This window comes from Erythrolamprus reginae, chromosome 2 (genome assembly GCF_031021105.1).
Source record: "Erythrolamprus reginae isolate rEryReg1 chromosome 2, rEryReg1.hap1, whole genome shotgun sequence".
Lineage (NCBI taxonomy): Eukaryota > Metazoa > Chordata > Lepidosauria > Squamata > Dipsadidae > Erythrolamprus > Erythrolamprus reginae.
The window spans coordinates 196695935-196768023 of NC_091951.1; the positions used below are offsets into that span (position 1 = coordinate 196695935).

The 72089-nt window shown below is 40.0% G+C and overlaps 1 non-coding gene across 1 annotated transcript; it reads left to right on the forward strand.

Annotated features, from left to right (window-relative positions):
- The first annotated feature begins 56101 nt into the window (after positions 1–56101).
- LOC139163296 (U2 spliceosomal RNA) lies at positions 56102–56291 on the forward strand. The gene has a single exon (XR_011558458.1). It is a non-coding gene; the product is annotated as a U2 spliceosomal RNA (small nuclear RNA).
- Positions 56292–72089: the final 15798 nt, after the last annotated feature.

A 72089-nucleotide genomic window follows, 5' to 3' on the forward strand; every position in this document is an offset into this window, starting at 1 on the left:
CCATCAGCTAAACAATGCTGATTGGTGGGACTACCTGGGAGGGCCTTTTCTATGGCACCTCCGGCTCTCTGGAGCCAGCTGCCCCTGGAGATTTACCACTCCATCCTCCTGGCCTTCTGAAAGGCCTTGAAAACCTAGATTTTTAAAAATTGTTGTACACTGCCCAGAGTCTGGAAGCAGTTGGGCAACCTATAAATTTAATAAATTAACTTAAATTAAAAATTAAGTCCCCAACAATTATATTTTCTAGTGAATATTACTTCTGTGTCCTAGCAGCCTTTTTAAAATTAAAATTGCTTTTTTACTTTAAAAAAATACTGTGATATACTTGTCCTCCTGAGTGCTGGAATGAAATCCAGATGTGTCTAACCCAAGATGGCAAGCTATTTTTCAGAGCTGGGCCAACAAGAAAATTATGCTACCACAGCTGGGATGCAGAAGTTTTCCCTTCATGGTTCAGGTGGAAAGCTACCTGGCCACATGTATCTGTGTTCACACCGCAGGCTTAGGCTGGCTAATTACTTCCATCATTTCTTGCCTTTCCGTGATACCTTGACTCATAAATGTATCAAACAGGCTGTGTTCACACTCCATATATAAGTTATAGTACCTGTCCCCAGATCTTAACTGAGGTTAAAACTAATCAGGCTTGACCTAATGTAGATTGAGCCATTAGCTTGTCATTAACTTGTTTGTGCATGTGTGCATACAGTCATTGAATAATGTAGGGTTACGCTATGAAGCTGGGTTCAGATAGACCTCAATTTATAGCACTTCATTTATTGACCATTCAAAGCTACACAGGCACTGAAAAATGTGACTTATTGTCCTTTTTCAGCTTACAATCTTTGCAGCATTGCAAAGTGTGATCAAAATTCAGAGGTTTGGCAACTGTCTCACACTTATGACCGTTGCTGTGTCCCAAGGTCATGCGATCCACCGTTTGTGACCTCCTGTCAAGCAAAGTCAATGTGAAAGTCAGATTCTCTTCACAAAAGTGTGTTGCTAATGTAGCAACTGCAGTGATTCACTTAACGACCATAGCAAGAGAAGTTGTAAAATGGGACAAAACTCTCTTAGCAAATGTCTCACTTAACAACAGAGATTTGGGGTTCAACTGGGATTGTAAGTCAAGGGCTATCTGTAATGCCGAATGGAATTGTAGTAAATAGAAACAAAAACATAGAAACATAGAAACATAGAAGACTGATGGCAGAAAAAGACCTCATGGTCCATCTAGTCTGCCCTTATACTATTTTCTGTATTTTATCTTAGGATGGATATATGTTTATCGCAGGCATGTTTAAATTCAGTTACTGTGGATTTACCAACCACGTCTGCTGGAAGTTTGTTCCAAGGGTCTACTACTCTTTCAGTAAAATAATATTTTCTCATGTTGCTTTTGATCTTTCCCCCAACTAACTTCAGATTGTGTCCCTTTGTTCTTGTGTTCACTTTCCTATTAAAAACACTTCTCTCCTGGACCTTATTTAACCCTTTAACATATTTAAATGTTTCGATCATGTCCCCCCTTTTCCTTCTGTCCTCCAGACTATACAGATTGAGTTCATTAAGTCTTTCCTGATACGTTGAAATGAATAGGTGAAGGTAAAGGTTCCCAACTCTAGGAGGTGGTGATCATCTCCATTTCTAAGATGAAGAGCCAGCGCTGTCTGAAGACATCTCCATGGTCATGTGGCTGGCATGACTAAATGCTGAAGGCACACGGAACGCTGTTATCTTCCCACCGAAGGTGGTCCCTATTTTTCTATTTGCACTTTTACATGCTTTTGAACTGCTAGGTTGGCAGAAGCTGGGACAAGTAATGGGAGCTCACTCTGTTACGCGGCGCTAGGGATTCGAACCGCTGAACAGCTGACCTTTCTGATCGACAAGCTCAGCGTCATAGCTCCTGATCCACTGTGTCCCTAATGAATATTGTACATTGGCTCACTCTGCTATATGGCTATATCTTCATGTGCCCACTGAAAGGGAGAGAATCAAAAGATATTCCAAAATAGAGCCTTGGGGGTAGTGGTTGAGTAGTTCTTGGAGAATTTCTAAAAAATTTCGTCTCACCTGTTTGGATCCAGTGGTGGCTTTTACCCTCTCAACAAACCCTTTCAGTTTCAATAGGAGCAAGTCTGCATTCAGATCAGGATCTGAACAACAACAAAACTGTCAGGATTTTGCTTTATGCTGACACAGAGAGGCTGATGCTGACACGGAGAGGCTGAAGGGTGGTCACCTGGGTTATCTCTCTCTGGCTCTGGCAGATTACTTCTTGAAAGGGTAACAGGTTGGCTGTGAGAAAGTCTGGGGAAAGTTACATTCAAAGCACCCATTAGCAGCAAGGAAGAGAGTTATGGCAATAAGCGGTAAGACTGGGAAGGAAAATAATTGGAAAATCAATTGGGAAAAAAAGAAATTCTCAATCCGCCAGCAACTGAAAATGTTCAGTGATTTTTTTTAAAAAAAAATTATAGCTATATATGCCTTATCTGTTCCAGCGTTTGATGTTATACAGCAGCCAATAGGATCCAGGGGGGAAGCTTGTAAGCCTGAAGAGTGATAGCCTCCACGCTTCCATTGTTGCTAGCTGGCAACCAGTACTTAAGGCATGCCACCCATGATTCAAGAGAAGGTATATCCATATTATTAGCCACCGAGAGCCTGATCCACCATCAATCTGCCCAGACCCATTGAAAATCATCCAAATTGGCTGCCGGTTTAACAATTGCTGGCAGAAAACCCCCACAATTTAACTCTATGCTCTGTGAAGAAATATTTCCTCCTGTCAGTACGGAATCTGTTCCTGTCGATGGGTCTTATTCATAGCCCCCCACCCCTTCAATGAGGCAGTAAGCTATTTTTCTAGGAAAATCATGACTCTCTCTCTCTCTCTCTCTCTCTCTCTCTTTCCCTCCCTCCCCTCTTTCTCCACTCCAAGATTTTCTTTAAATAAAAATAAAAATAAATCCTGATATGTATTTTAGGTCTGTGTGCATTTTGAAAGGAAATCAGCAAAACGCTCCAACCTGTAGGAAAACAAATCACCAGTTTCTCTTGGAGCAGGAGCTTCTGTGTTGGAAAGCTCCAAAGGAGGAATCATGAATCCTGTTGGCAGGCTTCTAAGAAAGGAAGGATTTTACCCTGGTCCCAGTGCAGGAATCATTTCCCCCTTCCTCTGCCAGGAACTGATGTGGGTGTGGGTGTCTTTATTCCAGTCTACTAGATTCATAGCAGCAGGTTTTAAATTCCTCCAGGATCTGATCTTTCTGCCGTCTGATGTGTGATTGGTCCGTTGTTCATTTTAGGGGGCCCCTGTGTATTCTTTGATTTATCCTTACCATATACCAGATGAGTAAAAAAAAATCTCTTCCCTCCCCCCCCTCCCAGTAGGGAAAGAAATACTGAGCCTCTTTGCTAGTCACAGTGAAATTCCATCATGTGCAATTTTCCTTACCCCCGTTTTTATCCATAAGAACCAGAACATTTTTTCCATGCCAATGAAAATAAAGAGAAAAAATAGTTGGGACATATGATCAGCATTTAGTATCTTTCTATGCTCCTACAGAATGGTGGCATCCACGCAGCTTTGTTCTTCTTTGAAAATCTGTGTGCCTAGCAACATTTCAAGAAAATTGTTTTGTTAAACTTTTAGTTACTGCATGGAAGCAGAGCAATGTCCTCTAGTACACCGTCTTTTCCCTACCTCCAGATTCATGGATGCCAAGTGTATTGATGGTTATTGAAAGGGATGTCCAAGTGCCGCCTCTATGTTGGTTGAGGCAGGCAGGATTCCCTTGGGTACCATTTGTTGGGGATCAAGGAAAAGGGAGGATTTTGCCTTCTCTTTCTGCTCAAGATCCCCATGGACAATTGGTGGGCCACTGTGTGATACAGAATGCTGGACTCGATGGGCTTTGGTCTGATTCAGCATCGTTCTTCTTTTGTTCTTTTTTTTTTTTTTTTCAATTTTTTTATTATTTTTCATAAAACAGACATACAGACATACAAACATTAAACATAAAATGGGGATGTATTTCCCCGCTTCTTTTGAAAGTATACATTCAAATAGAAAAAAGAATACATAATCAAACATTTGTTAAATGTTAAAAAGTCTAGTAAAAAATTTTCAAATCTTAAATATAATATTAGTACGGTATAAGTAAAAATGCTTAATATGTTGTTTATGTGTAATATATTCATCTAATCAAACATTTAAACAAATCTCAATTACTAAACATACATAAAACAAAATTTTTAATATATCGCTTATGGGTAAACTACTATATCAAAATCATCAACAAATACATCTAATATTGTTATTACCTAAATAAAAACAGATCTATCTCTTATTTTTTCTTATCTAACCATTTATATATGTTGTTCCATGTTTCATAAAATTTTGTATCTTCTTGATCGTTTAACCGTCTTGTCATCATATCCATTTCAGCGCAATCTAATATTTTAGCTATAACTTCTTCTTTCTTGGGGATTTCCTCCCCCTTCCAGTTTTGCGCATATATTATTCTAGCCGCAGTTAATATGTGTATGATTAAATAAAGAGTTTCCTTCTTATAAGTCTGATTAGTAATTCCTAATAAGTAAAATTCCGGGGTGTTATCTATGTCATGTTTTAATACTTCTTTTAATATCTTCTCAATCATCTTCCAATAAATTTTAGCTTTACCACATGTCCACCATTGATGGTAATAAGTTCCTATATCTTTCTTGCATTTCCAACACAGTGGGGATGTTTTAGGAAACATTTTTGCAATCCTGTTTGGTGGAAGGTGCCATCTATAAAACATTTTAATTTGGTTTTCTTTTAATGAAACTGACTTGGTCATTTTCCAATTATTAATCCAGACTTTTTCCCAAGTATCTATATCTATTTCCTTACCTATATTTCTGCACCATCTTATCATGGTATCTTTTAGAGTCAACTCTATATTTTTATGAGCGATAAGAAATTTATATATTTTCCCTATCATTTTTACTGAATTGTTAATAATTAAATGACTTAGCAGATTCTTACTTTTATTAAAAGTGTAAAGAGTTATATCCTTCTGATATCTGGATCGGATCTGGGCATAATGCCACCAATCTATTATTATCCCTTCTTCTTGTAGTTTATTCCTAGGCTTTAGCTTCATCTGATCATTTAATAATTCTTTATATCTATAAAATATTTTCGTGTTTTTTATGGATTTTGGATGTGTTATTGCTTCTAGGGGGGCTATCCATTCTGGAACATTTAAGAAGTGGTTTTTCCTTATGTCCTTCCAAACCTCTAGTAAATACTTCCTTAATGTGTGTCTTTTAAAATATGAGTGATTTTTTTCCTTGTCATACCATATAAATGCATGCCAACCCAGCATAAGATCATGTCCTTCTAAATTTAATATTCTTTTATTCTCTAAAGTTATCCAATCTTTAATCCATGTTAAGGCGGCGGCCTGGTAATATAATTTCCAGTTTGGAAGACCAAATCCTCCTCTTTCTTTAATGTCTTCCAAACAGTTTATTTTTATCCTTGCTTTTTTCCCTTGCCATATAAATTTTTTAACTAAGTTTGTCAAAGTTTTAAAAAAAGTTCCCCCTGGGTTTATTGGAATTACCTGAAAGAGAAATAGAACCTTGGGCAGAATATTCATCTTAATTGTGGCAATTCTTCCTAAAAATGATATTTTCAGGTTATTCCATGTTTCTAAATCTTTTTTAATTTCTGATAATAATTTTATGTAATTATCATTTTTTAATGTTATTGTTTTCGCTGTTAAATTTATTCCTAAATATTTTACTTTCTTTACGGTTTTTATTCCAGAAATATTTTCTAATTTAGTTTCTTGTATTTTATTCATATTTTTAGTTAAGAAAGAAGTTTTGCTTTTATTTATCTTTAAACCTGCTACCTTTCCGTATTGTTCAATAGTTTGCAATAAAGAAGGAACAGTTGTTATCGGTTCTTCAATTATAAACGTTAAGTCATCTGCAAAAGCTTGGAGTTTGTAAGTTTCATCTCCTATAGTTAAACCTTTTATTTCGGAATCCGCTCTTATTTTAATTAATAAAGTTTCAAGTGTCATAATAAATAACAATGGTGATATAGGACATCCTTGACGAACTCCCTTATTTATATCAAGTGCTTGTAGTTGATTATTATTTAATATTATCTTAGTCGTTTGTTTTGAATATATAGTATCTATTAAATTAACAAATTTTGAGCCAAATCTCATTTTATTTAATTGCATTTTTATAAATGTCCAGTTAACGTTGTCGAAGGCCTTTTGAGCATCTAGGAACATTAAGGATGCTGTCTTATCTGGGTGTTGTTCATAGTATTCTAATGTGTTTATTACTGTTCTAAGATTATTTTTAATTTGTCGCCCTGGTAGAAATCCATTTTGGTCTTGATGTATTATTCCATTTATAATTCTTTTAAGTCTATCTGCATAAATGGCAATAAATATTTTATAATCTACATTTAATAAAGATATGGGTCTATAATTTTTGATTTTTACTGGGTCAGTGCCGGATTTGTGTATTAAAGTTGTCAACGATTCTGACCAAGATTTCGGAATTTTACCCTCAAGTCTACATAAGTTAAAAGTTTCTAACATATAATTTCTTACTATTTCATTGTCTATCTTATACCATTCTGCCGGTATAGCATCTGGACCAGTGGCCTTATTGTTTTTCTGTTTTTTAATTATAGTTAGGAGTTCTTCCATTGTTATTGGTCCATCCAACATAGTCTGTTGATCTTCTGTTATTTGTGGTAATTTTGAAGCCTGTAAGTAATTAAAAACCTCATCTTCACTAACAGTGTCTTTGGCATAAAGATCTTTATAAAAATTATAAACAATATCTGCCTTTCCTTCTGTATCATATTTTATTGTACCATCTTTGTCTTCTAATTTTTTTATCAATTTGGATTGACTCTGCTTTCTAAGTTTATATGCTAACCATCTGCCTGGTTTATTTGCATGTTCAAAATAATGTTGTTTTGCTCTTTTAATTTTTTCAGTTATTTGATTTTGTTCTATAATTCTAATTTTATGTTTAATTACATTTATTTCTGTTTTAAAGTCTCTGTTCTTGGTGTGTTGCTGCGATGCAAATTCCAATTGTTTTAATTCATTTATTAATTGTACATACTTTAATTTATTTTCCTTATTGTATTTTGCTGTATAAGATATTGTTAACCCTCTTATATAAGCTTTGAGTGTATCCCATATATTCTGTGGAGTGGTGTCTGGGGTTTTATTAATTTCAAGAAATATTTTTAATTCCTTTTCGATCCAATCCTTATATTTCTTATCATTTAATATATTTCTATTCATCCGCCAAATATTCTGTTTGTTGTTCCTTCTTATATAGACCACTATTGGGTTGTGGTCAGCCCATGTGTTAACATCTATCTCTACTTCCCTTATTTGTTCTGCAAGCATTTTTGGTGTCCATACCATGTCTATTCTTGTCCAGATTTTGTGAGGATTAGAATAAAACGTAAATTGTCTTTTATGGGGGTGTCTTTCCCTCCATATATCATTTAACAATAATTCTGTTTTCATTTTTTGGAAAGTACTAGGTAGTAGATTTCTTTTTGTTTTTTTCCTTTTATTGTGACTCCCTCCCCCTGAATGGTCTAATTGCCTATTCACAATAGCATTAAAATCACCTATTATTAATACATTCTCAATAGCTAAATCTATTATTATTTGATGTAAATTTTTATAAAATGTCATTTGGTCTTCGTTGGGAGCATAAATAGAAACAACCACTATAGGTCTAGGTTCAATATCAACTTGTACAATCAATATTCTACCATCATTATCCTTATATATTTGTTTGGAATTTATAGAGTTCTCTACATACATCACCACACCTCTTTTTTTTTGATCTGCTAATGCAGCATACATTTTTCCAATTTTGGGATTCAACAATAATTTTTGGTTATCTTTTTTGATATGTACTTCTTGTAATATTGCAATTTGAGCATTTTGATTTCTGATTTTAGAGAAGATTTGTTTCCTTTTCCTTGGTTCATTAAGTCCATTAACATTTACCGAAAAGATCTTTAGATCTTTAGTTGTTGTCATTTAGTAGGTTTTTTGGTTTCTCGCTGAGGCTGAACTCTTCTTATAGCACCTTGGTCCTGCTCTATTACTTGAGCAGTGGCCCCCAAAAGTTCTTCTTGTTGGATTGCTAGTATCTCCCCTGATTGCTGTTGTGCTGGTTGTTGTTGAGCCTCTTGTTGTTTATCTGAAAAGTCCATGTGGCTGATGCCACTATTTTCAAAGAAATACCTAGCTTGTTCTACATTTTCCAGCTTGTATCTTGTAGAACGCCATGTCAGAGAAAGACCTTGTGGGATTAACCAACGATAGGTTATATTTTCTTTGATCAAAATTCTGGTAAGAAACTGGTAATCTCTTCTGCTCTCTCTGACACTTCTTGGAACTTGTTTTAATATTTTTATTTCCACTCCTTGATGTTGGAGTTTGGAATTTCTTGCCCAATGAAGTATGTCATCTCGTAAAGTTTTCCTGGTGAATTTGATATGAATCTCTCTTGGGAGATTGTGGCGACGGATGTAACTATTCGAAGTCCTGTAAACTTCATCGATTTCTTTCACTAGCGCAGCAGGATCCTCCTGGAGTATTCCTCCAATCGTTTCCGCCATAGTCATTTTTAAATCTTCATCTTTTTCCTCTTTCATGTTCTGAAATCGTAGTCCATACGAAGCACGTTGCATCTCCAGCTGAATAATTGATTCATCATGTCTTCTGTGTCTTGCATCAGCTCTCCCTTCAAGATAATCAATTCTTTTTGCATTTTTGTCAGATTTCTCTTCAACGTTTTTCACTCGATCATCACTTTCTTGTAGTGTTTGTTGGATCACCTTTATCTGGTCTTTCACCTCGCCCATATCAGCTTTCAATTGGGCCATCTCCTTTTTAAATTCTGCCAGGTCTGCTTTTATAGCTTCCCTTTGTTGTGTTGCATCCTCTTTTATAGCCTCTCTTTGTTGGGTAGCATTCTCTTGAGATTTAAGAATGAGGTCCTGCATATTGTTTAAAGTTTCTTGTAATGTTGCAAAGTTGGGCTGCGTTGTTTTGTCTTTTTCTTTATCCTTGGAAGACATAGCTGACGCCTGGTGCGTCGGGGAAGGACGCGGGGACACTTGTGGAGAAGAGATTGTTGCTGTGGTTTGTTTTTTAACCGTTTTAACAACCGTTGAAGAAGTTGACATTATCAAATTTGAATCCACTGTTTAAAATTCGAATTAATTTAAATCAATCTAAATTTGTATGTGGTGAAAGGGAAAAAATTTCTGTAAATTCCAAATCTATTCAATCTATTTTATTAACAATTAACCTTAAATTATAACTATTCAGTTGTCAAAAGAAAAATAAAAAATTCAAATTTCAAAATCCAATATATGTTGTTATTACTATTGCTGTTATTAAAAAAATTTAAAAATATAATAACACAGAGAACAAAAGTAAAACCTTTAGAAATAAGAAACAAATAAAGATTAAAAATAAGTGGTCTAATAAAAAAACAAAGTAAGTAACAGCAAAAAAGGAATAATAACTATTTTAAAAAGGGAGATTCTAGGGAGGTAAGGAAAAGGAGGAAAGGAGAAAAGACTTAATAAAGCAGTAAAAGGAGAGAGAAAAAAAGGAAAAAGGGGGGGGAATATTTCAATTCAAATAATTAGAATAGAGCAGGGAACCAAGGTTTACTAACAATGCATAGTCTTCAATTCAAACTTCTTTTACAGATAGAAATAAAAAAAGAAAGAATCAGAAGGGGATCAAAAAAGGATTAATTAATCAAAGAAAAAACACAATGTATATAGTTATAGTCTTCTTATAAATCAAGAAATTATAAATGAAGAATATGAATCCAAATGTCAGAAAATACAATTATACTTAATCCCGATTGCAGGTCTGAAGAAGAAAGTCAAATTAATAATTTTCTTGTAGTTAAAATGGAGTCTGTGTTCTTTTCCAAATCCAAGACAAAGGCAAAAAAAATAGATCTCAAAATGGAGTCAGGTTAAAAGTCAGAAGTTCATATGTCCAGACAGATGTGGAAAAGTTTTCAAAAAAATAATCCCAAGAAAAAGGCAATCAGCAGGTAATCCAAAGTAATCCAAAAACAATCAGCAAGTAATCCAGTTAGGTTAGTCAAAGGGTGAATATTCCAAAGGAAAGGTATCAGTTCCTTCTATTTCACTTTTATTTTCAAGTTGTTATATGATGTTATTATGTTGCAGAGACAACAGGGTGAAAGAAAAAAAAAGGCAACAAAGTTATATTCCTCCGCTGTTGAGATGTCAGCCCGGAACACAATGCTTTTAACAGACTATAGTAAAGAAATTTTGCGGGGGGGCGGAGCCAACTGAGGAACAGAACGGATGGTGTGGAGCTGAGCTCCTCCAAACACCACCGTTTTTCAGGTTCTCTTTGATCTCTCGGGGATCCCAGACTCTGCGAAAAAGGGTCTGGCGTTAAGGGGATACCGTTAGCACGATTTGAGGCGGCAGCCCGATCGGCGGAGCGGATTTTCCCCCCCACGACTGAGTGCCTGCAAGCTAGGAGCGACATGGCGGCCTAGAGTGTTCCCAGCTGGAGGTGACTAAACTAATGCTAGCAACGGCGATCGGGGCAGAGGAGTTGACTATTAACATACCGGAGCTGGACTGAGACTGAGATCTACGAACTTAGCTTCTTTTTCCTCAAATACGGACTGGCGTCACTTGAGCTTAAAATTTTGACAAGCAGCGACAAGGGAAGGAAGAGGGAGGAATTGACAGCTTCCTCCTTCCGGCTGGCGGCGAGCGTTTGTTTGTAAGTCATATTATTTATTCAAGAAAGCTATTAATATCATCCTTCAAAGCGTAGAATAAATACCAAGAAGATCTGACGTCCCGCGAGGAAATGCAATTCTCCGAATGAACTTTTAAATGGTTAAATCTGGAATTTTCTAAAGAGGACTCAACGGGACGGCGTGATTCGTCCACTTCCTGGTTCCTGGTTCCTCTCTGGCTCATCGATCTTTGTTTTTGTTGCTGCGTCACAGTAGAGCGAGCTGAGAGAACGTCGGCTCTTTCAAGTTTCAAGTCTTGTGGTCGGCTCTTTCAAGTTTCAAGTTTTGTGGTCTATGAGGGACAGCGATCGGAGGCACCTTTTTCATTTGATATCGGAAGCGGTAGGTCGCAGGAGAGATCAAAAGCGGCTGGAAAGCTCTCTAGAGACCACCAGAGAGATTGGCCCTACTGACCCTACTGACTAACTTGCTCAGCGAAATATCGAACCCTAAATAACATCAACACGCGACAGCATTGAAACCTACCTGAACTTCATGGATCAAAGTTTGAAGATTTAGAAGGGTTTGATATTCCATTTAATTGTTTAACTGCACAATAAGTAATTCCTATACTCTACTGTCTTGCAAATTCCTAATCTTTATTATTAGTGGATGATCTACATAAGGTTTTTATACTTTACCAATCTGTATCCCTCTACTATATATTGTCACTATCTATATCAAATAATTAACATCATAATCAACTCTAATTTAATGAATTTATATGAATGAACGTATTGACTTTATAATTTAATATAATATATTTAATATAACAAGACATTAACTGCTATTATTAATTTTCTGTATATATTAATTGACAATTATTGTTTTTTCTGTAAAAATAACTTAGCGGTAGGATATTTGAATATACTATTAATTTTGTAAGTACTAACTTTAAACTATAAAACTTGTACTGGGTAATTAAAAGTAATAGAACAATAGAAATAGAAATAGTAGATAAGATATACCTGTAACAATATTTTGAATTTATCTATATATATTATTCTGTCTTTGTTAATTTGTTACCGGTTAATAGTAAACGACACTTTAATTAGAAGCTTATTATAATTAAGATAAGGTAATATTCTCTTTGTAACAGTTATATACTTTATTTAACCTATATATATTTACTTAATAATTATTCAGTATTTATCCTGTCTGTACATATTCCTTCTATCCTCCCCTACGTAATTTCACTCTCTAGAGGGGAAAATATCTCTAAACTTTTACCTTTTAAGGTTTACTATTGAGTCCAACAGGAACTGATACCCCAACTACACATTATTGAAAATACTCTGTTTTACTGTATCGATACTAAACTCTGGATCAGACCATCAAACAACTGTACCAGTGGGCAAATTGGTGGTCGACTATAAAAATGACAAGCCTTTCTAATTTGTCTAGGCTAGGATCAGGGAAAAAATCAATCACCCATTCCACATCAGCCATACCAAGTCCCTCTACCCAGAGATCCCTCGACGATATGATACCTAGAGAGAGGTCTAATTCTTATAAAGATCTCCAAGCTACGCTGCTTCAAATGCAGGAGCTAATGTTGAAAAACCATCAGGATATTAAAAAAGAATTAGGTGAGGTGAGGAGCGATACATCCGAACTAAAAGAGTGGATGCAGAACATGGACAAAAAGCACGAGGCTTTTCAACAACAAATGACTAAACAAGAACAGAGGATACAGGTCTTAGAAGACAAAATAGACCAAGAGCACAAACAAATGGAAGACCTCACAGATAAATTAATCCATGCCAACAAAGATTTAGAGAACACAGTAATCCAATTAGAGAGCGAAAAAGCTAACCAATATCTCAGATTTCAAAATCTCAGGGAGGAAAAAAGCGAAGACCTACCGGATATTATGGCCGATATCCTTTCAAAGGCCCTGGGCATTGAAAAAGATACAATGCTAAACGAAATCGACGAAGCATATCGTATAAACACTAATTACGCTAGACGCCATAACCTCCCCAAAGAGGTTCATATCAAATTTATCAAAAAATCAGTCAGGGATGAAATCCTTCATAGAGCCCGGGAAGATCCTATAGAACACAAGGGGAGACAACTGGTAGTATTAAAACAGGTCCCAAAACATGTCAGAGACCTTCGCAGGCCATACACCTTTCTGTCAGCAAAATTAACCAGACACAATATAAATTTTAGATGGCTGGTTCCAGAAGGTATGCTTGTGACCTGGCAAGATAGGAAATTAAAAATAGACTCTGTCGAAAAAGCCGAAGAATTTTTCGACAAAAATTTCTCTACCGATCGAACTTCTGAAACACAAGACGATACCGGAACAACGACCCTCCCTTCCACTAGTGTACAACTTATAGAACAGAGCCCTACAAGTTTAGAAAGAACTCAGGCTACTGATAAACTAACTCTAGGCAACAATGGCTATACAGGTTATCCAAAAGAAACTAGAAGTACAAGGGCAACAAGACCCAAGTACAGATAACTTAAATCTGGTACAAGAAAAGTTAAACAAAGGAATTGAACTATATTCAATTAATATAAACGGTCTAAATGCACCAAAAAAGAGAAGCCAAACTTTAAATAAAATTGCTAAACTAAACTTCGACATTATTGCAATGCAAGAAGTCCACATCAAAAATAAATTTGAATACCTACTCAAAAGAAATAAACTTGGGAATCTATTTACATCACTTGCCGGGGAAAAAAAGAGAGGTGTAATATGTTATATCAATCCTAATATCCAAGCTGAATTGAAATATAAAGATAGAGAAGGTAGAATTTTAATTATAGAACTTACTATAGAAAAGGACAAAATAACCTTAATAAATATTTATGCCCCAAATGTAGGCCAAGAAAATTTTTATAAAAAACTATTAATCACCATCAGAGAACATTCCACTGATAATATCTGCTTATTAGGTGACTTTAATGGTATAACCAACAATGAAATGGATTATAAGAATGATAAAAAGACCAAACAAAAGAAAAGAGTATTACCTAAAACCTTTTTTGATCTAATTAAAGAACTAAAATTGAAAGACAGTTGGAGGGACAGAAACCCCAAACTTAAAAAATTTACCTTTTATTCTGATAGGCATCAATCGTGGTCAAGATTGGATATGGTCTGGACAACAACAAAAATTAACACCAAAATTCATTCGATAGATATAGAACCTAATTACATTTCAGACCATAGTGCGCTTAAAGTTTGTTGGAAAGGAAATAAACAGAGTTGTAGATGGTCGCTTCAGAAATCTATTTTAAGTCAGGAAGATTTTAAGCAAAAACTTAAAACTGAAATGAACTATTTCTTCCAAGAAAATCTAAAAGATGACACTAGCCTTCAAAATGTTTGGGACACAGCCAAAGCTGTTATTAGAGGGATAGCTATTTCATTCATGACTAAAGAATTTAAACAAAAAAAACAGAAGTTAGCTAATTTAGAAGAAAAGTACAGGGCCTTAGAAGAAGAACTTCAGAACTTCCCCACCAAAAAAGAAATCAAACAAAGTATGCTACAAATTAAACACCAACTAAACTTAATTGACCAACAAAACTGGGCACAACAAATAAAAAGAACTAACCAATACAATTTTGTGAATGCCAACAAACCTAGCAAATGGCTAGCCAATAAGCTTAGGAAGCAAAATGAAAAGAAACTTATAAACTGTCTAAAAAACAAAAATGGGGAACCATGCCATGACTTGGAAAGGAAAAAAACGATTGCTAGCGATTTCTTTAGTAAACTTTATGAATATTCCGAAACTATACAAAATAATACTCATGATACAAAAATTCAAGAAATCCTAGAGCAGGCTAAACTCCCTAAAGTACCGCAAGAAATGGTCAAAATAATCAATAAACCGATCACTGAAATAGAATTAAAGGAAGCAATAAAAAATCAAAAAAACAACAAAGCACCAGGTCCGGATGGACTCCCCACAGAACTTTATAAAGATCTTCCCAAGGAAATGGAAAAAGCCTTTTTAGAGACGTTAAATGATGCTCTAGATAGAGGCAAAATCCCAAATTCATGGACAGAAGCAAACCTAGCGTTAATTTCAAAAAAAGATACAGATCAGACTGATATAGCTAACTACCGCCCGATCTCTCTTTTAAATGCCGATTACAAAATTTTCACCTCTATCTTAGCGAACAGAATCAAAGGTTTTTTAAATCATTTTATACATCCAGATCAGAACGGTTTTCTCCCTGGGAGACAGCTAAAGAATAATATTAGAATCGTGCTAGACACGCTCGAATACTACGAAGCCCATAATGAGAAACAAGTGGCGTTAATATTTCTTGACGCCCAGAAGGCCTTCGACAATGTGTCTTGGAAATTTATGTTAAAACAGCTTGAATATATGGAATTTGGCCCCAAATTTATTAACGCAATAAAAGCTATTTACTCTATCCAATCGGCCTATATAATTCTCAACGGAGATACATCAACCAAAATCTCTTTATACAAAGGCACAAGGCAAGGTTGTCCATTGTCCCCTTTACTATTCATATTAACTCTTGAAGTACTAACGAGAATAATTAGAGACAAGGAAGACATATGGGGTCTAAACTGTAAGAAAGAAATCTATAAACTCCAAGCTTTCGCAGACGACTTGGTATTCATCTTAGAAGATCCTTTAAAATCAGGTCCTAAACTATTAGAAGTTCTGGAAGAATATGGTTCAGTGGCAGGCCTCAAAATAAACAAAACCAAAACCCAAATTTTAACAAAAAATATGCGACAAACACAAAAAGATATCTTATCTGCCAAAATGGATATGCAAATTGTCACAAAAATTAAATATCTTGGCATCAATCTGACAAATAGAGTGTCAAGCTTAAAATCAAACAACTATGATATATTATTGGACAAGATAAAAAAAGACTTGTCAAAATGGAGGAATTTACAACTATCTCTTCTAGGGAGAATCGCAGCCATTAAAATGAATACTTTGCCCAAAATATTGTTTTTATTTCAAACTATCCCTATACAAGTAAAACAGGATTTTTTTACTAATTTGACCAAAATAACCAACAATTTTATCTGGCAAAACAAGCGGCCCCGAATTCGACTAAAATATCTACAAGGGAAAAAAGATGAGGGCGGTTTGGCACTTCCAAATTGGAAGGATTACTATACGGCTGCATTGCTAGATTGGACAAGAGATTGGATGAGTCTAACAAACGCTAGACTTCTTAAATTAGAAGGCCACGACCTCCATGCAGGGTGGCATTACTATCTCTGGGACGAAAAGCCGTCAACCCACAAATACTTCTCCAATCACCTGATTAGAAAATCGTTAATTGGCACCTGGAAAAAAACTAAAACGAAATTATACAAAGGAATTCCCATGTGGTATGCTCCTTTAGAAGCCTATGTACATCCCAATTTACATAAGAGTAATAATATATTAAGATATAAAGACATTTTAAACCCAAACGGGACAATTAAAACAAGATTAGAACTTGAAAATTTGGGCCAAAAAGTGGAATGGTGGGAATACCTCCAGATCCAGACTAAATTTAATAGAGACAAAAAAAACTCCGGGATTTCCAAAAATGCTCTGTTAGATAAGCTATGTATAGGCCCCCAAGATAAGATAATCAAAAATTTTTATGGTTATTTAAATTACAACGACTTGGACACCTTTAACCAAAAATCCAATGTTAAGAAATGGAACCTCGACCTTAAAAAAGAGATAACAGAGGAGGAATGGCAAACAATTTGGACAAAGAACTATAAACTGACTATTGCCACCTCTTATAAAGAAAACCTGGTCAAAATGTTTTACCGTTGGCATATTACCCCAGTTAAATTAACCAAAGTGAACAATAAACTTTCACCAATCTGTTGGAAATGTCAACAAGAATTGGGTACCTACTTTCATCTATGGTGGGAATGCAATAAAGCCAAAACCTATTGGGAAATGATTGGAAATTGGATAGACGAAATATTAAACTTGACGCTTGACAAAACCCCTGAATGTTTTCTACTAGGTATAGTTAGGCAAAAATTGTCGAAACCCCAAGTTCATCTAATCATCCACTTAACTACCGCAGCAAGACTAACATACGCGCAGTGGTGGAAAAATGAAGACCTTCCCCCAAATGAAGCAATATTTAGGAAAATAATGTACTGCGCAGAAATGTCAAAATTGACCCTATTAGTCAGGAACGAACCGTTAGATACGTTTAACAGTTGTTGGGATCCCCTCTATAAATGGCTAGGTAGCAACAGAGAGACCAATAGGCTTTAAGGAAAAAAAATAAAAAAAATAAATAAATGAATTGTCACAAATCCGGTATAAAGGATTTTATTATCTAATATTATTACACGAGACTGTATATGTATTTAATAATGTAAACTTATCACTATTATTTGTTAACTTCTTAACAAGATTTGTAAACGCTACTCTGGTATTTAACATTCTTGATAATCTAGTCGAAATATGTTACTGAGCAAAATATCTTGATCTAATTTTCGTTTTCAACTCAACTCCCCTGCTTATTCGCCGATATTGTTACTAGTTTTGTTTTTGTTTGTATGTTTGTTTTCTGTTTTCTGTTTTTTTTTTCTTTATATGTGATATGCCCCGCATTGTACCATATGTTGTATATATGATGTATATGTTTACATTTTAATAATAAAATTTATTAAAAAAAAAAAAAAAAGAAATTTTGCTCTTCATTGCTAATTTCTTTTAAGCATTGAAGTCTTCTAAATAGTCATTTCCAATTTAAGCTCTTTTATTGAAGCATAAGGTAGAAAAAATATTTTATAGATTTCAAAATCCAAATACAAAATGGAAACAATGAAATGAGAAAAGTAAGTCTCGGCTGTTATTTGCGGATGAGACTCAAAGAGAAAAAAAAAACTTTCACTTTCGCCTCGTTAAAGAAAGCTTTCCCTTGAGGCTTTCGAACGATCAAATCTTCAAATTTTAATCTTGAAACAAAGAGGAAATTTTTTACCTTAAGTCCTTTATCGAATGTATTCTTTTCAGTAGATTAAATGTGGAACTTTCACTTCAAAAATTTTTCTCGGCTTCCCGCTGGGCGAGGGAAGAAAGCGCTGGCCGGTCCTCTTAAATAAAGAGGATCGGTTCTCCCGTCTTCGAAGCTGCGGGGCGAACCGCTGCCTCCGGAGTCTCAGCGATGGCTCCTCGGGCAGAGGAGAGCCCCCTGTTCTGGGATCGGGCCATCCGAGCCCGATCCGATCGCAAATGCGACCTTCGGAGGGGGTAGAAGGGATCGCCTGGCAGAGCCCTGCCAAAGATGTCCCGCCGCGATCTCCACCAAACCGGAAGCTCCTGTTCTTCTTTTGTTCTTATGTACCTGACTGTGCCCAAATATTATTATGCAGAATAATTATGCCAACTGGTTTATTTGGCAACATTTGCAATGGCAAAGTATCATTTTTTTCTTGAGACAAGTTAGCTGCCATCCTTTTAAAAAAAACCAACAACCACCCTATGCATAGAATGTTTCTTATCATCTTTCAAATCATGCATTGACAGCAGTCTGCTACATGCATCAAAACCTAATTTTTCGATATAGCCCCCAGGATAGCATAAACCTCCATTCAGCCTTCAATGGGTTCTCTGGCTGGCACCTCTCCAAAGTTGCCACCAAGCAGTAATTTGAAGGCAAAGACATTTATTACAGTGAGTAATAATAGCCATTGTATCTAATTCACTTAATTTGAATTTCATTAAAATGGAGTCTGATGGTGGGGCCCTCTCCCTGAGGTGCTTCCTGCTTCCAAAACAGCCTGTTGACTTCCTGGAGAGAGTAGTAAAAACTCTGGCTTTTCTAGAAGATGCTTGGGTATCAATTGTGGGGTTCTTTTCTCTTTTCTCTATCACACAATACTAGGACAAGGGGGCACTCCCTAAAGCTCATAGGTAAGAAAGTGAGGACAAATCAAGGGAAATATTTCTTCACCCAGAGAGTCGTTGGTTTATGGAATTCACTTCCAGAAGAGGTCGTGACAGCTGTCAGCCTTGATAGCTTCAAGGCAGGATTAGACAAATTCATGGATGCCAAGTGTATCGGTTGGTTATTGAAATGGATGTCCAGGTGCCGCCTCTATGTTGGTTGAGGCAGGCAGGATTCCCTTGAATACCATTTGTTGGGGGTCAAGGGAAAGGGAGGGTCTTGCCTTCTCTTTCTGCTCAAGATCCCCAAGGACAACTGGTGGGCCACTGTGTGACACAGAATGCTGGACCCAATGGGCTTTGGCTTGATTCAGCATGGCTCTTCTTATGTTCTTATGGGGTTGCTGAGTGCCAAAATAATGCTTGCATTATTTATTAACGCAGTATAATTGTATTACATGGTCTACAGAGAAAATGTGGACTGAGGGAATAGATGAATCTCATAAATAAATATAATTTTTCATTTTGGGCCCTATCTCCTGTGAGAGGTGTGACCCCTTAAAGGCTGTGCCCCCCCCCCTCAAGTTGTGCTAAAGCATGGTCTAAAGCAGGGGTAGGCAAAGCTGGCTCTTCTATGACTTGTGGATTTCAACTCCCAGAATTCCTGAGCCAATCATGTTAGCTCAGGAATTCTGGGAGTTGAAGTCCACATGTCACAGAAAGCCAACTTTGAGTACCCCGGCCTAAAGCAAGGGCAGATTCCACTTTTTTGTCACTGCTGGTTCGCTCAGCAACAAGCTATTCAGGCGTGTCTGCATGAGCAGTGCTGAAAACACAAATTCTGCACATGTGCAGAAGCAAAAACAAGTTGGTGCCATCGAGAGAGTCGTTTCGGGGGCATGGTAGGCGTGGATTACTGCCAGTTAAAGCAACCCAGGCCACCACGTTACTACTGGTTCCATAGAATTAGTGGGAGGAACCCACTTCTGGTATAAAGCCACTATCAGATATGGGGGAAGTAAGGCAGGGGGGTTAGAATTCTATTTCCGTTTCTGCCCTGCATTCAGTCAGAGGAATTCAGCTTTGCTGGTGAGGACAAAATACAACCTCTTCACTGGCCTTTTTTCTTTTGGGAAAACCAGTTGCAAAGAGGAGTGATTTCTAGGAAACGTGCAACAACTACAGCTCCCATAATGTCTAACTGACATGGAAATCAGAGGGATTGAATTTTTGTCCCTTGTAGAAGGCATGCAGGTTGGGGAAGATTGCCTGAGTTCATTGATGGCATAAACATTTTCTGGCAGCTTTTAAGGAACAGCATGGGATACAAATACTGTCAGACTAAGATGGTATCGAGACCTGAGGCCAATTTAAAGGAGGCTAAGAAAAGCAGTTGGGTCTGAACCTCCAGCTCAAAGTAGCTTCAAGTATAGGGAATTATGCAACTTCTGTTTCTCCTTAAATTATGCAACTTCTGTTTCTTTTTCTTCTTCTCAAGTTATGCTTCATTGGGGCAGAGGCGGTTGGGTGGTGATGTGTTTTATTCAAATATGCCATCTTTTTAAATATTGATTTGACTAAGGGCCTCTAAACATAGAAGTGGCCCAATCCTTACTGAATCATTCAGGGGCCTTCCCTGAGATTTCTTAGCTGGCTTTTTTCTTTGACTTCTTTATAGTTTTTATGGGTGCAGTTAGCATCATTTGCAGCTTGCAGAACTGTTTTTGCTGGCTGGTAGCCATCACTAACTATAGTAGCAAGTTTTTTTAAAAAAAAATAATACAAACATGAAGACTAGAAACTTCATTTTTCAAAGAAACCTGGCATTTATAAGGCAGAACTGTGCTATGATGCAATATGACTCTGAGCTAAATGTAACTGTAACAATTTTTTTTAAAAAAAAATCAAAACTGAGGAGTGCAGTAAACCATATTGAAAGAATGGCTCCTCACTTAGAAATGGATAAGGCTTAATAGGCCAGCGAACCCGTTATGGATACCTTGTGTTTTGGAACTGCGAACTGAATTTTAAATAAATTTTTTTGCCTTTGAGTATTGCACATGCTTAGGTTCAAAGTTAAATGCTTCAACAATATCTCTATTCATTTCCCCCAACGATAAACAGGGATCAAACTGCAATCTTTCCAGCTGCATTGCCAAGGTCCCTATTGCCAAGAACTTGATTCATGGGCTTCTCTGTTTAACACAAACAACAAAGAGTTGGTGGACAAAGCAATGCAAAGGCGATTTCTTACGGCCTGTCCTTAACTAATCAACAGATCAGATACATCGAAGTGCTTAGAATCCTTTAAACAGGACTTTCTAGGGTAACTCCTTATCAAATTCCTTTTAAATCTCTCTGAAATCAGAATGTCTGGCAGCAGAGATAGTAAGGAGATGAGAATGGGAATCCACTGTACTTGGTCGTCAGAATCCATTATCAAAATCTTTGGCTGTAGGGGATTATCACAAGAACCAGAAGACTCAATCCTTCCCTTCCATTCCCCCTTCTCTTCCCCCTTCCCACTTCCCTTCCCTCCCTTCTTCCCTTCCTGTCCCTTCTCTTCCCATCCCTTCTCCATTCCCTCCCTCCTTCTCTTCCATTCCCCCTTCTCTTCTGTTTCTGTCCCATCTCTTTCCATCCCTTCCCCACCCCCTTGCCTTCTCCACCCCACGTTGCACATTTATGCTGCCCTTGCAAATAAACATTAAAACAAAAATGCAAACTTAATAATGTGGTGTTTTGAAAAGGTTATTTCCAGTATAAACATACCTCCTAGTGAGCATTTCAACCCGTGTTGGATAGCTCAATACATCTGCCATCTTATTTCCTCCCAATGCATTGCAAGCCCTACATGGCATCGGACCAGAATACCTTCAGGACCATCCTCTGCCACACGAATCCCAGTGGCCGATAAGGTCCACAGAGTTGGCCTTCTCCGGGTCCTGTAGACTAAAACAATGTTGTCTGGAGGGTCCTAGGGGAAGAGCCTTCTCTGTGGTGACCCCAGCCCTCTGGAATCAACTCCTCCTGGAGATTATAACTGCCCCCACACTCCTTGCCTTTTGTAAGTTACTGAAGACCCACCTATGCCGCCAGGCATGGGGTACTTGAGGTATCCCTAGGCTAATGTGATTTACTTATATATGGTATGATTGAATTGTATAGTTTTTTAATGATATGGGGTTTTAGATGTTGTTTTTAAGTAATGGATTTGCCACATTGTTTATCGCTGTTGTGAGCTGCTCCGAGTCTTCGGAGAGGGGCTGCATACAAATATTATTATTATTATTATTATTATTATTATTATTATTATTATTATTATTATTATTATTAATATTTAGTGTTGCATATGGCATGGCATTGTAGGTAAAATATTGGACTTAGGCTGAGGATACCCCATGTCCACTTGACTATGGAATTCTCTGGGTGAGTTTGTCAGCTTCTTTCTCTCAACATTTAGGAGTAAAAGCAAGGTCTCCTTTATTCTTTTGTGTTTTGACAAAGATAATGATAAAATATAGAAACACAGAATACCAGCATTAGAAGAATATGATCAAAAATAACACGTGTATGGCATTCAACAACAACATTGAAGCTCCATTTGAACTTGCTTGCAGGAGGACAAAAGTGCCAGGACTAATTTAACTTCTCGTGGATACTGTTCTGTCAATTAAGAGCCAGTGCCAACAGGAAATAAGGTATAAATCTCATTTATCAGATGAGGATTTTGATAACGAGAGCATTTGAATCCAAGCCACAGATCTCTTGATCCTCCCTGAAAAAACATATTCTCTAATGTGAAACCTTAAATCCTATACCTGCACATGTGGGATATTGTTAGTCAGTGGTTAGCATTTTGCTAGACATTTTCATAGTAACCTTCTGTCTTGGCAGCTCAAATCTTAGCATTAAAAACATGCTGTTTCTTCTCCCTCACCCCATTGCCAGCTTAGCTTATTTATATGGGTTCATATATGAGTGGGGAAAAACTTCGCACTTTCTTGAAGCTGCAGCTAAAAGGTGGCAGGCAGTATTTGCCCAGGTTCCAGCAAGGAAACACACAGAGACAATGGATTTCAAATAGTCACAACTGGCCATGTGATCTTAACCCTCCTTGAGATCATCATGCCATTTAGGAAGGAGAATTGAGTCTGAGCCAAGCAGGAGAAGATGAAGAATAGGTGGGTGATTAGTGATGGCAGACAAGAGTAAACATCTGGAACACAACATTCCAATGAAGCAGATTCATGTGTATAGGCTTATCCATCGATTTTTTATATACTTGATTGATGGCTGCTGCTATGATCTGCCTCCATAGGGAGATATTGTGTTTACCAAGAAAATCAACATTCTGTCTGTCATTATCTGTATTAACTGGATATGGATGATAGAGATATGTATTCATTTTACGTTTAGGTATGAACTTATTCGTTTTTCATCCCTGATTGTATATACAGTGGTACCTCTACCTAAGAATGCCTCTACTTACGAACTTTTCTAGATAAGAACCATGTGTTCAAGATTTTTTTGCCTCTTCTCAAGAACCATTTTCTACTTACAAACCTGAGCCTCCAAAACTGTAACCGGAAAAGGCAGGGAGAAACCTCCGTGGGGCTTCTCTAGGAATCTCCTGGGAGGAAACAGGGCCGGGAAAGGTGGGGAGAAGCCTCTGTAGGGCCTCTCTAGGAATCTCATGGGAGGAAACAGGGCCAGAAAAGGCAGGGAGAAGCCTCTGTGGGGCTTCTCTAGGAATCTCCTGGGAGGAAACAGGGCTGAAAAAGGTGGAGAGATCCTCTGTGGGGTGTCTCTAGGAATCTCCTGGGAGGAAACAGGGCTGGAAAAGGTGGCGAGAAGCCTCTCTAGGAATCTCCTGGGAGGAAACAGGGCTGGAAAAGGTGGGGAAGAAGCCTCTGTGGGGCCTTTCTAGGAATCTTCTGGGAGGAAACAGGACCTCTACCCTCCCTGTGGTTTCTCCAATCATATGCCTTATTTGCTTTTACATTGATTCCTATGGGAAAAATTGCTTCTTCTTACAAACTTTGATTTCACTGAAGTTTAATTTACTTGGAGTTATATTTACAACATTATATTGTGTTGTTTAAGTGTTCCCTTTATTTTTTTGAGCAGTGTATATTCCTTTAATCTATTTCTTCTATCTTTATGTGTTGTCTATTAATACACTTCAGGTTTAAGATTTTCTCTTCCCCCCCTCCCCATCCCCTCATCTCTTTCAAGTGTTACATTTGGGTTACATCATTCAGGTATATTCAAACATCTTTATTTATATTCATTTTCTAACCATCTATAAAACTTCCCCCAAGTTTTGTAATACAAGGAGTCCTCTATCTTGTAATCTTAGTGTTAATCTGCTCATTTCAGCACAGTCCAAAATTTTCTTTATTATCTGCTCATCTCCAGGAATGATGCCAGCTTTCCAATTTTGCACAAATATAATCCTAGCTTCTGTTACTATATGTATATATCTTCTTTTTTTGTATTTTTCTGATAAAATTCCTAAGAAAAAGATTTTTGGTTTTAAGTCTGGCTTTTCTTCCACCATTTTTCCTAACCATGTTTGTATCTTTGTCCAAAATTTTCTTGCTTCTGTACATATTCACAACATATGATAATAAGAATCTGATATCTGCTGACATTTCCAACATTTTACTGATTTGTCTTTAAACATTTTTGATAATTTTTCTGATGACATATACCATCTATAAAACATTTTGTACATATTTTCTTTACATGCTGTTGTCATCGTTAGTTTGTAATTTGTTTCCCATATTTGTTGCCATTTATCAAATTTTATCGTCTATTCAAAATTCCTCCTCCAAATTATTGTTTCTTTTACCACTTTTCCCCCTAATTTAATTTGCAAAAAAATAATTTCTTAATTTCATTTGAAATAATTTCTAATAATATCATTTCTTAATCATCTTTTCATCACTCCCTGTCAATATCTGATCTAATTCTGAAGTTGCCACCATAAATCTAACTTGTTTTTTATCTTTTTCATAACATGATTGTATTTGCAAATATGTGAACTAGTCTGTCTTAATTTCCCATTTCTCTAGTTCTTGTTTTGTTTTCAGTTCTTCTTTTTCGGTCAAGATATCCTTATATCTTATAAAATTTTTAAAGTTAATAATATTTGGACGTACAAGTGCTTCCATTGTTGAAAACCACATTGGTAGTTCCATATAACGTTTTTCTTTTACTTTTCCCCACACTGTTAACAGACTGTTCCTTAAACAATGCTTCTGATAATATGAATGTATTTTATTCTTTCCATAGCCTAAAAAAGCATACCTCCTATTTGCAAATCATGACCTTCCAGTTAATAATCTTGCATTTCTCAGTAGAATCCATTCTTTCAACCATGTTAACGCTGCTGCTTGATAATATATTTCCCAATTAATTACACCAAAACCACCTCTCAATTTTGCTTCCAATAGAAGTTTCATTTTAATTCTTGCTTTCCTCCCTTGGCAAATGAATTTCCTTATTATCTCATTTAACTTTTCAAAAAAGATATCTCTAACTTAATTGGAATTGTTTGAAACAAGTATAATATTCTCGGAAATATATTCATTTTAATTATGGCTATTCTACTCATTAATGACATCTGTAAGTTCTTCCATTTTCCCAGTTCTACTTCTATTTGCATTCTCAATTTGTTATAATTATCTTCTTTTATACATCTTGCCATTAAATATATGCCCAAATATTTAATCATTTTTCTATTCTTCTGTGTTTTGATCCCTTCTGTTAATTCCATCATTGTTATCCTTTCCTCCAAATTCTTTTTGACATTTTCTGGGATTTTTTGTATAGTTGCATTCTCCAAGTATATTATTTCTTTTTCCTTTGTGTTTTCTTGTTTGTATAATTGTTCATAATATTTTTCTACTATTCCTTTTTTTTCCATTGTTTTGATGTTGTAAATTTCCTTTCATGTCTATTAATTGGTTTATAACTTTCTTTTCTCTCTCTTAATTTTATACACCAACCAATGGCCTGGTTTATTTGCATTTTCAAAAAGGTTTTTTTTAACCTGTTTTATTTCCTCGGCAATGTCTTCAATTTCAAGTATTTTAAGTTTAAGTTAAATTTTAAGTTTCTGTATTTTCATTTTATTTTTAAGTGTTTTATCTTGCAGATATTTTTGCAAATCCTTTTCCAATCTTTTATATTCTTCCTCCATCTCTTTTTTTGTATCTTTTGTTTCTTCTGTTTTCTGATATATGTCATTACTAGTCCTCTAGTAAATGCTTTACAAGTATCCCACAAATTTTGTAAGGAAGTATTTCTTTCTTATTTTCTTTAAAAAGGAAAATCAGTTCTTTTTCCATATATATTTGAAAGGTTTTTTATATTTACTACACTCTGTTTCAGCATCCATCTTGGTCTCTTTCTTTGTCCTTTCCATTTCACTTTAATTGGATTGTGGTCTGCCCATATATTTGGTTCAATTGCAATCATTTCTATTTTAGTCAATAATTCTAATAGCATCCATATCATATCTATTCTTGACTACGACAGATGTCTATTCGAATAGAATGTGTATTGCCTTTCTTTCATATTCCTCTGTCACCATGCATCTTGCAGTGTTAACTCATCCATCATTGTAAACAATGTCTTTGGAAGAGTCTTTCTCTGTTTCTTATTTACTTTGGTTGATCTATTATCCAATTCTTTATCTACAATTACATTAAAATCTCCTAGTAAATTTCATATTAGTATTCAATTATTTTTCTATGCAATTTTCTTTAAATTCTTCTGGATTATCATTTGGAGCATAAATTGTCAGTACTTTTTTAAAGTTCATAATTATTTTAACCATTGATATTATTCCATTTAAGTCTTCATATATTATTTCTGTATTTCTCATTTAATATATAAAACCATCTCTTTCATATTAATTTGTATATAATTTTCCAAGTTTCTCATGTTCTAAGTATTTTCTACAGCCCCCCGCTAACTTAATGGTCATAAACAAGATATTGGAATTGGCAGAGATAAATAGGCTAACTATGCAAATAAAGGAGAAGGAAGAAACAGATTTCTACAAAATCTGGGAGAAACTGTACGATTGGTTGGACAAGAAAAATAAAATAAAACAAGATAAGTAGTACAGAGGTACTCTAAATGAGGATTTGTAGACAATGGTAATATATTGGATAAAAGATTGAGCAATAAGAAGTGAAGGGAGGATTATAATTGATAATCAACTTATTTTTGGGATATATTACTACCATTATTATTATTATCCTTCTTGCTTAAAAGTCTGTGCTGAACAATTGGCCCCCATCTTCACCCAAATCTTCAACAAATCACTTGAGTTGTGCCATGTTCCTTCCTGCTTCAAACGCTCGACTATCATCCCAGTGCCGAAGAAGCCCTCCATCAAGGAACTGAATGACTACAGACCAGTTGCTCTAACATCTGTAGTTATGAAAACCTTTGAAAGGCTAGTGAAGTTCCATTTGAAAGCCATCACGGATCCACTGTTAGACCCCCTGCAATTTGCATACCGAGCAAATAGATCAACAGATGATGCTGTTAATATGGCTCTACACTACATCCTTCAACATCTTGAATCTCCAATGACCTACGCCAGCGTCCTCTTTGTGGACTTCAGTTCAGCATTCAATACCATCGTACCGGACATTCTCTTAACCAAACTAAATCAGCTAGCGGTACCTGAACAAACTTGTAAGTGGATCACAAGCTTCCTAACAGACAGGAAGCAGCAGGTAAAGCTAGGAAAAATCACATCAGATATATGTACAATTAGCACAGGTGCCCCCCAAGGCTGTGTACTCTCACCACTTCTCTCTATACACTAATGACTGCATCTCATACGATCCATCTGTTAAACTACTGAAGTTTGCAGATGATACAACAGTGATCGGACTCATTCGAGACAACGATTAATCCGCATACAGACGGGAAGTTGAACAACTATCCTTGTGGTGTGACCAGAACAATCTAGAACTGAACACACTCAAAACCGTAGAAATGGTGGTAGACTTTAAGAGAAACCCTTCCACCCTTCCACCTCTCACAATACTAGACAACACAGTATCAACAGTAGAGACCTTCAAATTTCTAGGTTCTATCATATCTCAAGACCTAAAATGGTCACCTAACATCAAAAACATCATCAAAAAAGCACAACAAAGAATGTTCTTTCTGCGCCAGCTCAGGAAGCTCAAACTGCCCAAGGAGCTGCTGATTCAGTTCTACAGAGGAATCATTGAGTCTGTCATCTGCACCTCTATAACTGTCTGGTTTGGTGCTGCAACCGAACAGGACAGACCGTTGAACTTACCTGAACGGTCTTCTCGATGTACTGCAAGGAGAGTCCAAGATGGGTTATTCTTCAGTCTGATTGGTAGGGACTGAGTTTAATTTAAATATTACGTGCTAGGCAGGCACCGCCTCCCCCTTAGCCCTCCAGTCTAAAGTAAAGCGAAGGAGCAGTAAAGCAAAACAACATTTATTAAGCAAGCCACATGCTATAACTCTAACTGTAACGAAACACTCAACCCCCCACCTAGGTCCAGGTCCCAGAATCGGAGGGTTTGGACTCTCCTTGCAATGCATCGAGAAGACCATTCAGGTAAGTTCAACGGTCTTTCTCCAATGCACTTGCAAGGAGAGTCCAAGATGGGATATGCCCAAGTTAGGATCACAGGGAGGGAGAGGACTGGACCAGGGGCTCCGAAAAGGAACACACCCCTTGCAACACCCTCCTCCCAAATGCTGCTTCCGCAGAAGCAAATGAGTCAATCCGATAGTGTTTGATAAAAGTTGATGGCGCTGCCCACGTGGCAGCTCTACATATGTCCTCCAAAGAGGCCTGGGTTCTCCAGGCCGACGATGTAGCCGCACTACGAGTTGAATGTCCTGTTATCCCCGATGGAATTGGGGATCCTTTAGTCCTATATGCTTCTGTGATACATTCCCTCAACCAGCGGCTGATAGTCTGGGAAGACACCTTGGTGCCCATGGCTCTGGAGGAAAAGGACACAAATAAGGCTTCTGAAGTCCTAAAAGACTGAGTCCTCCGGACATAAATTTTTAGGGCTCGTCTCACATCCAGTTTATGCCACCTCAGTTCAGAGGGGTGAGTCCCATGAGCACAGAAGTCCGGAAGTACAATGTCCTGAGTTCTGTGAAAGGAAGTGTTTACCTTCGGGATAAACGCTGGGTCTAGCCTAAGGACTACTCTGTTCGGGTCAAACCGGCAAAGGTCCGGTCGCATTGAGCCGCTATCTCAGAGACCCTCCTGGCTGAAGTGATCGCAACCAAGAAGGCCGTTTTAAGAGTCAGGAACCTTAAAGAGATCTGACGTATAGGTTCAAAGGGGGGACCTGTCAGCGCGTGCAACACCAAGGGTAGGTCCCAAGAAGGAAAACGATGTATCACCGGTGGCTTTATGTTGGCTGCTCCTTTCAGGAAGTCCCTAATCCAGGGATGTCTGGTAAGGGAATGGTAGTTGTCCATCGAGATGATGGTGGCTAGAGCGGCGACATGATGACGTAATGTATTGGGGGCGAGGCCCTTCTCTAGGCCTGCCTGTAGAAAGGTTAATACAATGTGCGGCGACGCCTTCTGAGGATCTATCTCGCGTTGCTCACAAAAATTGCAGAAAGCCGCCCAAGTGGCCTGGTAAATCCGCCTGGTAGATGGCCTACGGGCTGCTTGGATCGTGTCAATAACCGTGTCTGGCAGAGCTTGGCGCTTCAAATATTCCCGCTCAAGTGCCACATGGTTAGTTGCCAACACTGTGGCTCCGGGTGAGACAAGGACCCCTGGGTTAAAGAGATCCGGTGATCCGGGATTCTCCAGCTGGGTGACATCGAGAGTTGTACCAGGTCCGCAAACCAGGTGCGACGAGGCCAGTACGGGGCTATCAGCAGAACCTCTGCTCTCTCTTCCAGGATCTTGCGTATCACCCTGGGGAGAATGGATAGAGGTGGAAACGCATACAGGAGACCCTGAGGCCACCGAAGAGTCAGCGCATCCACCCCTTCCGCTCCCGAGGAAGGGAAGCGAGCGAAGAAGCGAGGAAGTTGTGTGTTGAGGTTGGTGGCAAACAAATCCATCACTGGATTCCCAAATCTCCCCACCGCCTCCTGGAAAATCTCGGGGTCCAGCCACCATTCCCCCGGATCGAGTGTCTGACGGCTGAGCCAGTCCGCCTACACGTTCTCCACTCCCGAGATGTGTTCCGCTGACAGCGAGGCTAGATTCGCCTCCGCCCATCTGAGTAAAGACGTCGATTCCTTCATTAGCCTCCTTGACCATGTTCCCCCATGTCGGTTGATATGGGAACGTGTGGAGACGTTGTCGGTCAGAATACGTACATGACGGCCCCATACCAGATGGGCAAGGCTGTGGAGGGCCAATGAGACAGCCTTCAGTTCTAGGAAGTTTATATTGATATCTTGCAGGTCCTGGGGATCCCAGAGCCCCTGAACCATGTGTGAGGACAGGTGTGCTCCCCACCCTGTCAAGCTGGCGTCCGTTGTTATGGTAATAAAGTCCTTGTTCAGGAATAGGGAACCCTTGGTCAATGACGGGGACCTCCACCATCATAGTGAGTTGCGTATCCTGGCACTGAGGAGGACTCTCCTGTGGGAGTGGCTGGACTTTTGTCTCTGATATGGCAACAGGAACCATTGGAGTGGTCGCAAATGATGTCTTGCCCAAGGTACTATATCTATACATGAGACTAGAGTTCCTAAGACATTTGACAGCTGGGCAAGACTGGGGTGTTGCTGCAGCCCCAGCTCTCCTAACAGTTTCCTGATTGTTCGTTGTCTTTCCTGGGACAGAAAAACCATGCCCCGGCTGGAGTCTATAGTGGTGCCCAGATGGGCAAGGCGCTTCGTAGGAGTTAAGTGGCTTTTTTCCCAGTTGACTGTAAAGCCATGGTCCTGTAGTGTCTGGATTGTCAGCTGCGAGTCTCTGTATGCCTGCTCCCTGGTCCTTGACAGAATGATGATATCATCGAGGTACGCCATCAGGCGTACCGACTGGCGTCTGAGACTGGCCGTGAGGACGTCCAGTAATTTCGTGAAGGTCCTGGGAGTGGAAGAGAGTCCAAAGGGCATCGCTTTGTACTGGAAATGTGCCCCATTTAAACAGAATCTCAGGAACTGTCGGTGTTGTGGAGAAATGGGGACGTGAAGGTAGGCTTCCTTCAGATCTATAGATGTCATAAAATTGTTCTGCCTTATGGAAGCCAGGATGGTCCTTAGTGAATGCATTTTGAATCTCCCGTACTTGACGTGGAGATTCAATTGTCGTAGATTGAGGATCATGCCGACTCCTCCCGAGGTCTTTGGGACAAGGAAAATTGCCGAGTAGAACCCTTTGCCTTGGTGTTCTAGGGGCACCTTTTCTATAGCCCCTATCTCCAACAGATGGGACACCTCTCTGTATAGGAGATTCCTCTTTTGCGGGTCTGCTGGGGTGCGGCAAGACAGGAAGCGTTGAGGGGGGGTTCGCAAGAACTCGATCCTCAGTCCCTGGGATACCGTTGCCGCTGCCCATGCGTCTGAGGACGTGACCTCCCAGACGCCTGGGAAGTGCAACAGCCTGCCGCCCAGGGGTGTGTTGTCCGGAGAGTCACTTGGCCTTCCTGAAGCCCCTGTTGGCCCCTCTGAAAGAGCGGCGGCCCTGGTATGACCTATTTCGCTCAGCCTGGGAGGACCTGTCTGGCCTGAAGGATCCCTGGTTGTAGGAGCCCTGGAAGTAAGGCCTCGATGTCTGGGTGTTGGTCGAGGAGGGCTCTGCTCGAAAGGGTTGGCGCCGTTGATAGGGGGTGAAGCGCCTATCCTGTTTCCTGTTAGCCCTGGGCATCACTTTTTTCTTGTCCTTGTCCTCGACTAGGACATCATCCAGGACCTCCCCAAACAGCTTCTTCCCCTTGAATGAAGAGGAGGCTAGACTCCATTTGGATTTGACATCCGCCTGCCAATTGCGAAGCCAAATGAGTCTGCGAGAGGCCACGGACGAAGCCATTGCATGTGATGCAAATTTAGCAGCATTGACGGTGGCATCCACTGAAAATTCCGTGGCCGCCAGCAATTTGTTGAGGTCTTGTCGAAGTCTTCCATCCTCAGGATCGGCTCTGGCCTGGATCTCCTGAATCCAGAGAAGCATGGCTCTGTTAAAAAACGAGGCCGCCAAGAAAATGACTCATAGATATAAAGAACTATTAAATGATCAGATGAAGCTTAAATCTAGAATTGAACTACAAGAAGAAGGGATAATAATAGATTGGTGGCACTATGCCCAGATCCGATCTAGATATCAGAAGGATAAAACTCTTTACATTTTTAATAAAAGTAAGAATTCTTTAACTACCTTAATAACCACTAACTCTACAAAAATGATAGGGAAAATATATAAACTACTTATTGCTCATAAAAATATAGAGTTGACTTTAAAAGATACTATGATAAGATGGTGTAGAAATATTGGTAAGGAAATAGATATAGACACATGGGAGAAAGTCTGGATTAATAATTGGAAAATGACTAAATCAGTTTCCTTAAAAGAAAACCAAATCAAAATGTTCTATAGATGGCATCTCCCACCAAATAGGATAGCAAAAATGTTTCCTAAAACATCCCCAATATGTTGGAAATGTAAGAAGGATATAGGAACTTACTATCATCAATGGTGGACATGTAGCAAAGCAAAACTATATTGGAAGATGATTGAAAAAATATTAAAAGAAATAATAAAACAAGATATAGATAATACCCCGGAATTTTATCTATTAGGTGTCACAACCCAGATCTATAAGAAAGAAATTTTTTATTTAATCATACATATATTAACCGCGGCTAGAATAATATATGCGCAAAACTGGAAAGGGGAGGAAATCCCCAAGGAAGAAGAGGTTATAGCTAAGATATTAGATTGCGCTGAAATGGATATGATGACAAGAAGATTAAACGATCAAGAGGATACTAAATTTTATGAAACATGGAATAACGTTTACAAATGGATAGATAAGAAAAAATAAGATATATTTTTAGTGGTTGTTTTTTCTTTCTCTTTATTCTGTATTAGTTTTTATCTAGATGATAACAATAGCAATATTAGTTTAAAAGGATTTTTTGATGATTATGATATAGCTATGTATGTATAAGTATAAACAATATATTAAGATTTTTGAAGTATAATAGTTGAATTTAGTCTTACTGTTTAGATTGAAGGTTTAACACTATTTTATTATAGTAATTAGGATTATATTAAAGGTATCTTTCCTTTCTGGTAACTATGTTATACTAACCTTAATACCCACATTAAGATTTGTAAACTTCAACCCAAATTTATTAATCTTTTCTTTTTTTTTTATAATAGTTAACACATATGTATTCTTTTTCTATATTTGAATTTATACTTTCATAAGAAGCGGGGGAAATACACCCCCACTTTATGTTCATTGTTTGTTTGTATTTGTTTGTCTTTTTATGAAAAATAATAAAAAAATTGAGTAGAAAAAAACGAGGCCGCCAAGGCGGCTCGTATGGCCCAGGCAGCCATCTGGTGTGTCCTGCGGACTACATTCTCCGCCCTTTTGTCCTCAGCTTTTAGTCCCTCTTGTGATTCAGACGGGACAAGGGCGTTAGACACCAGGCTCGTTACGGGCTTATCCACAGCTGGGAATTCCAATAGGTCTTCCATCTGCTGGTCGAAGGTGTAAAACTTCCTGTCAAGGTTGGACGGCCCCTGGCCCGTCGCAGGGTTGTCCCACGGGCACTGGATCGTTTCCAGGAACAGCCGGGAGGATGGGATATTTACTGTTTCCTGTTTGGGGAAGTCAAATAGACCTCCTGTTGGTGGGGCCATCTCAGATGACCCCCCCTGGCCTCCTTCTCCGGCCTGGTCAATGGTAAGCTTTGCCTTGTTCAAGAGCACCTTAAAGAGGGAGGACTTAAAGAGGCCTGTGAAGTTGGGCTGTTCAGGTGGCTGGTCATCTCCGGACAGGTCATCTTCCGCTGCGCTAAAGTCATCCCTGGATGAGTCCTCCTCATCCATGGAATCCATCAGGGACTGCGTAGCCGGGGCCATCCAGGGGTCTCTAAACCTCTTTGGAGGGAGTCCCACTGGAGCCTGTTGATGTTGCTGTGCGCCAGTGGCCAGGCCCTGGGTGTATACATTGGAGATCAAGTCCTGCAGGGCCTGGGGCATGTTTTGCCAAGCATCCTGAGGGTTGCGCAAGCCTGCAGCAGTTGGTGTGAAAGTGGCTGCCTGCACATACTGCGGGGGCTGAGAGGGTGGAGAGTAGGTAGACCACCCTGAGGCTTGCCTCGCCATGTTGCTTGATCCAGCCCTAGGTCATGCCCAGGCCTGGGTCCCCCTCTCTGGGGACCAATCTCGCTCTGAGGCTGAAGCTGATATCCCCGGGAATGCCATGGGGGAGGCCATAGAGGGGTTGGTCGGCGGTAGTTGGCTTGGAGGGAGGACCGGTCCCGATGCCTTTTGAGAAGCTTCCAGTTGCTTCTCAAGCACTCTGATGTGCTTTTCTGCTTCCCTCAGCGATGTCCCCTGAGAGGCCTTCGCCTTTGAGGTTTTTTCCTTGGGGGTGCTGGGCCTGGTGACGGTGGCCTCCTCCCCACTCTGCGCTGCCTGTTCTGCCATGCCCAGGGAAGTACTCACAATCCGGGTGTAATGGCCTGGAAGAAGTCGTTGCGCGATGCCAAGGAGCTCCATAGTAAGGCTAAGCTTCTCAGGAGCGAAAGCGAAACTGGCAAGGCCCCCTTCTGCGCCTGCGCATCTACCAAGCCGGCTCCATGGGGGGGAATTGTGCTCGGGTAAGACTCCAATCGGGAGACCTCACGAACATGGCCGCCGTCCGGTTCCCATAGAAACGTGACCTGATTGGGCCTGGGGAGCCGTGACCGGGCGTTTCCGGCCCCTCCCAAGAGGGCCGCCCCTCCTTGTCCAGGCGACCTTACCAAAATGGCCGCCGGTTGTGCTTCCCTGGTAACCGCATGGTAACCAACATGGCCGCCGGCCGTTGTCATGGAAACGGGCGGGAACGCTCAGAGATTCCCGCCTTCCACGAATGGGGCTGATAAGGGCCGAATTCCCTCTTAACGGGGGCCGATCTGTCCGACTTGGTTCTCGCCTGCCTTCGTTGGGGGGTGTGTGGCATGTGGAACGTCCGCCCCCCGCGGGCCGCTTGTGAGGAATCCACTTCCTGGCCCTGCGGTATATCCGCCGGAGGGGGAACGGACCCCCCTGCGGCGTCAACCGCCTCCTCGTCCGCCGGGCGCTACAGCGGAGGTAGGCGACCCGGGGGCTCTCTCCTGAACCCACACTGGCCGCCTGCGGAGTCTTCTCCTCTGTGTGGGTTCGAAGTAGGGAGGAGCAGCAGGCAACTGGGTAAACCCCCTGGAGGTTAGGAACCCAGAGCCGCCCGAGGTAAAACACCCCCAGCTGCACCTAAGGAGAAAAAGAAAGGAGAGAAATAAAGTTAGTAAGTACATATAATTCAAGCAATAAAACAATAGAAACATGCATAGCAAACTCAGAAGTCCCTTTACTGCGACTGAGTTTTTTAGACTGGAGGGCTAAGGGGGAGGCGGTGCCTGCCTAACACGTAATATTTAAATTAAACTCAGTCCCTACCAATCAGACTGAAGAATAACCCATCTTGGACTCTCCTTGCAAGTGCATTGGAGAATGACACAGACTTCAGAGGATAATCAGAATTGCAGAAAAAACAATTGCTGCCAATCTGCCTTCCATTGAGGACTGCACGAGTCAAAAAGAGGGCGGGTAAAATATTTACTGACCCCTCACATCCTGGACACAAATTGTTTCAACTCCTACCCTCAAAACGTCGCTACAGAGCACTGCACACCAAGACAACTAGACACAAGAACAGTTTTTTCCCGAACGCCATCACTCTACTAAACAAATAATTCCCTCAACACTGTCAGACTTTCTACTAAATCTGCACTTCCATTCTACTTGTTTTTCTCATCATTCCTATCACCCATTTCCTCCCATGTTGACTGTATGACAGTAACTTGTTGCGTATATCCTAAGATTTTTATTAATATTGCTTCTTCATTGCTTATTTGACCCCTATGACAATCATTAAGTGTTGTACCACATGATTCTTGACAAATGTATATTTTATTTTATGTATGCTGAGAGCATATGCACCAAGACAAATTCCTTGTGTGTCCAATCACACTTGGCCAATAAAAAATCTATTCTATTCTATTCTATTACTATGACTGAGACCTGTTAAATTTTTGAAGGACGAAAGGAAAATGATACTTATAACTGCATAAGTCAGACATTGAGTATTGATCTATGAAAGAAAGATATGATAGAACGGTGATGTTTTTCTCTTTCTGGTTTAAATATTCAGAGTTGTAAGGTTCTGTAGTGTGTGTGTGTGTGTTTTCTTTTTATTGTTCTGTTTTTTGTTTTTTATGTATTGTTTTCTTTTTTCTTTTTGTATGCATGATAGACATCAGCTTTTTAAAACCTTTCAATAAAAATCTTTTTCAAAATGTTAAAAACAAGAAAAAGGAAAAAAGAAAACAATCTTTAAAAAAATCTCATCAAAGAGAAAAGTAGGGATAGAAAATATAATCCAGTCTCTTATTTGAAAATTTAATAGCATGAATTTAAAGGGGGGAATTTACTTCCAAAGAAAAAGAAATTAATAAATTCCCCAGCCAAAATTTACTACTGTTTTCTGTTCAAAAATAAAAAGATAACTATCCCCCCACAAAACCTCTGCCAATGATACGAAAATTAAATCAGATTTCTACTTCAAAGTCTCATCAGTGTTTTTTCTAGCCAAAAACAAAACCTTCAGCCATCTTTTATGATTATTTGGTGCTGTCCAAGGTCATGTTATTGTCCTTCTTCATCCATTAGGTATCAGTATTGTACTCCAGACCTAAGTAGGTTTACTTTACTAACTTTCAAAAACCCATTTAGAAAGGAAAAGTATATAGAATATAAAAATTAAAAAATCCCAATCTGGCTTTCCAGATTTTTTTCAAAAAACTTCATTTAAAAATCTTTTCAGGTTTTTAATTTTCTGGTCTCTAATTGTTCGCCACTGTTATTGGTGTAAAGCAGTAGCCATTTTTCTGCTCCACTTCACTTTTCTCCAAACTTTTTTCAAAATTCTTCCTTAAAGGAGAACCACTTTAAAAATTGGGTTCTTGTTTACAAACCCCAAACAAAAATACCTCACCCAGATGTTTCAGTCTACTGTTCCTCACTTCTTCAGTGTGGTTGCCCCAGCTTTTGATAGCTTGTCTGGATGATTTCCACATCGCCTGGCCCGGAGCTTTTCACTGGCGTTTTGGGGAAATTGTGGTTTCAACCACTGTTCCTTGTAAGCTGCACGTGTGCGCATGCACGTGCCCCAAAATACCCCCCCCCCTTTTCCAAGGGCGCACAAGGAGCCAGGCATTGGAGTTGGGGGCGGGAAGCGACGAAAGTGCCTCCCCCGCCTCCCCACAGTGCCTCCAGCCCCCTCCCACCCCTGGCCTCTCACTGCTGCCCCCCACCCACCCGATCCGCCCCCTCTCTGGCTTTCTTCGCCTCCCGCCTTGGGGTGCGACTTCTCCCACGGGGGTGGTGGCTGCGGCTTCTCCTCCTCATCCGCGCTCCCAGCCAGGGGGATGCGAGAAGGTTTTCTCCGCGTGCTTTGGGAATGCTCGCCCCACCCCTCTCGCACTGACAGAGAGAGAGCAACAGACAGAGCAAGATGGAAAGAGAGAAGGAGAGAGAAAGTAAGTGGGAAAGAGATAGAAAAAGAGGGGGGAGAGAGAGAGATAGCAAGAGAGAGAACAAGAGAAAGAAAGAAAGAAAGAGAGATAGAAAGAGTGAGAGAGAAAGCAATAGAGAGAGAGCAACAGACAGAGCGAGATAGAAAGAGAGGGAGAGAGAAAGTGAGAAAAAGAGAGAGAGAGCAAGAGGGGGAGAGAGAAAGAGAGAAATGACTTTGATTTAAAGCATATGGTAAAAAGCACTCAAATAATAACAGAGAAAAAAACCCATCCTCGTGTATGTGTGTGTGTGTGTGTGTGTGTGTGAACTCTTGAACCATTTCCAATAGCCCTCACCTGTTATTGGAAATGGTTCAAGAGTTCACATACAAACACACACAAGGGAGGAGGAGACAGGGATGGAAAAAGAGGAGAAGATAGTAATAGTAGTAATAGATTTTGGTTTTGTTTTATTATTAATTTCTTTTAATAAAAAAGAAGGGAATTTTTTCCTTGTTTATTTGTTTATTTGTTTATTTGTCTGTTTGTCTGTTTGTCTGTTTGTCTGTTTGTCTGTTTGTCTGTCTGTTTCTTTGTTTCTTTGTTTCTTTGTTTCTTTGTTTCTTGGTTTCTTGGTTTCTTTGTTTCTTGGTTTCTTTGTTTCTTGGTTTCTTGGTTTCTTGGTTTCTTGGTTTCTTGGTTTCTTGGTTTCTTGGTTTCTTGGTTTCTTGGTTTATTTGTTTATACTTCTATGCCGCCCAGTCCCAAAGGGACTGCCGCTCAGACACTATACTTTTCCGCCCACACCAAAAAAAAATTAGAGAGAACATTGGTTTCAACATCCATGCCAAATTGTGCTTCTATTTTTCACTGTCCCCCCAGAACAGCCCTGGATCACAAGGACCCCCACAAGGACAGTGACATTCAGTGACATTTTGGAACTCTGAAATTTACGCTGTGTCGCTATGGCTCTGACCATGCCCCCTTTTCCATATACAGTAATCCCTTGTTTTTCGCGGGGGATGCGTTCCAAGACCACCTGTGAAAAATGAATTTCTGTGAAGTAGAGGAAAGATACTTTTTAATGTATTTAACAAATATTTGGACTTTTAAAACCCACCCTTTGCAATACCTCCAAGACCGCCTTCTGCCGCACAAATCCCAGTGGCCGATTAGGTCCCACAGAGTGGGCCTTCTCCGGGTCCCAACGACGAAACAATGTCGTCTGGCAGGACCCAGGGAGAGAGCCTTCTCTGTGGTGGTCCCAGCCCTCTGGAACCAACTCCCCCCAGAGATTAGGACTGCCCCCACCCTCCTCGCCTTTTGTAAGTTATTAAAAACTCATCTTTGCTGCCAGGCATGGGGAAACTAACACACACACCCCAATTGTCAAGCCTGGTGTATGGTTTGATTGGTTGTGTGATTATTTTATTTTATTATAAGGGTTTTAAATTGCATTTTAAAATTGGATTTGTACATTGTTTTTGTTGTTGTGAGTCACCCCAAGTCCTCGGAGAGGGGTGGCATACAAATCTAATAAATTATTATTATTATTATTATTATTATTATTATTATTATTATTATCATCATCATCATCATCATCATCATTATTAAACAGTCATTCTATAATATTTCTCAGCTGGAACTACATGTGATATCCTACCAGGTTTTTTAATAGAGTACAGTAGTACTGTAGAAGAATTTTATGAATTTTTAATGAATTTAAAATTTTCAATGGATTTAATGTATTTAAGCCCCCTTTGAAAACCCGTGTAGCAAATCCACAAAAGATGAACCGCGAAGTAGTGAGGGATTACTGTAGTTCACATTTGACTAAGCCCACCAGGGCTGCTCGTCTCTTGTTAGCTTAGCTGCCCGGATTGGGGGGGGGGACACAGTGGGGTAGCAAAAATGGAGCTGAAAGATGTTGACAAAAAATGCAGGGCATCATGCATAAGCCACGCCCACAGTGTGGTAGTAAAAACTTTGGTAGCCCTTCACTGGCTTAGCTATATATGTGATAACTAACTGGAAGGTGAATTGATAACTTTCTGAATTGTGTTTTGTAACACTGAGGCTTTTGCAAAGCTGTGGCTCTGTAAAACAGCTGATCGCTTCCCTCCTTTGTGCACTAGGCTGCAAGAAGTAAATAAAGCTTCCTCTCTGGATCATTAAGAATACTCAAACAAGCTAATCCAGATTCTGAAATTGCAAATAGCTCCATTTGTATTTCTGACATATCCTGTTCAAAAGCAGAGTTGGAACACAGCAGGTGGCAAACTATCCAGCTGGAATTAGAGTTAAAATAAATAAATAAACAGAGACATTAAAATCCTCTCTCCCTCTCCCCCACCTTCTCTCATTTGATTCTACTCCAGCTGCCAAATCCAAACTAGAGAAAGAGGTCTTGTGAAGAAAATACATTTGGGAGCACGTGCCACAGTTCACTTTGTATAGTTTACTGAAAGCAAGCATTGCCTTTGGTTGATGTGCTTTGGGTCTAATTAGCACATCAAACACTTTTTGAGACAATAGTGAGTTAAATACCAAGAGGCTATTGAGTGACTCACAAACCAAGGTCTCTATTCAATCCATTCAGTCCATTCAATCCATTCAACCCATTGTGTTTTCTTCGCTCCCTGTTTTGGAGGAGGGACTGAAATTATTAGAGTTTGAATTGTATTACCCAAGCCTGGTTTTCTTTTCATTTTTGCAAAGCTTTATACTGGTCCTCTTTGCTTACTATAATGACTGGGAGATGAGTTTTGGAATCACTAGCAGAAGACTCTACCTCTGTGAATTTGGACTGTATATGCATGTTGTTAGGCTGCTCTTTATAATTATTAATTCCCCTTGAACTATATAGCACAGGCTCTGTTTTGTAAGATTGGTTTTTGAATAACTTTTCATTTTCTTTAATTTCTGGTTGTTTGGGGACCAGTTTTCTGAAAGGACGGCATCTATTTCATCCATCTTAATCACACTCAACAGTAGTCTAGGAAGCTCTCCAGGGTGCTGAAATTCTTCTTTGTCGCTTAGGCACAACAATGCTTTTCACAGTATTCCCATAACCCTAGTAGAATTATTCTTTTAAAAATAAATGTTATTTCCCCACTAATGTCTTCTAGCCCTTTCTAAAATCATCTTTGTGCTGATATCACTGTAATGATAACAAGATTTACTTTGGCTTAAAAATTGGATGGTTCTGGAAGAGATTGTAAGTGGGTAAGCGGTCAATTCATGATATTAATTCGATGTGATTAAATAGTTAAGTCAATGCTGTTTTTTAATGTATTAAATAATTGTCCCTCTCTTTCATTGCCAAAAGGCATGCAATAAATTATGACAGAATAAATTACAACAATTAAATACAATAACAACACTATGGAGGTTTTACTTTTTGGGGTATAATAAAGTTTTTATGCAACTCCAAAAGCACTCTTAAAAGAACCACATTTCTATGGTTCTTCCAAAACATAGAAATCCTGAGTGTCTGGAGTTAATCTGTTCCAGAGTTTGAGACATCTTTGAGAAGGCTTGACATTGAAGACCCTACAGATGGCATTCCCTTCAGTGTTGAAGCTCTCAGCAAGCCCCTCTGTTTCTGATTTCACTGGATGGAACATACAATCAACTGTCAACTGTCACTTAATGGTCTATAGTAAAACAAAAACATTCAAAAGTACAACCACTGGTTTTAAAAACAAACCTACATTTGAAGAAGTGCTTATCAAACTAGGTGTTAAGGCCTTTTAATGATCTAAAAAGTGGTTAGGCATTTTGACTCAGCTTAGAATACATTAAAGAATTCAGTAAGTATAGAAAAAGGCTGCAACTCTAGTGTGGAAACTGTAGCCGCCTCATATAATCTCAGTGAGCAGGGGCATCAAACAGAAAGAAGCATTCTCTCAAGTAGCCTGATACAAGTTGCCTAAGGCTTTAGAGAGGTTATAACCAGCACTTTGTATTTAACCCAGAAACAAATTGGCAGCTACGCTTTGAGCACAGGTGTAATGTGGCCTTTCTGAGCTCTCTTAAAGAGCAGCCTGCTGCTGAGTTTCAGAATCATTTTCTGGTAAATGATGAAAGATAGAATGCCTTTTCTAAAGTTATCATCTTCTTGAATTTGTATAATGTAAGACTGTGTGTGTGTGTGTGTGTGTGTGTGTGTGTGAGAGAGAGAGAGAGAGAGAGAGAGAGAGAGAGAGAGAGAGAGATATTCACACCTGCTTGCCTAATCAGCAGCTTTTTAGTTGACCCAAAATATTTGAAAATAAACTTAAGAAAATATTGGGGCATCTCTAGTTAGGAGACTGATATTCAAGAATTATTGGGAATACACACCTAGACTTCTGTGAGCAATGTGGGTGATCTGCTCTCTGAACATAAGTTCCCTTTTATACTCTCTAATTTTTTTTGTAAACAAATTATTTTATTCAGAATATTAAAATCCAATGTTTTGTCTCTGGGGTTTTTTTTTTTGCTTTTGGATTTTGAATTTTGAATCTTTTAAATAAAATAAAATTGTTTTAAAAATTGCTTTGAGAATTGCTATACCCCCTCCCCCCCTGATCAGAATGGTGTGCAGAAGCACTGTGAAAAATGGAATATTGCATTTCTGAACCCTGGCAACTTTACAATGTGTGGACTTTATCAGCCACAATTACCCAGGATGGGATGGGATTGATAGAGAGATAGGTAGGTAGGCAGGCAGGCAGGCAGGCAGGCAGGAAGACAGACAGACAGACAGACAGAAAGACAGACAGACAGACAGACAGACAGACAGACAGACAGACAGACAGACAGACAGACAGACAGACAGACAGACAGACAGCAATAAAGGAGAATATTTGTAGCTTAGGGTTGAAATGAGGGATCCTTGGTGCTCTCTAAGCTTAGTTATTTTCTTGTAGACATTTCATTACCCAAATTTTGTGTGTGTATGTGTGTGTGTGTGTGAGAGAGAGAGAGAGAAATAATGAGAAAATGAGAATAGAAGGAGAATGCATTTGTCACAAATGGCACAATGTATATACGATTTCCCTCATATTTCTCAATTTTGGGCTATATATCTATTCCAGTTAGTCTTTATGGATGAGGCAGCTCTTGTTAGTCTAGCAAAGATGGGTCTCCTTAATGTTATGCCACACAACTCTCATTTTTTTAAAGTTGTCTCTGCTCTTCTGAGCCAACTGGAGGTAGAGCTGCATGTGTGGTTTCTGTTATTCTCAATTTGCCCAGCAGTTCTTTATTAGCAAGCTGGAATATTCACTTGGGGCTTCATTTGCTTTTGACACATTGGCTTTGCCTGCTGAATATTCACAAGACTGCTAAGAGCCATGCACTGCTTGCTGTGGCTGCTTGGAAAGTGTCCATGAAATGTTGGCAAAGGAATTTGGGTAGAAATGCTTGGACATCTGCTCTGGGCTTCCATTTGCTCAGCATTTTAGAGAGTGAAATTGAGCAAAGGGTGAACTCAAGTGAACATGCTAGCTTCTTCCTTCCTTCCTTCCTTCCTTCCTTCCTTCCTTCCTTCCTTCCTTCCTTCCTTCTTTCCTTCCTTCCTTCTTTCCTTCCTTCCTTCCTTCCTTCTTTCCTTCCTTCTTTCCTCCCTCCCTCCCTCCCCTTCCTTTTGATTTGATTTCACTGAAGAGTGAAATCAAAGTTGCTTTCTTATGAAATCTGTTCTATGTCCATTTCTTATTCTGTATCTAGAGAAGAGAGACATTCAGTGTGAAGGCACCCAGCCTGCCCTACTTGAAACTTTACTCCAAACTTTTCCAATGACATCAGTCCAGAAGGATTTTCATAGAATTTTCATCTAACTATTGACTCAACGCTGGCTAACAATTCTAATGCAAGGCTTGCTATTACTATTGCAGTGGAAGACATCTGCAACAAGTCCCCATCTCTAGAAGTGTGCAAAGCTTTGATAGACTGTGGAACATGGGACCCTGTGGTGCAATGGTTGGAATGTAGTACTGCTGGCTACTTCTGCTGCCTGCTGGCTGCCTGCAATTTGGCAGATCGAATCTCACCAGGCTCAAGGTTGACTCAGGCTTCTATCCTTCTGAGGTCTGTAAAATGAGGACCCAGATTGTTGGAGGCAATAGGCTGACTCTGTAAACTGCTTAGAGTGGGCTGTAAAGCATTGTGAAGTGATAATAAATTTAAGTGGTATTGCTATAGAGTCATTTTGTGCACAGAGCAGCAACCTTTGCAACAAGGTAATGGATCTGAAAGTCTACGAAGTTAAAAAAACAATCTTAAGGATGGCAGGGCTATATCATTCTCACTCTTTCAAGTGATATTTATGATTATGTTGACTGTCTCCATGAACATTAGAAGTCTGTAAACCTTGCACAGGTTTCATCCAAACAACTGCACTAGTACACTACATTTTCCAATGCAATGTAATGTCATTATGAACTCTCTGTAAACAATCTTATAGCTTGTCATTGTCCATTTCAAGGCATTTTTCCCTGTTGGTGTTGCAAGAATAAGACCTAGACTGCATCTCTTGCCCCAAGAAAGGAAATAATGATCTTCTCACTGGCATTCAGAAGATTTTCTGGTAAATGGTATCCAGAATAAATGACGGATTAAAAAATGTACAATGGAATTATTTATTTATTTTATTTATTTAGTAGATTTGTATGCCGCCCCTCTCCGAAGACTCGGGGCGGCTCACAACAGAATTGCCATAGTGTATCATTAATGAAGACTTCTAATAGTATGCTAAAGAGTAGTTGAGATATTTCCAATAAATAAAAGATAAGTAGCCATCTTGGCTACATCTCCAAGGAAGCAATGGTGGTGCAGTGGTTAGAATGCAGTATTGCAGGCTAACTCAATGCTCACTGCCAGGAGTTCAATTCCAACCAGTTCAAGATTGACTCAGCCTTCCATCTATTTGTATGATCCTGGGTCATTTGCAGTGTGTGTGTGTGTGTGTGTGTGTGTGTGTGTGTGTGTGTGTAAAAAATCAAGATAGTGTCCCTATACTACACAATCAAATCCTTGATGTGCATTGTATACAAGATATACCAAAAAGGGACAGGACTTCAATTGTGCAGCATTGTCTTGAGCTTATTGACCTGTCCCTCCTTCAAAATCTGTACCACCAATACCTGTGGTATTACCTTCTGGGCATGGGGAAGAACCTTTAGCAACATTGATCTGCATTTGTTACTCATTTGAGTTGTGCAGTCTGTTAACCTAGCAGCTCTGCATTGGGGTGAAACAAAGTTGAAACTTTAGCTGAAAAAAAGTTATTCAGAATAGAGCCATCTCCCATCCTGCTTTAACATTCTCTCTCTCTCCCTCTGATTCAACAGGGCTACCGTACAACAGAACTATTTAGTACTTTCCCTGCCCCTCCTTTTTATAGCTTCCATTTAAAAACACCTTTTTTAAAAAAAAATCCTGTCGAAAATCAAAATACACTGTGTCAGATTAACTCCTCCCTAGCCTTATTTTGCTATGTAATTAGTAGCTGTGTGTTCCCTTCCCTCAATGGAGTAAATGGTATGTGGGTGGACTAGAATGTGCTGCAGGGATTTGATTGTTCCCTAAAATTTGACATTCCCAGTTGGAGGGGGGGTGTTGCACTGAATCCCATCTTTCATCTGATCTTTTTCTCTTCTTTTTTGCTAAGATTTGGAAGAAACTGAATATAGGAAACAATCTTTCATTTTGTAGGAAGTGTGCCATGCCCTCCTGGGTTCAATTAAAATATAAATACTACAAACACATACTGAGATTTGGAGGGTAGATTTAGAGGATTACTTGTTGTAGCCAATGTAGGAATCTTGGATTAGACTGTATAATTAATATAGGGGCCAAAGAGGCCTGAAAGGCTTTGGGTTTTCTTAGTGTTCATCCCTTTGCCCGAGACACTTTCTTTAGGATCTAGAAACAACTGAGCAGGGTTGGGTTACAATTTTTTTGCTACTGCTCTGTGGGTGTGGCTTAATTTTGTGGGTGTGGCTTAATTTTGTGAGAGTGGCTTGGCCGTCATGTGACTGGGTGGGAGTGGTTTGACGGTCATGTGACCAGGTGGGAATGGCTTCATGTTCATGTGAGTGGATGTGCATGGCCAACTCAATGTCACTCACGTCAAGGGGTGCCTCGCCTGGCCCCTCTCCTCCCAGCCATTCCTTGCCACACCCAGGCTCAAAGAATCTATAGATCTGTAAAAATATTGTTCACTTGTTTTCAACTTTATGATCTACATAATAAATCTCGCCTTCCTGGTTTCAGCTCCAAAACCAGCAAAGAAGCCCAGTTGAGCGGGGCCGGGCGTTAGTGCGAGGAGTTCAGGGCAGGCAGTGGTTCATTTTCATGTGCGGAGGACAGGAGAGGGGAAGGCAGGAGGTCCCCACCGCCCTCCTCCATGCAACCTGCTGCTGCTGAGTGGTCTCCTTCACACCGCCCACTTCACTCATGGAGCAAATGGGCTGGAACATCTGTGCTTCTTTGCTGGTGCAGTGGAACAGGGCTCGAGCCATTTTCCCCACCTTCGCCCTGCCTGAACATACAGCTACTGTGCCTGTTTCTTTCTTGTCATAGCCGCAATGGGAAACAGCTTTGGGAGATACAGGCTGAATGAGATAGCACTAGCAATAGCATTTAGATTTACCATATTTTTCGGTGTATAAGATGCACCGGTGTATAAGACGCAACTAGATTTTAGAGGGGGAAACCAAGGAAAAAAGTATTCTGAACCAAATGGTGTAGTATTATATTGTTTAATAAAATACCAGTGTAGCAGAATACCTTTTACAACCATGTTTACTTCTTAAAACCATGTACACTTTTTCCAAACTTCAAACTTGACAGCTTCAAGACTTGTGGACTTCAACTCCCAGAATTCCTCCACCAGTCATGCTAGCTCAGAAATGGGAATTGAAGTCCACAAGCCTTAAACTTGTCAGATTTGAAGACTCTTGCACTCCTAACCCCTAACTCAAACAAATAAGCAAAACAAACAAGGACAATTCATTTTGTGAGTTGTTCCTTTAGTTACAGAAATGGCTAGTGATAGAATCATTTACAATTACAGTTCCCTCCTGAGGTTGCCTTAATATTACTATTATACCATGAGGTTTTCAAAGACCCCTCTCTTGACTACTCCAATTTTCACAAATGAAGTGCATGGAAATATATGGTGATGATAAACTGAAATACTCCTTAAAAGGAGTGTTTCTAGAGCAGGGACCTCCAACCTTGGCAACTTTTAAGAGTTTGGGAGTTGTAGTTCACAACCTTTGCTGGCTGAGGAACTCTGGGAGTTTAAGTCCACAAATCTTAAAGTTGCCAAGGTTGGGGACCCGCCATTTTAGAGCACTAAAGATTCAGATAAACTCCCGTTTTCCTTGAGGTTTAAAAAGTTGCAAGATTTACCAGGAAGTTATAAACTGGGAACACATCTTATTCCCTCCCCCCACACCTTATCTATTCTTATCTTTACGTTCCCACGATGACCCACTGTTTTGGTTGGGCCACTTGGGTGAGAAAACTGGCTGGTTTCGGACCGGAAATGCTTGGAATGGTACAGGCTTTGCGCTTTTCTCTATGGCAGCGTGAAGTCCCCTTGTTTTGTGGGGGCAGGCTTATTTTCCCCCTTGCTGCCTTTCCATGACAGAAGTGGTGGTGGTGGTGCTTGGGAGCCTGAATGAGTCCGCCCTCTGCAGGGGAACCTTAGAGCACCTTCGCAGCAGTCAGCGAAGGTGCTCCAAGCAGAGGGTGCCAGGTTAAGAATTCCTGAGCTGAGGCAGCGTTGCTCAGAGCACCTTCGATGACTACTGTGCCCTCCCAAAAGCACCCCCGAAGGTGGGAATTTGGGGTGGGGGTTGATGGAGGCAAGCCCTGTCCTCTGGATGATTGAAGCTACCCTGTGCGCTCCTACGCCGGCTGGATGCCACGCACTCCACTCATCCCCAGGGCTGAGCTGCCGGCCACTAGCCAATGACTGCCGGGAGGCCTTGGGGACAGCCGCTGCTGCTGCTGGGGCAGTGCCAGCAGGGACCCTGGGGAAAACATTCAGAAAGCCTGCCACTGGGCAGTTGAGGCGGGGCACACGGCAGCAGCTTCCAAGAAGCGGGTGGGTGTCCCCTCAACATATCCAGCCGCAGAGGAGCCCGCGGGGCAGCTTCAATCATCCAGCGGGACAGGGCTCAGCTCCATCAGTCCCCACCCTAATTTCCCACCTGGGGGGCACCATTGGGAGGGAACAGCAGTCGGTGAAGGCACTCTGAGTAGAGGACGCCAGCTGCAGAATTCCTGATCTGAGGCAGCTTTGCTTGGAGCTCCTTCGCTGACTGCTGCGCCCTCCCAAAGGGGCCCCGAAGGCAGGAGATTAAGGTGGGTGCTGATGGAGCCAAGCTCCATCCCATCGGGTGATTGAAGCTGTCCCACGGGCTCCTCTGCCGGCTGAATGCATTGAGATAACACCCACCCACTTCTCCAAAGCTGCTGCCAGGCGCCCCACTCATCCCTGGGGCCGAGCCACCAGCCACCAGCTGACGACTGCTGGGTGGCCTTGGAGATAGCCCCCGCGGCTGCTGACCCACGCCCCACATCTGGTGTATAAGATGCACCCAGTTTTTGACGCACCTTTTTGAGTAAAAAGGTGCATCTTATACACCGAAAAATACAGTATATACCAGTTCACAGTGCTTTATAGCCCTCTCTAAGCAGTTTACAGAGTCAGCATATATTGCCCCTAACAATCTGGCTCCTCATTTTACCGACCGTGAAAAGATGGAAGGCTGAGTCAACTGTGAGCCTGGTGAAATTCGAACTGCCAAATTAAAGGCAGCTGGCAGTCAGCAGAAGTAGCCTGCAGTACTGCACTCTAACCACTGCGCCACCACAGCTCTTGAAAGCATCCTGAAAACCATGTTTTTCACTTGTGGCTCTTGTGACTTTCCTCTTGAGATCAGGCCACCACTCTCATTGTTGGCAAATGCTGGCAAATGCTGAAGATTGGAGTGCTTCAGAGGACACTTGGTGTGTGTGTGGTGTGGTGTGATGAGAAGGACTGTCTCCTTAGCTCACTGGTATGTGTTCTGTCGGGCTCTCTGGTAGAATCCTCCCAAAAATTCACAGGTACAAATTTAAGACACACACATGTTTGAAAATTCAAAACAATGTTCTTTATAATGAAAATTCACTTAAACCAAGCCCTCTTTTGGTATAGCAAAGAGCACTCATCTCCAAACAAACTGGTAATTTATACAAGTCCCTTATCAGTTCTGTGATACTTAGCTTGCAGCTGTGAGGCAATTCACAGTCCTCCTTCTTTCACAAAGTGAAACACACTTTGCTCTGGTTTAGTTTCAAAGCGGGGAAAAATCAGCACACAAAAGGTCAAAGTCAGTAAAGCAGTCATGAAACACAACAAACGATCAGATGATCCTTCACAATGGCCAAACCCACAGGCTGCTATTTATAGCAGCCTCACTAATTACCACAGCCCCACCCAACCACAGGTGGCCTCATTTTCTTTGATAATAATCTCTCAGTTGTTGTTGCCTATGCATTGCTCTCTGCATGCATGGCTGTATCATTAACTCTTGTTCTGAATCCAAGGAGGAGCTAGATAATTGATCTCCTTCTGAGCTGTCTGCCACACTCTCCTCCTCCCTGTCACTCATGTCTTCTTGGTCAGAGAAGCCTTCATCATCAGATTCCACCGGGGGCAAAACAGGCCTGCAGCATGTGGATGTCTCCCCCACATCCACAGTCCTTGGGGCAGGAGCTGGGCCAGAGCTAACCACAACAGTATGTATCTGAGGTTTGACTTGATTACTTTTCTTTTCAGATTCTTTTGATGGTTGGTGGTGTGCTTTCTGTCTTTAATGATGGATTACAGTAAAAGGATGTTTTTATAAGTGCAACATTCCTTCTGCTATACTTAAATCACTCAAGAGGACTCTCAGTTCAAAGGTAGGGCAAAAAAGGGGGGAAATGGTAATGTAAACCAGTTTTAGCATGCCCGCTCTCAAGTTCAATAGCAATTTTTTTGTTTTAAAATACCGGATGATCTAGATAATGAAAAAGATCTCTTGAGCCTGGAGAGCTGCTGCCAGTCACAAAAAAGCAGCACTGGGTTCAGTGAATACAATCTCTGGCGTGCCATAAATCAACTTCCCGAACTCCAGTTTAGTGGGTAGAAAATGTGCATTCATTTATATTCTTTCATCTAGACAAGGAACCTTGGGAGTTCCTCATCCAAAACAGGACACTGAATAAGTTGTGATGCATTGGAGATCATACACTACAATCAATCCAAGGGGATGAGCCTGGATGGAGATCAGCTCGACCCATCTTCTCTACCTGCCTGTTAGAGAAGCCCACTTGCTTCTCTCATTATACTGATTCTCTTATCTTAACATGTCCCTTGGCTTTCAACTGCTGCCAAACGCAGCCGAATTAATGAGCAATTTACATGCAGATTCCCTGTAATTATGTTAAGGGGCCAGCCAGTAAATGAGGGAGTCTGGAAGCTCCAGAGACTGAGATTAGCAACTCAGCTCCAGCCTCTCTTTGAAGGATGTGTGGGTACTGAATACAGAAGTTTGGCTTTTATCAATTGCCTTGCGATACAATTGAATGTTTCGGGAAGGATTTTTCTGCCCACGTAACTGTGGGATTGTCCGGTGTCTTACGTGTAGCCCACATCCTGTCTCACCTTTTCAGTGATTCTTAGCTAGGATTTCTGGCTCCGTTAACCCTGAAATCCTAGGTCTTGAAAGCTTAGAACTACGTCTTGACTGTAAAAAATATGACTTTAGCAATCGAGTTGTCGAAGCGTGGAACTCATTACCGGACTCCGTAGTGTCAACCCCTGACTCCCAACATTTTACCCTTAGACTTTCCACGATTGACCTCTCCAGATACCTAAGAGGTCAGTAAGGGGCGTGCATAAGTGCACTAGCATGCCTCCCATCCCCTGTCCAATTGTCTCTCCTTTATCTCCTTTATCTTTTCTTCCATTCCTATATCTTTCCCACTATTCCTCACTGACTTGTTTTATTTTATTCTTATATCTTCTCCTCTATTCTTTCTTTGATATATTTTACTACATGTATATTCTCTATAACCTACAATGTGTATTGGACAAAATAAATAAATAAAAATAAAAATAAAAGTTAAGAAGCGTAACAAATCAATATTTGTCCTATAGCCTTCCCCAATATTCAGGAAATCCTAGGTGGGATCAGTGATGGGCTCGTAGGGGTACAGTCAAGTATGCAGAACCAGTAGAAAAATTTTGGTCATGTACATAGTACGGGGAGAAAAATTTTGAATTTTTTTTCTTTTTTTCCTTTCTAGGCTCTGGGTATGTTTTTCCTATCACAGTAAATGAGTTGAATGTGTAGAATTTTAGAAGAGCTGTGCCTACGTGTGTGTGTGTGTACTTATACATACAGTTTATATAGTAGATAATGTATATTTTTGTGCACCTGTGTATAATATGTATGTACACATATGGGATATAAACATAGAATTAAATAGTATGTTTTGGATGTTCAGTAATAGCAAATAGATAGGGAAATTGTATCTCTTTGAGGCGAGGAGAGGCCATGCACCCTAGCCCTAACACTTGATGTGAATGATGTCAAGTTGGCCACCTTCAAGCAAGTCACATGATCTTTAAGCCACCCCCGGTCACATGATCGTCAAGCCACTCCCACCTGGTCACTTGGCTGGCAAGCCACACCCACAAAATAAGCCACTTCCACAGTGTGGTAGTAAAAGTTTTTGCAGCCCTTCACTGGGTGGGATGTATGAGATTATAAGTGCCAAAATCCACAACTACATTACATGAGATCAGGAATGGTTGAGAAGCTGGTATTTCGTTCAACATCTTTCAGTGCAGTAGTAATCTCCAGCACCTGGTCCCATGCCTTCCTCTGCCGCCCACAAATATTTGGTGCTTGAGTTGGCATCACTTCTGTCAGCTCCTTTGGTCAGCTCCTTTGGTCAACATCCTGGTAGTGGTACTTTAGGCATTGTTGAGACCGGAGGACAAGAGAACAGAACAGGCTCTGCTTAAGGCACATAAGGTGGCAGCCTGGGTGGTCTGAGTTTCCTCCAAGGCATATTTCTTCATCTGTACATCACTCATTTGGCTTCACATGATCCAAGACCAGATCCCTGCTTCCAACCTAAAGGTCCAGCAGGATTCAATAAGGTTTTTGTGGCTACCCAGTTTTTGGTGGATGCCACCCTCCATGTCTCTAGGTTCACCTCCAAAGCTATCCTGGTATCCCTGGTAGCCAGGTGCATGCATTGGCTTTGCCAGTGGCCATCTGACACCTGCCACAAATGGCATTTGGCCTTGGCACCCTTCTGGGGTCAGAATCTGTTTGGAGAAGCACTGGATCCTATTCTGGTTGAGTCGTTGGATAGAAGGAAGGTCCTTCCATCCATATCTAAGAAGGGTAACTTTCATCAGTCTCCCTATTCCCAGTAACCCTTTTGGGCACCTGACCAGGGTTACATCTTCTCCTAATCCCAAGGTCAGTATGGAAAACCCATCCTGAATGCTAGCACCACCCCATGATAACAGGTTTTTCAGGTAAGACTAAAGTCCCTTGTCTTCTATGCAGATTAGAATATGCATACTCAATGAAGTTAGTGAAGCTGTTAGGTTAGATTTATGAGATAATAAGGCTGGACTTCAGAGACAGTAAAGTTTTGAATGGACAAAGAAGCAGCATTTCAGGACTATGGAAGTGTTTTTTAATAGGGAGTTACTTCTGTTTTCCCATAGCTTTGCTTTGCCCCTCTCTCTAATCCTCCCCTCCCAGGTTTATCACCATTCATTGGTCTTCTGGATATTTTAATTTAACAGGTATTTTTCCTGGGCAAATGTATTTGTGGTGCCCAATTTGAAACTAAGCAGAATTCTCCACTGTTTCCAGCTTTGTGGATTGGCGGGGTTGTGTGGAGAGATGGTTTGTGCAAGTGGCTGACAAGCATGTGTGTGTGTGCACAACTCCATTTGCACAAGCAGCATGCACACATGCTTGCAAATGAATAACACACATGCACTCACCCAGTGCTCAAATAAGTGAGGATCCATGTGTGCACACTCGCTGGCCATTTCCACAGCCCAATTGCAAACCCCTCACAGTCCACTAATGGGTTGCAGCCCACAGGTTGGGGAGCCCTGTGCTTAGTTTCCCCTGGGAAGATGTATTTGTGTTTAGAGCTTTTAATTTGGCTCCAAGAATTTCTCTTCAATTTCAAAGTCTAGGTTTTGCATTTCTCAATCTTTTAACTAATGTACTGGGAAGCCATGTAGTGACTGAACGAGTACTGAAAAACATGTTTATATCAGAACTTTGTTATTGAAATATTACTAGCATTTGTAGCTGCAATGAGGGAAAATTAAGAGAATGTGATTCAATGGCAAGGTGGATTGAATTGATTTGGATTACAGCTCCTAATCAATGTCTACACTGTTGTGGAATTTAGATAATGCTTTACTCACTCGAAGTCCCAGGCTTAATGATAACATGAAATTGAAATATAAGTTCTTTCAGGATGGTTTAAGTTCTTCCTTTATATAATACAGCCATTTTGGTTTAGTTAAGACATCAAGCTAGAAAGTGAGAGACTGTAAGTTCAAGTCCTACCTTAGCCATAAAAGCCAGGGTGATTTTGGGCCAGTCCCTCTCTTAGCCTAGACCAGGGGTAGGCAAAGTTGGCTCTTCTATGACATGTTGACATCAACTCCCAGAATTCCTGAGCCAATTATGCTAGCTCAGGAATTCTGGGAGTTGAAGTCCACATGTCACAGAAGAGCCAACTTTGCCTATCCCTGGCCTAGACTGATAGGAGGAGGAAGGTGCATTGGATATGCTCTTGTCTTGAGATGATGATGATGATGATGATGATGATGATGATGATGATAGATGATGATGCAGGTGACAAATAAATAAAACTTTCAAAATACCATATGTAAGAAGGAATGCCACAATGCATACATCAAAGCATACTACAATGGTTTTTGGCGTATAAGACGCACTGGAGTATAAGACACACCTTAGTTTTGGGGGAGAAAAACAAGGGGGGGGATCTGCAATGTGCCTCCCAGTAAACAGGACAGATGATATACACTCTTTGCTGTGTATATCTGTGCATATGGGTCTGATGCATAGAAATAGCAAAGAATTAGAGAAATGTACATTATGGCAGTATGTTAATGCCAGAAAGTTTTATCAAATACATTCACACTAACTTCTCCCAATTATTTAAATAGATCTACTCCAAACATGACTAAGTCAGGGTTTAACTCAACTACCTTATCTTAATATTAAATAGGACACTGCTACATTTCAGATTATACTTGTACAGATGCTGTTAAAATTGATGTGGATTTCTTGAAGTATACATTATTCTCTGCTATTTAACAGAAGATACAATAGCACTGGTCTCTTCAGATCAAGCATTTATTTTATAAAGCTTCTTTATTTTGTTGTCTAGAACAGTGTTTTTCAACCAGTGTGCCACGGCACACTAGTGTGCCGTGAGACATGGTCAGGTGTGCCGCGAAGCTCAGAGAGAGAAAGAAAACAAGAGAGAGAAAGAGAGAGAGAGAAAGAGAGAGAGAAAGAGCAGGAGAGAGAGAAAAAACAAGAGAGAGAAAGAAAGAGAGAGAGAAAGAAAGAAAGAAAGAAAGAGAAAGAAAGAAAGAGAGAGCGAGAGAAAGAAAGAGAGAGAGACAAAGAGGGGGAGGGAAGGTGGGAGAGAGAAAGACATAGAGGGAGGGAGAGAGAAAGAGAGGAAAAAAGAGGAAAGAAGGAAGAGAGAAAGAAAGAGGGATGGAGAGAGAGAGGAAAAAAGAGGGAGAGAAAGAGGGAGGGAGGGAGAGAGAAATAGAGCGAAAGGGAGGGAGAGAGAGAGAGAGAATTTTTTTGTCCAAACTTTTTTTAGCTGCTCCCCCCTCAATGTGCCCCATGGTTTTGTAAATGTAAAAAATGTGCCGCGGCTCAAAAAAGGTTGGAAATCACTGGTCTAGAACAATAATAAAGCAGTCTTTAAAAATAAGTCTAATAATTTGAACTTTCTTTACACCTTTAGTTATATCATCTAGTTTCAGTACAAGTAAATAAAATTCTGCCTCTGTCTCTCCCTCCCAGCAATTTGCTTCCTTGCAGGTTTAGTTTCACTTTCATTTTAGCATGTCGGCTTGCTTGCAGCTTCAATCAGCTACAAGGAGATAAATTGCTGGGAGGCAGAGGCCAAAGGGTGGGGGAGGCTGGATAGGGGTACATTCGGTGTATAAGACTCACCCAAGTTTTCACCCTCTTTTGGGGGGTAGAAAAGTGTGTCTTATGCTCTGAAAAATACGATATATCTAAGTAATAACTTCAGAGAGGGTTGCTTTCTAAATCAAGTAAGTATGCCAGTGGATTACTGCTAGGAATGCTGTTATTTGCTTTATATAAATTATATAGGCTACCTGAAATAGATCTGTCTGGCCAGTTATCCAATATATTAGTAGTGCAAGCCTACACCTACTGGGAGTACCATACTAGTACAGTAAGTAAAATGTAAGTGCAATAGCAAGTCCACCAAAAGCATCCGGCTTCATATTTACTCACCCTCATTAAGTTACTTTGACCCAGTTATTCTTGGTCCAGCATACCTCACAGAAATTTAGAGGAATCCAATGAAGGCAGCTCAGCATATGGGCAGCTTTAGCCTCCCAAAATGGGAATATGGGACTTGCTTTCAGGGAGACATGTAGGTGTCTTCCAGTCTATTTTGTGTATTTTAAGTGTCTATCAAACCTCGTAAAGCAATATATTGACAATGGTGCTTTCTAATATCATTTCTATATTATTAAAAACTTTAAAATCACTTCAGTGCGGGTTCTCCCACAGCAAATAAAAATGTATAAATTAGAAAAGCAAATGCAACAAAATATGTATTTTTCCCCTGGAAAAAAAAAACATAAAATGGTTTCCTGTAAAGCTGAATGTTTTTGCCAACAATGCATTGAAGACCAATTTGAAACCAATAATGTATTGCCTGGCCCCACTGAAAAAGAAAAAGTTAAGACGTGCAATTCATCTTAATAACATTTTCTAATCATATCAGACATTTCTTTCCATTTTTAAAAAGTGGGACTAAGAGTCTCAAGCACCTCAGCTTCATTCACTGTTGTGAAGGAATATAGAATTCTGCAAAAATAAAATGTCATGCAAGGAACCTACAAATGTATCGTTTAATTATGAAAATCTATTAATATCCTTCCGGGAGGCACACAAATATAATTCCAATATGACCTCACTCGTGTCATGCTGAAAAAGTCATTGTTTGTCCTCTATCATATCTATCTTTTGTGCAAAACAAATGTAGGAAGTAGACAGCCAGACATACATCCACATTAAACACATACCTGTTGTTTATATACCGGTACGTTGAGCATCCTTCAATGATTGAGAATTGAATGTAATCTGAAAAAGTCCCAAAGACTCTTAACAGTCTTTTTGGGTGGGACTTTATATAAAACTGGAAGGTATTATCGCTTCTTGGTCTTTTGGCTAAGATCAAGTGTAGTATCTGTTCTTATCAGTTTAATATCTGATATGTACTCTATTTGAGGACTACAAGTAAATGGATTTTTGGAACTGGGAGATGGAATAGGGGCTTGCTCTGTCCTCTCCAAGCATTGGCCTGGTATTGCAGTACCTCCAGGAATGGTGCATGAAAAATAAAAAACTCGAACATATTTTGCAGAAAAGATTGTGGTGGCCTATCTGCCACTGGCCCCTCCAGCAACTGAATCAGATGAGGAGGCAACATGGGAATGAGGCCAGCATCAAGGCAATCTGAGAGCTCCAAGGGGGAAGAGAGAATGGTGCTGTCAGAGACAAAGATATGGAGCCTGGCCCATCCATCAGACTTCAGCTGGAGAGTCACAGCTCCCAGGTCTGGAGTTGGCTGATGAGGAAGAGGAGGAACAGCTGGGTCCAGTGCCTGATGTGCACAGAAGGCAGAGAAGAGGAGAGCAATGGGAATCTATGGGCCGGTCCTTGGGACTGAAGAGCCATTGCTGCTATCAAAGCCCCACCCTAGCTCCGAGGATAAAAGGCAGGGGGCAGAGATGAATATGTGTGGCAGACAACTGATAGCCTGCACTTCTGAATCCTGCCTTATCAGAATTCTTCTTGGAATCTGCAGTACCTTCCGAGCATGTGTATATGTGTCTTTGTTGTTGGAAGAAAGTGAGTGGACTTTCTAGGATTTCATTTGCAAGTGTGTGTGTTGGGGGAGCGAGAGAGACTCCTGGTGTGTTGGGGCCATTTCAGAGGGAAAGGGAGCAAGGATCACATTCCACAGGACTTAGAGACTTGGTTGACAGCGGCTGCCAATAAAGAGAACATTTTGTTAAATACAAAGGGGTTGTCAAAATTCTTGAAGTCCACCACTTCATAAGCACACCAGAAATACCCAGTTTGCTAAAGTCTACATCACAGGTGTCAAACTCACAGTGTCAAGTTGCCATTATGGTATGTATCACAACGTTTTCTCCCTTCATGGAGCTGGGGTTGGCGTGGCCTGTACATGATGCATCAGGCCCATGGGCCTCCAGTTTAACACTCCTGATCTATATGAACCTTCCCAAGCTACGGTAGCATTCTTGCAACATACAGGAACAAACTCCCTCCCCCTTATTTCCAAAGTGCCTAGTCAGAATCCTGTTCATTTGGAGTTGCATGGTTAGTGAAACCACCAGTTACGTGAAGCCATTTCATCAATGACATCTTTGATATTTAATTTCCCTTTCGCCACCATGGTCTTTATCTTTTCTGTGGCCTTTCACAACTCTGTAATTTATCAAGAGGAGTATTGCACAAATGTTTGTGATCGTTTTCTGCAGTTTATATTTCAGTGTATGCCAACTGAATTCAGTGAGGCATAAGATGGCAACTTCAAGATTTTTCACTTAGTTTTCCAGGAACAGATTAAGAGTTCCTAGCTTTCCTTATTTCAACTGGTGGTTCAAGTGCTAGAATAAGCAGCTTCTCATTCAACAAATTTGAGAATCTCTGGAATTTGTTCAATCACATTCTATATACAGTATTTGTTTTCTCAGGGGATGGGGAATGAACATTATTGATTAATTATTGATTTACTGTATTTTTTGGAGTGTAAGTATAAGACACACCTTAGCTTTGGGGGAGGAAAACAAGGAAAAAAAGGCCTCTGCCTCCCAGCATTTTGACAAACAACAAACAGCAAACAGTACAGATGATATACACTGTACTTCTGTGCTTGTGTGTCTGGCCCATAAAAACAGCAAAGAATTGGAGAAATACATATTATGGCAGTATGTTAATGCCAGAAAATTTTCTTAAATGTAGTCACACTAACTCCTACCAATTATTTAAATACTGTAGATCTATTCCAAACACGACTAAGTCAGAGTTTAACTCAGCTGCCTTATCTTAATACTAAACAGGACACTGTTACATTTTCAGGTTATACTTTTACAGATCCTTAAATTTAATGTGGCTTTCTGGAAGTATACATTCTCTGCTATTTAGAAGCAGATACAATAGCACTGGGCCTCTTCAGATCAAGCATTTATTTTTAAAAGCTTCTTCATTTTGTTAAGTTGTCAAGAATAATAAAGCAGTCTTAAAAAAATAAATCTAATAATTTGAACATTCTATAGACATTTATAGTTATTGACTTGCAATTTCAGCAGTCCAGCATTGCCACCAGCCCACCTCCCAGCAATTTGCTTTCTTGAAGCTAGTTTCATTTTCAGTTCTAGCATGTGGCCAGCCTGTGCTGAATTAGCTAGTGATTGGGAGGCTGATAATTAGTTGCTTATGCTAATCAGGCTCTGTGCTGTTTCCTGCAAGGAGTTAAATTGCTGGGAGGCAGATTCCAAAGGGTGGGTGGGGCCGGGTGTAACTCCATTTGGTGTATAAGATGCACCCAAGTTTTCACCCTCTTTGGGGGAGGGGTATAAAAAGTGTGTCTTATATTCCAAAAATATGGATAGTTAGTGTGTGCATGTATGTGTGTGTGAGAAAGAGACAGACAGAGACAGAGAATATGAGAATATTACACAGTATGTAGCTTGTCTGGGTATACAAACAGATCTCCAAAATGCTTAGTGCCCTTGCTGGAAACATGAGTGTAAGATGCCTCATGTTTTGTTTCAGGGATTTCCCAGGATCAAGTGTGGTCCAAGAGTTGATTCAGCAGGCTCTTCTTGTGTTCTCATTCACTTATTTGTTTCTGGTGGATGGATCCTACTTCCTTCTCCAGCAGGTTCCTTTTACAATTTATTTTTATTTATTCATTTGTCCAATACACAAATACATAGGAAGAAAAACAGACATGTAGTAATATATATAAGGGTAAAAGTGAACTTAGAGGAGAGGGTATATAAAAGAAAGGAAATATATATGATAAGTGAGAGAAAGGAAAGACAATTGGACAGGGGACGAAAGGCACACCAGTGCACTTATGTACGCCCCTTACTGGCCTCCTAGGAACCTGGATAGGTCAATCGTGGAGAGTCTAAGGGAGAAGTGATGGGGGTTAGGGGTTGACACAATTGAGTCCGGTAATGAGTTCCACGCTTCGATAACTTGATTGTTGAAATCATATTTTTTACAGTCAAGTTTGGAGCAGTTCGTATTAAGTTTGAATCTGTTGCGTGCTCTTGTGTTGTTGCGGTTGAAGCTGAAGTAGTCATTGACTGGTAGGACATTGAATATATGATCTTGTGGGCAATACTCAAATCAAGTTTTAGGCGCCGTAGTTCTAGGCTTTCTAGGCCCAGGATTGTTAGTCTATTTTTGTAGGATATTCTGTTTCGAGTGGAGGAGTGAAGGGCTCTTCTAGTGAAATATCTTTGGACATTTTCAAGGGTGTTGATGTCTGAGATGTGGTATGGGTTCCAGACAGATGAGCGGTAGTCTAGGATGGGTCTGGAAAAAGTTTTGTAGGCTCTTGTGAGTAGTGTGAGATTGCCTGAGCAGAAGCTGATTAAAATTGTTGAAAAGATTTCTCCAGTGTAGGCTATGTTGGAGGTTCAGTCCAGGATCAACATAATTTAATCAGAAAAAACACACACATACACCTCTCTCTGGGTTTCCTGTGGTGTTAATAATGTAGCAGTAGTGAATTGTCTATGTTAATAATGGTTTTTTGTATGTGTGTGAAAGAAAGATTTCTTTTGTCTGCTCTGAACATTCTGTCACTTAGTTTCACTAGATGGTTCTTTGTTGTCAGTTCTTTAAGAATCAAGTGAGAAGAGAGTTGGGGGAAAGCATTCTCCATTCTGTTGATAATTTGATGTCTATCTGTAATGTATCATTTTAATCAGCTTTTTTCACCCAAAGGAAATAAAGATCTAAACATCTTCAACCTTGTGAGATGGGCTTTACTCCCCACCCCCCAGCCCCCCAAAAAGTATTCAAAGTGTTCTACAATATTTCCCTGTGGTTGCTAAGTAAGTAACCTAGTTGTTAAGTGAATCTGGCTCTTCCCCCCCCCCCCATTATTTTGTTTGTCCAGTTTGCAAAAGGAGATTGCATGACCCTGATACTGCAATGGTTCAAAAATTCAGGTCAGTTGGCAAACTGTATGAATTTTGATCCCATGATCACGGAGATGCGTCAAAGATCGTAATTGTGAAAAACAGTCACAAGTCACTTTTTTCGGGGCCGTTGTCATTTTGAACTGTTGTAAGTTGAGGACTATTTGCAACCAGACTCTGGAAGAGATAAGGGAATCCCAGTTTTATTGCCCCTTCCCATCATGCTCACACTGAAGAGTTGTTCTGTAATTTTATTTGATTGTTTTGCACGATGTTGGTGAGAATGGAAGTAAGTGCCAGGAATCTTCAGAAGTTATTTGATATGTACCACACACATACCTTGTTTTGAATATGGAGAAACCAATTTTATATATAAATATAACTGATGTTTTATCTGTGCTTTGAGTATGTGTGTTTGTGTATGTGCGTATGTGTGTCACACATTAAAATAGCTTTTAGTCTGAAAGAATGGAATGTAATCATGTAAAATATATAAGTGGATTTCTATATTTTGTACAAATGTATCTCATAAGCTTTTTGGGAAGGTTAAATTCCCTTCTCATGTGGAATTTATTTCTCCCTGACATATGCTCTATCTTTGAACATAGAAATTCTACGCTCTGCATTGATACTTGATTGCAGAATATACAATTTCAGTAACAGAGTGATCAATGTCTGGAATACACTGCCTGAGTCCGTGGTCTCATCCCCAAACACCCAAAATCTTAATCTTAGACTGTCTACTGTTGACTTCACCCCATTCCTAAGTGGTCTGTAAGGGACATGCATAAGCGCACCAGTGTTCCTATTGTCCCTGTCCTAATGCCTTTTATTTGTATCCATTTCTTGTATTCATAATCATGTTTATACTTATATCTGTTAGCTGATACATGCTTGACGAAATGAATTAATTTTTTATTTATTTATTTTATTTATTCTTTGTCTAATATACAATACATATGAAAGAGAATAGACATTAAGTAATATATATAAAGATAGGAAGTAAAAAAGAAGAGAAGTAGATGGGAAGGGGAGAACATATATGATATAAGGGATAAGGAAAGACAATTGGACAGGGGACGATAGGCACATCAGTGCACTTATGTACACCCCTTACTGGCCTCTTAGGAATGAATGAATGAATGAACAAACAAACAAACAACAAACAAATAAACAAAGCCACATCTTCCTCGACACTAATTAAGTGGTCCCCCTTTTTTATGAAAGCCAGGCCTGCCATGGATCTCAAGAAATCAGAGAAGCAATTGATATTAGACTTCACAGTCTGAAAGCAACGAGATATGATCAGACAGACCAGCTTTACTGAAAGTCTGTTGCTGGATTTGACTGGGACACACTTACTTGTAAGAATTACAGGCAAATGTGTTTTTCTCTTTGTTTATAAAGGTAAGAAGAGACCGAGCATTGCACAACTAAAGAAAGTAGATCTGTCCTTGGATCACAGGTGTTATAAATGGTAGCATAATGCTGCCATCTATCTGTGGCCAAAGTATTTATTTATTTATTTTATTTATTTATTAGATTTGTATGCAGCCCCTCTCCATAGACTAGGGCTGCTCAAAGTAGCTTGGCTTCCATTTATGGATGTGTGTGTGTGTGTGTGTTGGAATAAACAGCATTTCACTATTGAAAAGAAAGCTCAAGTCCATGGGCTTTATACTGTGCCTGATCAAAAATTGATATTTGGAGTGATTCCCCCCTCTCCCCACTGTCTCGCTAGTTCTCTTATGGAACAGTATTTTACTCTGAAGGGTCTTCAGGGATTCTCTATGGCAACAGAAAAGAGGGGTGTGGATCAAGTGTGAAAAGTTGTGACTCAGTCTCTTCCTCTGCTTTGTATGATGTATAAAAGGGCAGAATTTGCATCATGACATCACAAACCGCGTTTCATCACATTGGCATCCTTGTGGTCAGCAGTGAACATCCAGCGTTGAAGCTGTAGCTCCATTCATTAAAGTGTTTTGCTGGGTGCGGGCCAAAACCCTTGTCCTTGAACAGTGTTTAGGGTATAGCCAAAATCAGAAGTTTGCTAGCTGCTTAAAAACCAGAGTTTTCTGCCAAGTAGGATCGTAGAAGAATCTGAGGTCAATGAAATGCTCAGCAGTGTTCCCAAAAGCGTGAGATGAACACAGCACTTTCTGAGGTCATCAGAACAAGAAAGCAGTTGAACAACAATAACAACATGTATCAGTGGCATCCATTTTGCACAGGTTGGAAGCGCCGTTTCAATGACTTCGAAAACCTCAGTTGAAAACTTTTAAAATATGGTATTTCAGATTCTGTCTTTGCAGCTGAGTTCTGCTCTCAAGAAGTCTCTTGCTTTCATCAACCCCCTTGCTTTTGATGTGCTTCCATGCACTGTCTGTGGCCACATGGAAACCTTAGCCTTTACTTTCTAGCATCAGAACCCTCTGGAATTGGGAGACGATGAAACTCTACACAGACTGGGACCCTAACCCATAGGGCTTCTCTTTGAGCCAGATCTGGTGAAGTACATCTCTGGATCTGTGATCCTCCAGGACAATACCAAAGTTAAAGAAGTCAATCTGCTTACTGCAAGAGGATTGGTTTCTATTTGGTGTGGCCATCCTGGACCATCATGAAGTTGGGAGTATCATTATTTTTTCCATCATTAACTTTACCTCCATGTATCATTTTAGGAGCTTAGTCTCATATTTAACATTCCATAATATATCTGGTTAAGCCAATGAGATGAGGCTCCAAGCAAATTATTGAGTGACATAATGCCCTAACCTTGATTGGGAAGACGAGGGGTGAAATTTTTCCCTACTGGTTCTGTGACCGTGGCTTGGTGTGGCAAGGGAAGGATACTGCAAAACCTCCATTCCTATCCCACTCTGGGGGCAGCCAAAGTTGACTTGCTGGTTCTCTGGGCTACTCAAAATTTCCACTACCAGTTCTCCAGAACCTATCAGAACCTGCTGAATTTCACCCCTGGGAAAGACTCATTCCTATGCTCCTTGTGTCTCCCCAATACTTATCCAGAGCACATACACAGATACATCCCCATTTCCCCAGCCCTCTTCTACTCACACTACAGCAAATACCTTGTATTAGCTCAGTAGAGATTAAATTGTGTAATCAGCAATGGTTGTTTTTTTTAAAAAGGGCACATAAAGTATTATACAGTATATGATATCTTCAGAAGCTATTGCATCATGAAACTATTCCTCGACCACCCTAACAAGAGTGCACATGTTTTCTTCCTGTCTTGTTTTCTCCAAAGTGTGCAAATGTCCAGGGAAAGGCTCTCTTGGGCTGGACAGATAAAGGTCATTCTTGAATCTGTCCCGGAATCAGTGCTTTGATCTCCTGAATCAAAGCACAGCCTTAGTCGTAATATAATCAGCTGCATCCAAAATAGTTCATTCAAAGCACATCCATATGATTGATAAGCCACAAGGCAGTGGGCATTTACTGCGCCTGCTAGCAAGCTCTACTTTGCAAAGCCACAATTAGTTTTGTACAACCCTCCTTGTTTCATTTTAAGTGTCTAATATGACTCTTCTGGAATTTCTCTCAAAAGAGAGTAGCGAAGTAATGATTTTTATTTTACGATGATTATATATGTGGAGTGTGCAACATGCCCAGCAACATTTTGGCATCTATTGCTTTTCTAAAGTGGATCTGGCAATTATGCTAATCTTGCGCGGGTAAACTGTGCCTTCATTGCTAATTAGTGAAGAAAGGCTGCCATTTGGATTTTCATTTCAGATGACGGATGATCTGAAAAGAAAAAAATATTCAAACAGTGTCCACAAGATGGCAGTACAGGATAGTTGAAAGAGATTTTGCTTGCTTTTACTGTAATTCAGTTTCCCCCTTTTAGGGGAAATAGTGCTAAAAGTGACTGAGAGTCTAAAGCAGTGTTTCCCAACCTTGGCAACTTGAGATATTTGGACTCAACTCCCAGAATTCCCCAGCCAGCAAATGACTCTCCACGATTGATCTCTCCAGGTTCCTAAGAGGCCAGTAAGGGGCGTACATAAGTGCACTGGTGTGCCTTTCGTCCCCTGTCCAATTGTCTTTCCTTTCTCTCACTTATCATATATATTTTCTTTCTTTCATATATCCTCTCCTCTAAGTTCACTTTACCCTTATATATATTACTACATGTCTATGTTTCTTCCTATGTATTTGTGTATTGGACAAATGAATAAATAAATAAAATAAAGCCATAATGCAAAAAATTACATTTTACATGGATTTAGGGTTAGGGGATTTAGGAAAGGAATTGGCATGGATATAAAAAAATTCTCATTCTCAAGTTACCAAGGTTAGGAAACACTGGTCTAGAGAATGGAGCTCTTTCACAAGTTAAGAATTGCTGTATTGGGAAGGCTTTTAATTTTTGGCAATTAAGAACATAAGAACATAAGAAGAGCCATGCTGAATCAAGGGCCAAAGCCCATCGAGTCCAGCATTCTGTGTCACACAGTGGCCCACCAATTGTCCATGGGGATCTTGAACAGAAAGAGAAGGCAAGACCCTCCCTTTCCCTTGACCCCCAACAAGTGGTACTCAAGGGAATCCTGCCTGCCTCGACCAACATAGAGGCAACACTTGGACATCCATTTCAATAACCATCTATATGCTTGGCATCTATGAATGTGGTGGAAATCTTGGGGAAACCTCTTCAATGTTAGATCATGAAAGCAGAATGTTTTCCAAATCCGAATTAGGTGGAAGCCTTCATTAAGTTGAATCATAGGCCATAAAAGTGTGTGTTTATTTTGTTAACCCCATAGGATCCTTTATCCAGCAAAATAAACAAATAAAATAGTAGAAGAGGAAATGAGGGGCTGATAAGTCAATGTAATGTGCTCTGAGAGTGACCTTGAAGAAGAAAGAAGAGCTGCAGCCAAGAAGACAGTCAGAAAAAAGAAATCGGAGTCCAAAGCAGGATTTTCATTTGAGAAAACATTCTCAGCTGGAGATTCAGGAGTTATACAGATCCAGTACATAAGGAAGATATTACCTAGGAAAAATTAATGCAGAACATTAGACTTCGAGAACAAATCTATCTATCTATCTATCTATCTATCTATCTATCTATCTATCTATCTATCTATCTATCTATCTATCATCTGCCTACCTACCTACCTATTTGTTTTTTTTAATACCACCCTTCTCCTTAGACTTAGGGCAGCTTACAACATGTTAGCAGTAGCACTTTTTAACAGAGCCAGCATATTGCCCCCACAATTTTTTTTAAAAAAAATCATTGGATTTGTACTGTGTTTTGTTGTTGTGAGCCACTCCGAGTCTCCGGAGAGGGGCGGCATACAAATCTAATAAATCTAATCTATTCTAATTTTACCCACCTCGGAAGGATGGAAGGCTGAGTCAACCTTGAGCCGGTGATGAGATTTGAACTGCTGACCTGCAGTTCTAGCAGTCAGCTTTAGTGGCCTGCAGTACTGCACTCTACCCACTGCGCCACCTTGGCTCTTTTATGATTTGATTTATGCATAATTAAATAATTTATGCATAATCAAAGAATTTCATTCATTCAAGGGTGGTGTATGCTTGAGTACATAAGAAGAAAATCAAATAGGTCAGGGGATCCCCAACCTCTGGTCTGTGACTTGGTATTGGGCTGCAGCCTGTTTGGAACTGGGCTGCAGAAATGGTGAGCAATAGTATGCATGTGTGCGCAAAACCATATTTGTGAAACCGTTTGTTCTGTAGTGTCTGATGCCTGTACCAAAGACTTGGAACTATTGAGATGCTCTTCATTACTTAATAGGGGTAATTTTCAAGTCCATGCAATAACACACGGGGAATCATCTCATTAAATGCTTTGATTTTTGTACATTACTGAATATGATCCAAGCAAAATAAGCATTAAAAAAAAATCTGCCAGAGCTTTTGATGCAGATTTACTTGGAAGGAAGCCCTAATGACTCCATTGGGATACATCCATTTCTCTTTAAAATCAGTGGGATTAAATCCTTTACAATCACGGGCTGAGGCCAGAAATAACTGGGATGCCGCTGCAATCAGATTCATTGGAGGATTTGTGTGAAATGCTGCCATTTGCTGATAACTGATAAATCTGAATTCACTCAGAAGTGTCCTGGCTTTAAATCCTTATTCCTTTAAGATACATTATGTGGGAGTGGAACTGGTTGAACCCAGTAGCGGGTTTCTACTGGTATGGATGAGGACAGCGCACCGGTAGTGAATGTTGTGCTGCATGTGCAGCTTCTCAGCGCGTCCCAGCATGGCTTTGCTTCTGTGCATGCGCAGGAAGCAAAATATTGCAAGAGAACGTGTACGCACCTGAGATTTTGGTGATTTTTTGCTTCTGCACAAGACAGAAATTCCAACGGGGTCTACTTCAGCCTCCTAGTGTGGGGCTTTGGGCAAAGGCTGGAGGAAAGTGCCACTGGTGGCAAAGAGCTGGAAGGCCTTGCTCTAGTGGGACTGCCTCATGGTCTGGAACTGGCTACTGAGCCAGCTGAGCTTCCAGGTGCTGGTACCTGGCCTTGTACACCTGCAGGTCTTCCCTCTGCTTGGAAAGCCTATGCTTCTGGTCCTCAGTGAGGTGCTTCTGCTGAGCCTCCTTCTCAGTCAGATCCAATTTGACCTGAGCCACCCATTTGGCCAACACTTGTGGTGGCTGCTTAGCTCCAGCAACTGCTTCCTATTGGGTCCCTAAGGAACCCAAGCGGGCAGGTAAGGAGTGGCTGGGAGGCACCCCTTGACATGAGTGACATTAAGTTTGCCATGCTCACCTAGTCACATGGCCACCTAGCCACACCCACCAAGCCAGTCATTAGGCAGATCATATTAATGGTCTGCGGGTTTAAAATTACAAATTTAGTGGTCCCTGAGGTCCCAAAGGTTTGAGGTGTTCTAGTCAAACCCCCTGCTTAGACAAGAAACTCTACATCACTTCAGACAGATGGTTATCCAACATCTTCTTTAAAATTTCCAGTGTTGGAGCACTCACAACTTCTGGTGGCAGGCTGTTCCATGGATTCATTCATTGTTCTAACTATCAGGAATTTTCTCCTTAGTTCACAGTTGCTTCTCTCCTTGATTAGTTTCCACACATTACTTCTTGTTCTACCCTCAGGTGCTTTGGAGAATAGGTTGACTCTTTCTTCTTTGTGGCAACCCTTGAGATGCAGTATTGGAACACTGCTATCATGTCTCCCCTGGTCCTTTTTTTCAGTAAACTAGACATACCCAGTTCCTGCAACCATTCTTCATATGTTTTAGCCTCCAGTCTCCTAATTTGTTGGTCTTCTCTGCACTCTTTCTAGAGTCTCCACATCTTTTTAAATCATGCATATATAAAGCTCTTTTCCCCCTATTACTTCTATCATATTATGCATCAAACTTCTGGAAAGTCTTTGGCTTAACTTTATGTGGTGCCATTCTTAGTACAACCACAAAAGCAGACCACAGGGAGGGAAATTAAAGGGCACGAGTCATTCCTCAAAGTTCTTCATAGACTTGTTTCAGCCCTTTTCTGGTATGAAAATTATTCTATACCGAGTTTGCCACTTAGGCTTCTGTTAATATAACAGCAACTCTCTGGGTGTGAGACTTGGAGAGTATGTCAGAGAGACAGTTCCTATCACTTACTACTTGGAGCTGCCATGGATTTAATTAAGATATGGAGGATGAAATGCAACACATGGAAGTGGACAGTACTGGCTATTATAAACCTTGGGGCTAATCAGCTATACACCCTCACCTCACAGCTTCTGTAGGATCAAAGCTATTTTAGACATAATGAAACAAGAAGAGCTGTCTTTCTTTTGAAACCAATGTAAAACGAAGGAGCGAATGAAAACGTTAGCAGATCACACACGTGTAGTTCAGTTTGAAATGATAGAATTAGGAATTTGAATAAGTGCAGATTAAGAAGCCCGCATCTCCCATTCATGAAATCATAAACCTGGACCTATTGGGGCCATGGAATTTAACCTCCTGCTTTTTTAAAAGGAAATTGAACTACACTATACCTTTCTTCTATTCCTATATCTTTTCTTCTATTCTTTCATTGATATGTTCTATTCCTATACCTTCTATTCTTTCTTAGATATATTTTACTATGAGTATATCCTCTATAACAGTGTTTCCCAACCTTGGCAACTTGAAGAGATCTAGACTTCAACTCCCAGAATTCCCCAGCCAGCAAATGCTGGCTGGGGAATTCTGGGAGTTGAAGTCCAGATCTCTTCAAGTTGCCAAGGTTGGGAAACACTGCTGTATAACCTTCATCGTGTATTTTACTATGTGTATACCCACTAAAACCCTCATTGTGTATTGGACAAAATCAATCAAGAAATAAATATACTAAGGAGATGGCTGCTGAGCTTCCACTTGGACGCATCTAATGAAAAAAACCCACCACTTTTCTGGGTCATCAGTTCCATCGACAAACTACTGTTTCCATAAGGTTTTTTCCCTCTAATATTCCATTAGAATGGCCTTCTATTTTTCTGCATGAAAACAGATTATATATGTGTGTGTGTGTGCACATACTGGTATGTATGTATGTATGTATGCATGTATCTATCAGTGGACGGCTGCAAAAAGTTTTACTACCACACTGTGGGCATGGCTTATTTTTGTGGGTGTGGCTTGCCAGCCATGTGACCAGGTGGGAATGGCTTGAAGATCATGTGATCAGGGTGGTTTAAAGGTCATGTGACTGGCTTAAAAGTGGCCAACTTGATGTCACTCATGTCAAGGGTTTGGGTTACAGGGTTAAAGTGCTTGGCCTCTCCTCAAAGAGATAAATTTTGTCTATCGATTTACTGAACATCCAAAATATACTATTTAACTCTGTGTATATATGCCATATGTGTACATACATATTACACACAGGCACACAAAAATATACATTATCTACTATATAAACTGTATGTGTATGTACAGAGAGAGAGAGAGAGCTGTTCTAAAATTATATACATTCAACCTCATTTACTGCAATAGGAAAAACATACCCAGAGCCCAGAAAGGAAAAGAAGAAAAAAAATGAAAATTTTTCTACCGGTTCTGTGTACCTGACTGTATTCATAGGAGTCCATCACTGGTATGTATTCATGTATGTATATTCACACACACACATACACACACGCACACACACACCAGTATATATTTAATTCTTGAGGGAAATAGGTCTACTTGGTGTTCTAAGCATGAATGTTTGCAGGGAAGGAAATGGAAGGGATACTGTGAGTATCATGAGGCAAACGTCTGACCTTGAAGAGACATTGGGTCACAAATATGTAAGAGCGGGATTTGCCTCATGATGTCCCCGTTCATCATTGTGATTTTCTGTGAGAGATGCTGGACCTCAGGTTCCTTCTCTGTCCTCTTTTCCTGCCAGCTTTGTTCCGTTGCATTTGTGTAGTGGTGGTGGTAGAGGTGTGGAGGATACCATTTAGACTTATAGACCGCTTCATAGTGCTTGTGCAGGCCTCTCTAAGCAGTTTATAGAATCAGCCAATTTCCCCCAACAATCTGGGTCCTCATTTTACCCACTTCGGAAGGGTGGAAGGCTGAGTCAACCTTGAGCCGGTGCTGAACTACAGCTAGCAGTTAGCTGAAGTAGCTTGCAGTTTTGCACTCTAACCACTGCGCCACCCCATCTCTTAGAACTCTCATTTAGCACTTAGCACTCATTTGAAAAAAGAAACTGTCTCTGGAATGCTCTTTAATAATATAACATTCGCAGAATTTATTGCCTCTGTTAAGAGCAACTGAGAAAAGCACAAACATTGTACTAGGTAGCATGAATAAAATCCCTGTACTTTTAAGTACAGGTAGTATCAATTTATGACCACAGTTGAGCCCAAAATTTCTGTTGCTGTGAGAAATTTGTTAATTGAGTCGTGCCCCATTTTGTGACTTTTTTTGCTACCTTTAAATGAATCATTGCAGTTGTTAAATTAGTAACAGGGTTGTTAAGTGAATCGGGCGTCCCCATTGGCTTTGCTTGTCAGAAGGATGCAAAAGGTGATCACATCCCCCCCCCGGACACTGCAATCGTCATAAACATGAGACAGTTGTCAAGCATCCGAATCATGTGACCATGGGGATACTGCAATGGTAATAAATGTGAAAAATAGTCATAAGTCACTTTTTTTCAGTGCCGTTGTAACTTCAAACGGTCACTAAGTGAACTGTTGTAAGTCGAGGACTTACTTATATTAGCTCCGAGAGATCCTGGAGAACCAGGATTATTAAATGTTTGTAGGAAAACAAATTTTGTCCTTACCTTCCAAAAAAATAATAATAATCCAAACCCCCCCTCCATAAAACAGTAACTCTGGTCAGCGGTTCAAATCTCATCACCGGCTCAAGGTTGACTCAGCCTTCCATCCTTCCGAGGTGGGTAAAATGAGGACCCAGATTGTGGGGGCAATAGCCTTGCTCTGTTAAAAAAGTGCTATTGCTAACATGTTGTAAGCCGCCCTGAGCCTAAGGAGAAGGGCGGCATAAAAATCAAATAAATAAATAAATAAATAAATAGATAGATAGATAGATAGATAGATAGATAGATAGATAGATAGATAGATAGATAAATAAACAAACAAACAAACAAACAAACAAACAAACAAACAAACAAACAAGGGAAGATTACAATAAACTACAAAAAAGCTCTGGACAAGGTACCTCCATGACATTTTAATTATTACCCTATTTTTCGAAGTATAAGATGCACCTTTTCCCTCCCTAATGGAGGATGAAAATTTGATTGCATCCTATACTTCAAATGTAGAATTTTTGAAGCTTTGTCTCCCCCAGCCCTAACTAGGTGCTAGCGATCTTCCCAGCTTCATACTCCTTCCAAAGAAGGCTTTTTTCTGAGCCCTAAGCCCTTGCAGGCTTGTTTTCATTCCTACTCCCTCTGAAAAAGGTTTTTTCAGCCCTAACGTAGTGCTAACAAATCTTTCTGACTTGCAGCATTTATTTTTATTTCTTCTCTCTTGGAAGCAGTTTTTTCTGCCTTAAGTCTTTGCAGACTTGTTTTCATTCATACTCCTTCTGCAAAAGGTTTTTTCAGCCCTAGCCAGGCAATAAAATAATGTACTGAAGCTGACCAGATTAAGGATGCTAGCCAGATGAATACATGGTAGGTAGATTTTTTTTCTCTATTTCCCTGCCCCCAAAGTATGATGCATCTGATACTCCAAAAAGTATAATAATCTACTTGAATATAGACCAAGTAGCACAACAATTAAGTTAATTCATAGCTGGCTTGAAAACCAATGGTTTTTCAACCTAATTAGTAAACAAATGTAATGTTATTAGATGGATGCAATGTTTCTTTTTTCCTTTTAAATGAGCATAAGCTGCCCAGAATTGTAAATGATTGAATGAATTAATGAAGAAAATAAACTAGTTAAAGCAAGAGGTGGGAAGAGAAATTTTTATGAAATCAGATTTTGTAGGCAATTTAAATGATGATGAAGGCACAGGACATTAAGTAGAAGGTCCTATTGCTACAGCCGCCCACACTGTTGAGGACAATAAGGACAGAAAGATAATTTGTGGAGGATGGAGTCCCACTCCATTTTTAATTTCCTCAGAACCTTCTGTCCCTTTCTAAAATCCAATAGTTGTTACAAGCATCTTTTATTAGAGGAAAAGAAACTAACAATTTAGCACTTTCTTTAGCCTAAGTATTCAGCTAATGCAAGATGCTGGGGGAAAAAGAGCACACACAAAAGAGGAAAAATGGGGAGGATTCGAAAGATCGTTTTGGAGGTAATGAAAGCAAATCACAGAGAGAAGAAAAGACATGCATTTAAAATGTTGTCAATGTACACTTGTTTGATTATTGTCGTAAGCTGTACTAAAGCCATTTTGCTGGTACATTCTGACCTTGACTAAAATGCTCCCATCATTATTGATACTATTATATCAAACTTT